The sequence below is a fragment of the Lineus longissimus genome, chromosome 18 (genome assembly GCF_910592395.1).
Source record: "Lineus longissimus chromosome 18, tnLinLong1.2, whole genome shotgun sequence".
Classification (NCBI taxonomy): domain Eukaryota; kingdom Metazoa; phylum Nemertea; class Pilidiophora; order Heteronemertea; family Lineidae; genus Lineus; species Lineus longissimus.
The window spans coordinates 3,020,247-3,092,335 of NC_088325.1; the positions used below are offsets into that span (position 1 = coordinate 3,020,247).

General features: G+C 43.6%; 2 protein-coding genes across 2 annotated transcripts; both read left to right on the forward strand.

Moving 5' to 3' along the window:
- Window positions 1-10,348: 10,348 nt before the first annotated feature.
- Window positions 10,349-17,562, forward strand: LOC135502617 (uncharacterized). Its single transcript, XM_064795567.1, has 3 exons — window positions 10,349-10,379; window positions 11,587-15,693; window positions 16,931-17,562. The coding sequence occupies exons 1-3, from the start codon at window positions 10,349-10,351 to the stop codon at window positions 17,560-17,562; spliced, it is 4,770 nt and encodes a 1,589-aa protein (XP_064651637.1).
- Window positions 17,563-27,881: 10,319 nt separating this feature from the next.
- Window positions 27,882-28,826, forward strand: LOC135502618 (uncharacterized protein K02A2.6-like). The gene has a single exon (XM_064795568.1). The coding sequence runs from the start codon at window positions 27,882-27,884 to the stop codon at window positions 28,824-28,826; it is 945 nt and encodes a 314-aa protein (XP_064651638.1).
- The last annotated feature ends 43,263 nt before the right edge of the window (window positions 28,827-72,089 follow it).

Here is a 72,089-nt window from a genome sequence, read left to right on the forward strand (position 1 = left end):
TGGCATATCTTGAGCAAATGTCAATTAGACCCTGTAACCCTGGGGCACTTAACGCCATTAGATTAACATCATCCGCATATGCGAAGTTATTAAATAAATACTGGGATACACGCAATCCAAGGCCAGAGTTGGAGAGTTCATTAAGTAAGTCATCTGTGAACATTATAAAAAGGAGAGGTGACAGTATACTACCCTGTCGTATGCCTCGGGTTACTCTAAACTTAACACTGTGTTGACCGTTCCACACAACCAGTGCCCTCAGGCGGGAATACCACTCATACAAAATGAGCCAGTGATTAAGAGGGATACGGGGTAATAACTTGTACATGAGACCATCATGCCATATCCTGTCAAAGCATTTTTCTGCATCCAAGCTACAGGCATAAACAGGGCTTGAATTGGAATTGAAATAAGCTACAGTATCATGTAAGAATGCACATGCCTGATCAGTGCCAAGGCCAGGCCTGAACCCAAATTGAGTTTCACTACAGTTATCACAGTCAGGTTTGATGAGACATTCCAGCAGTTTAGAATAGCAAGTGCTCACAGTTATAGGACGGTAATTACCCGGTATATTAGGGTCCAAAGTAGGCTTCTTTAACACTGGTACAATAGATCCAGTTAGCATGTCAACACCAACAACATGCCAACTAAGCATCACAGTAATAATCTGGCCAAGAACGCTACAGAGCACTGGTGAGAGTCCATAATGCAGGTGTTCTGAGCTGATTAAATCAACACCAGCTGCTTTACCCTTTTTCAGAGACAAAATAGCTGCTTCTACTTGATATTTAGATATTTCACATTCAAAATAGTCATTGCAGTGCGAACGAAATTCATTTCTGATAAAGTTACTGATCTCAGTTTGTTCCTCATCCAAATCTAAAATATCAGTCATTATATCACTGTAATGAGCACCAAAATCGTTGGCAGTGAGAGTGGATGAGCAGTTTTTAGCATTAGTTTGCTTAAGAGTGTTCCAGAACCTTCCACTATCTCCGGAGCGGAAAAGCCCGTTCAGTGTCCGAATGGTCTTATTACACACTTTATGGACGGCTACTCTAGACGCTTTGCGGAATTGTTTCTTAGCATGTTTCCAGCATTCAAACACGACGCCTTCTCTAGGCCTATCGTTCATCACCCACAACCTCCACCAGAATGACTTGATATCGCGGAGATAGCTCAGGTCCGCAGACCAATGAGCCTTAGGACGAAATGCGCTAGTCGCACAGCATTTTGACTCTCGAGCTGCGGTGTGAATGCTATCATTGAGGTCAGCAAACATGCTATCAACGTATTGTTGCGCCGTCTTTCTGTCCAGATGACTAGGAGCGCATATATTAACACATTTTAGCTTGTCCTCAAGAATTGATCGATATTTGTGACGATTGGACGGCATCTTCCAGTTACAGCGGCCCATTTGGCCACGTTGCTTACTGCTTTCAGTCGTTCCAGAATCATCAACGTGGACGTTAAAGGAGTACCGCAAGGGGAGGTGATCACTCACATTCCCATCTTCCAGCGGCACGATCACGCAATCACAGCTATCATATCTAGGCGTCAACACATGATCAATCCAGGTGTATACCCCACGTTTAATACAAGAATACGTGTACTTTACTGTCTGCGGCGTTCCTATGTCAGCTGCTGTAAGGTCATTCGAGGTGATGAAGTCATACAGTAGCTTTGACTGCTTGGAGAAGCCTTTGGTTCTGTACCAGTGACGCGAAAGGGTGTCGCCATGAGGCAACTGTGCATTAAAGTCACCACATATTCGAATAGGAGAAATAGGGCCAAACTTATCCAGACACGACTGCAGCCCGTCTAAACACTCAATAAAGGGGGCTAGGCTAGCTCCAGGTCCCTCAAAATATGGCATATAGGTGTTCACAATAGTTTGCCGTATGCCAGCACGGTTACTCAATGACACAGCAATAATTCTATCATTATCAACAGCAATATCTTGCCAGGAGAGACCTGGGAGTTTCTTGCATATCACAGCTACCCCACCATATGGACGGCCAGAATGATGCTGCACCACATCCGTCATGCTTGATTTCGCAAACACCACAAAGGACGAAGGGTCAAAGAGTGGGTCCACCGTAGCAAGGGCGTCAGGAATCGAAGACAGTTCACTGGGCGTTAGCCATTAACATTGAGGCGGTGTAGTTCCCGTTGTTTGCCTTCTCACTTCACACCATGTCAGTAAGTTTTATAATTGCAGGAGGGCGTGCGAAAAGGAAAATGGCCAAACTGACGTCATCACCCCGGTTATTCAGATCTCAAAACAGACGGGCAAGTCCAATTCTGAGGAGAGCTGCTGATGCCAGATTTTATATGCACCCAGCGAATATTTTTCCAGAAAGCAGCAGAAAATCTCTATAAATGTCAAGAAAGCACCTGACCACGAACGATTAATGACTTCCTTCGGATCTCCGAACATTAACCAAGAGATTGATCTCTGACACATATCACTTGATTCAGTAAGGTTGATTTAGGCAAAAAGCAAGCTCGCATTCAAAGATCGATAAAGACCACTTTGTTTACATTTGATATGGGCGAAACCACGGTCATTTGAAAAACTCTAAATAAGCAAATAGGCTAAATAAGTAATGAATGCATTCCAAATCTTCCCTAATCCGAATGCAAGCATTTAAATTACGAGATACAATGGTTTCTTGCAGGACGAGACGATTTTATGAGGCTTCATAGAACATTTTCCATTGGGTGTATATAAATAATGACCTGATCGACTGTATGTGACTGTCTTTGACTCTGCAGACAACTAGGCTAGACCTAAAGAATAATCTAGTCCAGGTAACCTCGATCCTATCCGCCGCAAAGCAGATGGTCGAGGAAGCTTCGTTGGTTTACCCGAGGTGAACCATGCATTTTCAGTGCATACAGTGGATGCTCTGTCATACAGAGCGCTCAGGTATTGCAGAATATTCACTTGGATCGAGGTTACCCGTCCTACAGTAAAACACGTGGCCGGACACTGGAATCCTACGCCCCCCACATTGAGTTCAAGACGAGTTCATTACAGTCAAGTACTCGTCTCTGTAATGAGTGAATGGAGGAGATGGGTTAAAGAGTCTAAGAATAATCTAGAACAGAAGAAAACTGAAATCCCTTATTTTGTGCGTTTTGCTAACCAACTGGCGTAAACCGCCTAGCGTATTTTATTGTCTCCTTGCTCTGTCCTTTACCCATATCTTTAATAGTCCGTACGGGCGATAATAGAACGCTATTAGGTAGCAGTACTATTCTGCGTTCTTTTCGATATTTTCTTTGTTTCCGCGCTGTCCCAATATGCCAATTTCTGACCGAAACAATGGTCACCTTATTAATCTTTCTTACAGTTTTCAAAGGAGCCAGAGGAGAGCATATGTCTCTGATAAATATTACACTGGAAAGTAAGTTTTTGTTTTTATATGAAAATAAAAGCGTTGATGCCTTTCGATTGTTCGAAAAGTGGAAAATATATATATACGGGACCGAGAATACTTCCAACCGCATTCTAGGTTTAGGAAAGATACGATATAGTGCAGAGAATCCTTTCTTTATCCTTTTATAGAATAAGATATGACCTTGTCGACTTACGAAATAATGTCCTTGGGCACTGCGTTCTAATCTCTGCCAAATATTCAGTTCAAAAAGCGCATTCTGCCCACGTATCCAAGTTATATTAAACATAGAGAGAAAAGGACGACGATAGCTTCCTATGACAGCGCCAGCTGTTACAAAGATGTTTTTCAAGACAATCGGCCCGCCAATAATACAATGTTTAGTTGAACATGGGTGATGACGAGGTAGGATTATTGTGTCAAAATGACGAGTTGATATCTCAAACAACTTAAGTACAACCGGTTTGTATCCACTTTCCCGGCGCACGTAGTAGAGCAGCAATAATTTTCCGTTGTGAATATTTCCAAACATCACACTAAAACGAGAGGAAACAGACGCATTATGAACGAGTGCGTAAACATTCCTTTGTTCAGGTTGGTAGACAAGTATATTTCTTAAGGTATGAACATGTCCTATATCATGTCGATGTACAAATAGTATCGAATTAGAATTGGCGTCAAACATAAACAGCCTGGCTTCATATTTACTCAAAATGACTGATACGCGGGGGGGTTTGAAAACGACTGGTTCAGAAACTCTGTACGTTTGGGTTCTTTTTTCCTGAAAGAGCAGTTGTTAAAGTGTAAGTAGATGAGAGCTGCACTGCTTTTCATTCCTGTTACCACAGTACAGTGAGACTTTAACCAGGGACCCAGATTTTTCAGTACGGAATGCCATATGGTATGTTTACTGCCACAATTAGTATCATATTTGACTTTGAGACAGATTTTAGCTTAACCACGATCGAGTTTTGGCATGTGATAAAACCTTACCTCTTGTTGATACATAAGCCATCCTGTAGTAATCGCTACATCCTCCCTCTCCAAACATGTTGCCTTCTCACTGTGCAGTCGACAAACATGGCCGCCATTATGCCCTCGGGTATTAATAGTTTTGCAACTTAGCACCAAAATGCAAACAAATGCGCAATGACACCTCGACCGCATGTTTTTATCAGCAAAACTTGGCTGAATTATTTCTCGATCATGTGTAACCTTCTTGTAAAACCTGCTTTGGGTTGGGACCATTGTCAGTTATTGCCGAAAATATACGAGACCACTATATCAAACACAAGGCATGATCATGACCACTGGGCAGTATTAATAAACGTTGCATTAATTCATCCAACATCTTGACCTAATTCAATCAAAGATCTGATTGGCTTTTTTAAATAACAACATTTCAACATGAGAAAGCATCAGAACTATTTCTGTGAAGCCGAAATAGTGCCGATATTTTACAAATACATGTAATTCAATTTAACAAGCATTATTGCCGGCTATTACTGTAGAAGAATTATAATAAAACACACCGTGGCAACACCTTGGATACTTTTATTGAAGCAACATATCGGCACTGATCGTTCGGCCGGACAATTGATCTGGGTATTTCCGAGTATGATTAGGACAAGCGAACATTGCCGAAAGGAAGGGGACTAAACTGAATGGGAGACTGCCGTACCAACGCACAAACTGAATCCAAACATGCTCGCTGCAGTGACGGAAACACTCCACAAGTTGAACCTCTGCCCGAGATGCCACTTCAAAGTTTATATTTCATTCCTTTATACTTCATTTGTGCCATCTATAGTCGATCCTTTTATCACTTGAATTACCCTGAAACAGCGTAGTAATTCAAATTAGTATACCGGCTACTGGCCGCCGGATATTGACAATAGACCCGACGAAAATCTTTGTTGGTTGGTGAAATTAAGGGGCGAATGGTTTGAAAGCCGTTGCTGCACAGTTGTTTTTGATAATATTGCTAACGAATCTTAAAATTTCCTGCGTCATTATATCATGTGAAGAACGAAATCAATAGGCAGAGGTTTAAAGTTTTTCTGACAATTTTTTCCCATTTTTGGCCCACCCGGTATCATAAGGAACATGTTGTAGTTTCTTCTCAAAACTCGTGAGTGCCAGGAAGGCAGTGGGAATCAAATTCTCCATTCAAAAGTCAGTAAGAAATAGCATTCGCATGGTATTGGGAGCCTACATGCCGTCGACGTAACCGCTCACATACCGATCCCGATGGCCCAGTGGCTCAGGCGTCCGCCTCAGAAATGGAAGGTCGAGCAGTCGTGAGAGTCGAAGGTACATCGTGCTTTATAAAGTTTGGCACTGTATACTATGTACTTCCGGTAATCACCTAAATCAGTTTTGTCAGTTTTTCTGACAATTTTTTATCCATTCTTGGCCCACCCAGTATCATAACGAGCATGTTGTAGTTTTTCTCCAAACTCATGAGTGCCAGGAAGGCAGTAGGAATCAAATTCTCAATTCAAATGTCGGTAAGAAACGGCATTCGCATGATATTTGGCACATCAAACTTATGTTACAGTTAGTACCGGTGTGGTACACAGATAAGTCACAAATGGACATCACAAAATTCAACACACTCTTGAACTAAGGCGACAAACTTTCGCCCGAAATTGCAGTGCAGTGTAGTGCATGCATGACAGACGGGCAACACCCATTCTGGCCTGAGTTGCTGATGCCCGATTTTAAATGCACCCAGCGAAGATTTTTCAACAAAGCACCAAAAAATCTCTATAAATGTCAAGAAAGCACCTGACCACGAACGATTAATGACTTCCTTCGGATCTCCGAACATTAACCAAGAGATTGACATCTGACACATATAATTTGATTCAGTAAGGTAGATTTAGGGAAAAAGCAAGCTCGCATTCAAAGATCGATTAAGCCGACTTTGTTTACATTTGATTCGGGCGAAACCATGGTCATTTTAATAACTCTAAATAAGCAAATAGGCTGAATAAGTAATGAATGCATTCCAAATCTTCCCTAAATCCTAATGCAAGCGTTTAAATTACGAGATACAATGGTTTCATGCAGTCCAAGACGATTTCATGAGACTTCATAGAACATTTTTCATTGGGTGTATATAAATAATGACCCGATCGACTGTATGTGACTGTATGTGACTCTACAACTAGGCTAGACCTAAAGAATAATCTAGTCCAGGTAACCTCGACCCTATCCGCGGAGGTTCGAGGTAGCCTCGTTGATTTACCAGAGGCGAACCATACATGTTCAGTGCATACAGTGGATGCACTGTCATACCGAGCGCTATGGTATTGCACATTTTTCACTTGGATCGAGGTTACCCATCCTACAGAAAAAAACATTACCGGACCCCGGAATCTTACGCCCCCAAATAGAGTTCATGACGAGTTCATTGCCGTCAAGTACTCGTCTCTGTAATAAGTGAATGGAGGGGATGGGTGAAAGTCTAAGAATAATCTAGAACAGAAGAAAACTGAAATCACAAAGTTTGATGAATATTCATAGACTTTCCATTATGACCAACAGCCCAAATTCCTCAATCTATCATGTGCCACCTCCAGTTCCCCGTGGCGCAGTTGGCATCTTTAGATTTCAGTTGCCACTATCAAGACCAACTCATTCCAGTTCGCCCAGACCAGTCTCCCTGGAGTCATGAATTAACAGCTTGTAAATTCTCAGTTCTAGTTTATGTTGTTGTTTGCCCACGCAATTGATATAACCTATAGGTCTTCGATGATTTTGTGTGATCTGCTAACTCGGAAATCCAACTCGAATGGTTTTACTAATTTCTGTGATGGCCAAAGCTATCGAAGCGTTTTGTTAACCAACTGGCGTAAACCGCCCAGCGTATCTTATTGTTTCCCATCTTTAATAGTTCGTACGGGTGATAATAGAACGCTATTAGGTAGCATTACCAGTGTGCGTTCTGTTCGATATTTACTTTGTTTTGTCGGTATCCCAATATGCCAATTACTGACCGAAACAAAGGTCACCGTATTGATCTTTGTGACAGTTTTCAAAGGAGCCAGAGGAGGTGTCTCTGATAAATGTTACACTGGAAAGTAAGTTTTTGTTTTTATGTAAAAGTAAATACGTTGATGCCTTTCGATATTTCGAAATGTGAAAAAAAGGCGAGATCGAAAACACTTCCAACCGCGTTCTAGGGTTAGGAAAGACACGATATAGTGCAAGGAATCCATTCTTTATCCTTTTATAGAATAAGATATGACCTTGTCAACTGACGCAATAATGTCCTTGGGCAATTAGTTCAAATGTTTGCCAACTTTTCAGTTGAAAATGTGCCTCCTGCCCGCGTATCCAAGTTATATCAGATACGGCGAGAGTCTGATTACGATGACGCAAGTTCTTTTTGAGAATACACCATATTATAACGGCTTTTTTCAAGAATTGCGGCTGGGTAAACCTGGATCACAAAGTAGAGCATGGGTGCTGACGAGGTAGGATCATTGTGTCAAAATGACGAGTTAATATCTCAAGCAACTTAAAGTCAACCGGTTTATAACCTTTTCTCCGGCGCACGTGGTGGAGCAGCCATAATTTCCCGTTGTGAATATCACTGAATATTTTACTAAAACGAGAGAAAACAGACACATTATGAACGAGTGCGTAAACATTCCTTTGTTCAGGTTGGTGGACAAGTATATTACTGAAGGCATGAACATGTCCTCTATCATCTCGATGAACAAATCGTATCGAATTAGAATTGTCGTCAAACATAAACAGCCTGGCTTCATATTTACTCAAAATGACTGATACGTCGGGTTTGAAAACGACTGGTTCAGAAATTCGGTACGTTGTAGTTTCAAAGATTTTGGTATTTCTTCTCTCTTGTAATGAGGGAAACAAGAAATACATACATGTAGTCCAAGTGTAATGTTGACATTGCGACGAGTTGTAAATTCTTATACATTTACCAACTTTAAAAAATTGACTTAAAAAAAGCTTAATAGACATTTTAAAATTATAACTTGCCATATGATACAAAACCTTCATAAATCGTCAGAAAGGTTTTTAAGACAAGAAATATGATAAACCTTCATAAGATAAACCTTCATAAGTCGTCAGAAAGGTTTTAAAAACAAGAAATATGAGTCCTCAAATGAACAACGTTTCCAGGGAAACCGATCGGCTCCACCTGTTCGACCAATTATCAAATGCATGGCCGTACCTATTTCATGTCAACAAATTTACTCAAAACGTTGTAAAATGATGACTTGATCCAATGGCCTCTTTCGGTAAAGGAACTCGTAACTATATTAGAACCTCTCGGTAATATCCATGGAAATTAGCTGAGTTAATCGACTTTGCCGTGCACATCAATTGCGCCAGCTGAATCATATAAATATATACTATTAACATTGTGGCGGTGTGGTTCCCATTGTGTGCCCTCCCACTTCATACCATGTCAGTAAGTTTTATAAGTGCGGGAGGGCGTGGGGTGAGGAAAATAACCAAACTGACGTCATCGCCCCGGTTATTCAGACCTCAAAACAGACGGGCAGCTCAAATTCTGACATGAGTTGCTGATGCCAGGTTTTATATGCACCCAGCAAAATTTTTTCAATAAAGCAACAGAAAATATCTTTCAATGTCAAGAAAGCACCTGGCCACGAACGATTAATGACTTCTTTCGGATCTCCGAACATTAACCAAGAGATTGACATCTGACACACATCATTTGATTCAGTAAGGTAGATTCAGGCAAAAAGCAAGCTCGCATTCAAAGATCGATAGAGACCACTTTGTTTACATTTGATTCGGGCGAAACCATGGTCATTTGAATGACTCTAAATAAGCAAATAGGCTGAATAAGTAATGAATGCATTCCAAATCTTCCCTACATCCGAAAGCAAGCACTTAAATTACGAGATACAATGGTTTCCTGCAGTACAAGGCGATTTCATGAGACTTCATAGAAAATGTTCCATTAGGTGTGTAAAAATAATGACACGATGTGCTTTATGTGACTGTCTGTGACTCTGAAGACAACTAGGCTAGACCTAAAGAATAATCTAGTCCAGGTAACCACGACCCTATCCGCCGCAGAGCGGAGGGTAGAGGAAGCCTCGTTGGTTTACCCGAGGTGAACAATGCATTTTCAGTGCATACAGTGGATGCACTGTTATACCAAGCGCTCTGGTATTGCAGATTATTCACTTGGATCGAGTTTATCCATCCTACAGAAAAACACATGACCGGACCTCGGAATCTCACGCCCCCAAATAGAGTTCATGACGAGTTCATTGCCGTCAAGTACTCGTCTCTGTGATGAGTGAAAGGAGGAGACTGGTGAAAGAGTCTAAGAATAATGTAGAACGGAAGAAAACTGAAATCACAAAGTTTGATGAATATTTATAGACTTTCCATTATGACTAACAGCCCCTATTCCACAATCTATCATGTGCCACCTCCAATTCCCCGTGGCGCAATTGGCATCTTTAGACTTCCGTTGCCACTATCAAGACAATCAGTTACTATACCGGCTACTGGCCGTCGGATATTGACAATAGACCCGACGAAAATCTTTGTTGGTTGGTGAAATTAAGGGGCGAATGGTTTGAAAGGCGCTGCTTCACAGTTTTTTTTGAAAATATTGCTAACGAATCTCAAAATTTCCTGCGTCATTATATAATGTGAAGAACGAAATCAATATGCAGAGGTTTAGAGTTTTTCTGACAATTTTTTTCCATTTTTGGCCCACCCGGTATCATAACGAACATGTTGTAGTTTTTTTTCTAAACTCGTGAGTGCCAGGAAGGCAGTGGGAATCAAATTCTCCATTCAAAGGTCGGTAAGAAACGGCATTCGCATGGTATTGGGTGCCTACATACCGTCGACGTAACCGTTCACATACCGATCCCGATGGCCCAGTGGCTCAGGCATCCGCCTCAGAAATGGAAGGTCGAGCAGTCGTGGAAGTCGAAGGTACAAAGTGCTTTATGAAATTTGGCACTGTACATATGTACTTCCTGTAATCACCTATATGCCGTCGACGAAACCGCAATTGTTCACCTACCGATCCCGATGGTTCTGTGGCCAAAGCGACCGCCTCATAAATGGAAGGTCGGGCAGTCGTGGAAGTCCATGGTACACCGTGCTTTATGAAATGAGGCACTCTACTATTAAAACAATCGCCCTGGTTCAGGCAATGAGGCTACGCATCGCTTTATTGATCAACAGAAACATAATGTGTTTTTCAGGATGTTGTGTCCGATATCTCACATGAATCAATCAAGTGTGGATTGAAACTAAAAGCTGTATTGTTGGGAGACAATGCCTACTAGAAAATTCTTCTTTTACTCTCTTGTAGTGAGGGAAACAAGAAATACATACGTGTAGTCCAAGTTTAATGTTATCATTGCGACGAGTTGTAAATGCTTATACATTTACAAACTTTCAAAAAAATGACTTCTTAAAAAAGCTTACGCATTTTAAAAGAATAATTTGCCATATGATATAAAACCTTCATAAATCGTCAGAAAGGTTTTATAGACAAGAAATATGAGTACTCAAATGAGCAACGTTTCCATGGAAACTGTTGCGATCACCAACCATGCAGCTTGCCTTAGGCAGCTGACTCACCTTATTTGCATGACCTGTCACTCACAATGCCATTCAGGCCACTAACCAATCACCATCTACTTCTTTATATGTCTTAACCAATTATCTTGTTGTATGTACTTTATATATTACTATGTTGTTTTACAATAAATTAGAGTTAGTAAGAATATCAAGCCTTCTACATCTCTGTGTTTACAACGATACAATATCAAAGCCACGTGATAGAAGGCTCCGGACTCTCCTTTCCTGATTGCCCAATGTGGATAGAGTTACCCGTCTGACTTGAGCCCACATTGTTGGTGCCGTGACCAGGATCGAAATACTGGAAGTTGATTACGAATTACGATGGGTGACCGAACGCTGAAGAGAAGGGACAATCAGAAGTCACAAACTAATAAACTTTTCGCAAAGGCGGATACGATACTGACCGAAGAGGAAACTCCGGACATACGTCTGCTACAACAGACAATAAAGAACATTCGACAACGGATTAAAACTATTGAAACCTTGGATGAGGATCTAGCCAATGCAGCGGCAAACGATGATGACTTCGATTGACTTCTCACCGAAGCCGACGATTATCAAATCGAGGTAAGCGAGAAACTTGCCACCTACGAACATTTTATAGAACAGCAACCGAAAACCGAACCGCTCACAACAGGTGCCACAGCAGCACCTCCACCGAACTTTACCAGGAAGGTAAACCTACCGAAACTGTCTTTGGCACCGTTCACCGGTGATATCCTGAAGTGGCAGTCATTTAAGGACAGTTTCGACGCGGCAGTAGATCGAGACACTACTTTGGACAATGTTCAAAAGTTTCAATATCTTAAAGCGCATTTGAAAGATGAAGCCGCACGTGTAGTGGAGGGTCTACCCCTCACCAATGACAACTACGCTCACGCCGTAGAACTCCTGTCGAAACGCTATGGACAAAAACAAAAGGTGTGTGCCGCCTACATGAAGGCCCTTTGGAAACTAGATTGTCCATCGGGCACCCTTTCTAGTTTGACTCAGTTCTATGATTCCATCGAATCATACACACGTGGATTAAACGCACTTGGAAAGAAAGAAGACTCCTATGGTGATCTTCTTGTACCCATCATCCAGGAAAAGCTTCCCGCAACCATGAGAAGACAACTCGCACGAGATGATGACACTGAGGGTGAGTTGACACTTGATAAATTACGGAAAGCTATCCGCCACGAAATCGACTCCATTCAGGCTGCAGACGCAATTGATTCCCTCGTTCTTGACGACAACCCGCCGGCAACTGCAGCATTCTTTACTACAACCAAGAAAACGATGCCATACTTTCACCGCCCGTATCCCTGCGTGTTCTGTAAGCAACAGGGCCACAGATCTGGACATTGCACTACTGTCACTTCGAAAAAGGAACGGAATGCAATCGTAAAACGGGACAAACTTTGTACAAACTGTTTTTCTAAACGCCATACAAACTACGACTGCCAGTCAGTCTTTCGCTGCCGAGATTGTAGCGGAAAACACCACACTTCCCTCTGTCTGAGCCAGACCCAAAAGGATAAGTCTAATCGCCACAAGGATAACAACAAGCGCCATGATGAGCAACCACGAACCAGCAACCCAGAAGACAAGCGAGGGAAACAACAGCAGGAAACACACCAGCTCTTCACTTCAAACGGAGACGGCCGCCACCCTGTTTTACTAAAAACTGCGGTGACACAACTCTACGCTGGAAATTCTTCACTACGTGGAACAGTACTATTCGACGAAGGATCGCAGCGTACTTTCATAACGGAGAGTATCGCACGGAAGCTCGACTTAAATCCGATTGGAAACGAAAATATGTGTGTCAGTACCTTCGGCGCGAGTTCACCGGCAGGGGTAAAGTCGCTTCCGATCGTTAATGTTGTCCTCCACGACCGGGAAAATTCTGGGGAAATCACTGTACGCGCTCTTGTTGTGCCGCAAATCACTACGCCCATGCAGAATCTAGTAAATCCGGATGTTGCTAACTTGCCACATCTACGTAACCTAGCGCTTGCACACCCGCCAACTTACATGGATACATTCGAAATTGCCCTCCTAATTGGAGCCGATCACTATTGGAATATTGTGGGAAATCACATTGTTCGGGGCAAAGGCCCTATTGCTGTGTCATCCAAGCTTGGATATTTGCTATCAGGTCCAAACCCCACAGTTACCGCTTCAGTGTTTTCCACGAATGTCATGAACGTATCAGTCGCCACCCAACTCGAAAAATTCTGGGACATTGAAAGCATTGGAATAACGGACAAAACTACGACAAAGGACATTACGTATGAAGATTACACCGAAACCCATTTACGCAAGGAAGACAACCGATATATTGCCAAACTACCATGGAGAGAGGACCATCCGCCACTCCCAACAAACTACAACGTTTGCCGAGCCCGGACCCGAAACATGGTTCGCTGCTTAACACCTGACCTGAGGAAAGTATATCATCGCATCATCCATGATCAAGTTAACAGAGGTTTTGTTGATATTGTAGAAGAGGACGATTCCCACCAAGGACATTATCTTCCACACCACCCCGTCAAAAAGGACTCAGAAACAACACCAATAAGGGTGGTATATGATTGCTCGTGCAAAACAGCGAACGGAAACAGTCTCAACGATTGTTTGGACGCCGGGCCCCCTCTACTCAATGACTTAGCCGCCATTCTTCTGCGTTTTAGGACTCAGAAATTTGGATTATCAGCAGATCTGGAGAAGGCCTTTCTACACATCGGATTGGACGAAAGTGACCAACAGTGGACCAAATTCCTATGGCTAAGCGATCCCGATGACCCCGAATCTCCCTTCACCGTTTTCCAATTCAAAGCCGTACTGTTTGGAGCAGTCTGCTCACCGTTCATACTGAATGCAACTGTGAAGCACCATCTAGAGATGAACGCGAGCCCCGTATCACAGGACATTAGCAAGAATACATACGTCGACAACATCATCAGCGGGGCAGAAACAGAAGAGGATTTAGTAAATTACTATCACGAGGCAAACATGCTCTCAAAAGACGCCGGATTCAACTTACGAGAATGGGCTACCAACTCAGTGGAACTACGTAACATTGCACAAAACGAAAACCGCGCTAACCCCGATCCGGAAACCAATGTATTGGGGATAACTTGGAATACCAATACAGACGAATTAGCATATCCAGGTAAACGCGCACGCTCCACGGACAATGATAAAACATTGACAAAACGCGAGTGTTCAAAGATTACTGCCGGGATTTACGACCCCCTAGGATTCTTGGCTCCAACGCACATTCGTGCCAAAATGTTCATCCAAAAACTCTGGCGCGAAAATCTTCAGTGGGATGAACCCATGTCTGAAGAGCTACATAATGAATGGATTAATCTTAATCAGGATCTGTTGGCCGCAACTGCCATTACTGTACCAAGACCATACTTCAGCTCCATGCAAACTGACGCACCATACCAACTGCACGTGTTTTGTGATGCCAGTGCCGGAGCTTACGGATGTGTTGTTTACCTACGTCAAGTCAACACAAACACTGTGTCCATTGTTATGTCAAAGGCCAGGGTGACTCCTGTAAAAACACTAACAATTCCACGCGCAGAACTCATGGCAGCCTTACTAGGCGCACGACTGCTCAACTTCGTCACTGACAGTTTGAAAGAACAACTGGCTATAACAGGGTCAATGTTATGGTCAGACAGCCAGATTGTGTTACATTGGCTCAGCAGTGACAGAAAACTGCCGTGTTTTGTACAAAATCGAATCACGGAAATCAAAGCTTGTGACGTCATCACCGAATTCCGGTACTGCCCCACCGATGCAAACCCCGCAGACCTGGTCTCACGTGGAGTATCTGCTGAAAACCTCTCTGAAAACAATCTGTGGTGGACCGGACCGGATTGGCTGAAAACCGGAGATTGGCCAACGCGCGAAATAGGTCAACCTGATGTGCAAACAGTACTTGCTGCCATCGCTAACGAGGAAGCAATTAACACTGTAAATGTCAACAATGTCTCGTGCCAGCCCGCTGTGCCTTGCGGGATAATGAACATTCTTGACTCCGAGCGATATAGTTCTTTGCGGCGGCTCTTACGCCTCAGCGCTCTCGTGCTGCGATTCATCAACAACCTCAAAAGTAAGAAGGAAAATCGGCTGCACGCGGAGTTAAATGCTAGTGAAATAAATGAGGCGGAACAAAGATGGATCAAAGACACTCAAGCGTTTTACTACAGAGAGGAAATGAAGAACCTCAAAATGAAAGCAGAGACTCTGGGAACTCTTGCGCGTCAATTACGGCTCTTCATTGACAATGATGGCATTTTGCGAGTAGGAGGCCGACTCCATATGAAACCCATGCGATACAGCATGAAGTTTCCCATCTTGATTCCACCGAAAAGCCGACTTGCAGCTCTTATCGTTCTTGACTGCCACGCCAAAACAAGCCATTCAGGACTACAATCCACAATCACTTATATTCGATACAGATATTGGATCACACAGATCCGCGTCACTGTGCAAACTCTTCTACGAACATGCGTCATATGTAAGGTCATAAATGGCAAACCATACAGGAAACCGATTCCTGCTCCACTACAATCGTTCCGTTTACTGGAAGCCCATCCATTTACGGTTACAGGCGTGGATTTCACTGGAGCCCTGTTCGTCAAAGATGGTACAAGGTAGACGAAGGCATACATTTGCCTGTTCACGTGTGCAGTCACGCGCGCAATTCATCTAGAATTAGTGCTGGACATGTCATCTGGGGTAGTTGTAAAACAAGAAACACAGAAACGAAACAGAAACACAGAAACACAGAAACGAAACGCAGAAACCAGTCTTGTGGCGAATTCTGGTCTGCAGACTCCATCTTGTTGCCATGGTTGTGGCCGCGAACGCGGGTGTAACTAAAACTGGTATTCAGTCGGAATGGAAGGAGGAATGCTCATTTCCCAATACCCCTTTTAGCCTCATCAACGTGTGCGCAGATTGGCAGCATCCGGCCTTGATCGTGCCAATACACTACATGTATGTACTACACGGCGTAAATAGAAAATAGTCCTTCGAATAGCGAGTCCTGTTCTTTTGTACATTCCATGGCCTGTGCACGACACTAGGCTGAACTTCCCTACTGCAACCTCATTTACATAAACAGATATTTAAAGGGACTATTTAAAGGCAGCAGCTGGGCAGGCAAGATTGAGTTACTCCAAGTCCAAGTCTAGTGCCCGCCCCCCCCCCCCCCCCACTTTACTCTATTCTAGTCGCCAAAATTGGTCTCTCACGTCTCACATAACGTCGAAATGATTCACCCATGTATTGGTACCGTACCTTGCATTTAGTGCTGCATCAGACGGGATTTGTAGGATGATCCTGGTACTTCATGTAAATTGAACACTACAAGGCAAGATGTTGCACTGCACCTTCATTTAAAATAACATGCTGTAGGAATCGAATCGAACCTACCAAAGTACTACACCACCACCTCAAAAGACTTCACCCATATCGTGCCGCCCCCTCCCCCCCCCCCCCCAAGTTGCTCCATGTATCCCCTCAACAACTCTATTGCATTCCGGCTGGCCGCAACCCACCAACCTCAGATTTTACTTTTAAACGACAATAACAACGGATTTCCGGAGATTCGTTGCCAGACGTTCGCTCCCAAGCAAAATGGTATCGGATAATGGCTCTACTTATTTGGCAGCAGCAAACGAACTAACAGAACTGTTTAAATCCCGTTCAGTCAAAAGGTACTTGGCAGACCGTAGAGTACAATGGATTAACATTCCCAAACGTGCTCCCTGGTGGGGTGGGTTTTGGGAGAGACTCATCGGACTAACAAAAACGTCACTCAAAAAAGTGCTTGGTCGGGCCTTTGTGTCCGTTGATGAACTCAATACGCTGTTAATCAGGCCTGAACGACCGCCCGCTGACATATATTTCTGAGGATGTTGATGTGTCCCCACTGTCACCATCCCACTTTCTGATGGGACATTCTATAACGGCACTGCCGTACGACGTGGATACAGATGAACTTGACGATCCAACATTTGGCCAACCACAGGATCTAAGAAACCGTAACATTCGTCTTGGAAAGTTACAAGCTGATTTCTGGAAAAGATGGACTTCAGAATATCTTTCCTCTCTGCGCGAAAATGACCGTATCAGTGGCAAAGGTATAACACATAATATCGTATCAGTTGGCGACGTTGTTCAGATTGAGAACTCTTCTGTCCCACGCACTAGATGGAATCTTGGGGTGATTACAAAGGTTTACCCCGGTCGCGACGGACTAATTAGATCTGTTGATTTGAAAACAAAATCTGGTCAACTGAACCGCCCGATCGCGAAACTGTACCCCCTGGAGGTGAACTCAACCATGTTTAATGCGCCTGATGACAACGAAACACCGACTAAACCCCCTGCCGGTCCAATTGCGCAAGACGCTAACAATGATGCCCGCGATAATGCGAGGCCAAAGCGTAAATCTGCTCTCAAGGCTCAGAACAAAATCAAAGACTGGGCAAAGGACTTACTTAACTAAGAGACTGCACACTTACTGTTGAGGAACTGACACTCTACTTATATATTATGCGCTTCTTTTCGGAGAATTCTTGCAACTGTATGCATAATCATGAATCGTCATTCTTATAGACAATTGAATATATGTTAGTCATTGGATTAATCGTTCATATATATTGCTTCGTTAAAGATTTCACATTAATGCATACTTTGAATTTGAATATACATTTTGTGTCATTCAAACTTACCTATGGAACACTTTTGCATGTTACTCCATTTGGGCTCAAACACAAGAGTATCCCTTTAATTTTCTAAAGGGAGAACTGAGTTAACAGCTCGGCCGCCAGGCGGCACCCTGACCGATCCCGCGAGATCGCGCCGATCTCATGCCGCCATATTCAGTCTTTACTCTTGTGCTTCTACGAAGCACATCGTTTTTTCAAAGCTGCCGTGAATTCGATTTAAAACCAAATTCAACCAGCCAAGTCTAGACGATTTTTGGGTTCATTCACCTACGGAGTAGACCGCCAAACTAATCTTGGCATTAGTATTGTCCAGTCTATTTAATTATAGACATTTTCTTAGCTAGCTTAGTCGACCCGGCTCCATTATTTTGATCTTGGTAAGGTAGAGTTAAGTAGGCTATTCTCCGCTCTATTGTAATGAACAAGACTCAGATCCATTGCAATAGTGTTTAATTCAAGTAGGCATGTTTTCCTTTCCATTAATTATTGCGTCCTTTCTGGCCTACTTGGGGTTCCCAGTGTTTTTATTGTCATTGGTACCATTTTTTATATGGCGTACCCCTCCGACGGCATCCTTTGTCTCACCACAAAGGAATGCGTCTGGTGGCGGGAAACGGGCCGCGAAGACGCCTAAACCCTCTTCCGGTTCCGTTTCCGGGCATATAACCCGGAGGTCTAGCAAACCTCCCGCCACCACCCCTTCCGTCAGCCGAGTTCCGGTTCTGGTCGCGGCTGCGAAGGATGCGGGATCTGACATTATTAATGTCTGTGGTCCCAAGGGAGACTTACATCCAATAAGTCTCCAAGGGTTTAATATACCCCGGACCTCAGGGAACCTTCCGGTTCCCCTGTCGTCCGCTCCCCCGAGTACAAGCCCTTTGTACCCGCGGGAGCACCCTGCTTCCGGTCCGCCGATTGCAGTTCCGGTTACTGACGCGGGTTCCCGTTTTTCAGTAACCGAAGTCTCTACTGGGGGTTTTTCTCAGTCTTTACTGCGAAATAACCCCAGTCCTCACGGACACAGTAGAGTAGGGCCGGACCTTATAACGCCACCTCCGAAACGCCATGCGTCTTCGGTAACAGCGTTTCCGCCCTCCGTACCTCCTTCTAAAAGGGCTTCCGGTAGCTCCATACCGGCGAAGGAGTTACGGGCATTTCCGGTTTCGGACTTCGTCCTACAGGAAATGCAGGCACCTTCCTACGTTGGCCAACCTCTTGGGTGGAACCAACCGGAAGTGCCACCCCCTCCTCGTAGCAGAGGCGTCGTTCCCATGGAACGAGCTACGCAGAGAGGACATCTGAACTCTGGTTCAGAATATGGGCATCTTCCGCTTCCGGAAGACCCATTCGCCCGCACATACGGCTTCCAGGGTTCGCTTATGCGCTCACCCTCGCCTCAACCGCCAGTCGTTGAGAGAAGCCGCACGTCGGGTCCGGAACCCGAGTCGGGACAGCAACTGTCCCAGCTCATCCAGATGGTAGCAGGTCTTTCTGATAGACTCAGCCATCTGGAGCAGGGTTCCGGTTCCTCTGGTGCGCCTGGTCCCATCGGATACCCACCATCCGACTCCTCTATTTTAGAGGAATTTTCTGAGAACGAGAGTTCTCAGCCAGGCTACCGCTCCCCCAATCAGGAGGAGCTGTCACCAGAGGAGGCCAGTATCCTGTCGGATATGAGGACACTCAGATCCTTGATCAGAGCGTACCTCCCGCAGGATCTGTGCCCTACCCCGCCGGAACTGCCAGCCTTGTCAACACCGACCTTTTCACTCTGGGGACAGGAAGTGGATCCCAATCCACAGGTTTCTCAAGGCTCCACTCGGGCACTTGAATTCCTTCCTCCCTCCCCGTCGGTGGTAGCAGTCTCTGAACTCTCGGAGCGTTCAATCAGAGACTCACAAGGCGCCCACCAACGTACTTCCATCCCTGTCCTTCCGGCAGTCGGACCGGAAGCTTGGTGTAAACCGGGGAAGTTGTTCACGGCACAACTTCCTCCTGTTAGGCAGTACCGCGCTGACTATTATCGAGTCAGCTCGGCCGGCTGTCCAGCTGCAGCATCGACTTCCATATTAAAGGACGATGTACAGCTGGGCCAACTCGTGCCTAGGGTGACCTCCTCCTCGGCTTACCGAGACCTTAGAGCACAAGAGGGTCTGGCCAAAAACACGTTAGCGGTGCTCTCCTACGCAGAGCACACTAACCTGGCCCTAGCCAGATCCCTAAAAGATAATGAGTCACTATCTGATGACACAAAATCGCTTGTGACATCCTTGTCACATTCGATTAGGCACGCTATTGCGCTGTCCGCCAAGACCGCAGCAAATAGCGTCCTACTCCGTAGAGACGCCGCACTGGGCTCTCTCAATGTCATCAGATCCCTCCAGCTGGAAGGGGCCTTAAGAACCGCTCCTATGGACGGTTCTTTCCTGTTCGCAGATTCTGTACAAGAGGCGGCTCAAGCACAGAAAGATTGGGACAAATTATATGCCCCCACTGCGACACAGAGGGCCAAGACCTCTCTACCTAACGCTAGAAAGATCGAGAGGCCCCAGCAGGCATCGGGTTCAATCCCGTACGCCAGGCAGGTCCTGCCTAGGCCTACCCCGCCTAGTCAGCCTGCTCCTGCTGGATCCTTCCGACGGGAAGCGGAGGGTCGCCGGACTGGAAAGAGGAAAAATACTTCCTCTAACCAGGGTGGATCCGGTCCGACTAAGCACTCCTTTCGCCCAAGGGGTGCTGGCCGGAAGAGGTGACTCCCCCCTCCTTTCTCCTCCCGGACGCAAAAAGGAGCCGACTCCGGTAGTCGGGGGCCGTCTGCAAAAATTTGCAGACATTTAGGACGATTGGTGCCCAAAGGGGTCCCCAGTCCCAAACATATTGAGGTACGGAGTGAAACTAGATTTCAACCGTACCCCCCCGACTACCGTATATCCAACCCCAGTTCAGCCACCGAAGGACCCAGTCAAGGCCTCTGCCCTCCAAGCAGAGGTCGCGACATTACTGGAGAAGCAAGCTATCCAGGTCCTTCAAGATCCATGCTCCCCCGGCTTTTACAGCCACGTTTTCTTGGTTCCCAAGAAAGCAGGGACATGGAGGCTGATCATAGACCTTTCCAGGTTAAACACCTTCTTGAATGTTCCTCATTTCAAGATGGAAACCACCAGGTCTATAGCAACGGCGATACAGCCCAACGATTGGGCGGTATCGATGGATTTAATGGATGCGTACTTACATGTACCGATCCATCCAGACTATCAACACTTCCTCCGATTCCATTACGAAGGAAAGACGTATCAATTCAGGGCCCTGCCGTTCGGTCTGGCATCGGCACCCCTAATTTTTACGATGATAGTCACAGCCTTCGTCGCTCCCTTTCACGTGATGGGGTTCAAGCTCCATCACTACCTAGACGATTGGCTACTCCGTTGCAAATCGCGGGAACTACTACTGCAACAACGTCAGGTTCTAAAGCAAAAAGTAGTTTCCGCAGGTTGGATTATCAACGAAACAAAGTCAGAATTCATACCATCCCAAGACTTCGTTTACGTTGGAGTTCGGTTCCTTACGGCCATAGGGAAAATGCTGCCCCCCCTAGACAGGATAAAGAAAATTCTTCATCTCGTCGCAGAATTCAGAGGAAGGACTCAAGCTCCCGCAAGGCGATGCTTGAGCCTTTTGGGACTTCTGAATTCGGCAGCAGACCAAATCCCCCTTGGCCGTCTATATATGCGTCCCATCCAGATGTTTCTAATGTCTCTATGGAAACCCCACAGGGACCCATTAGACAAGTTGGTATTGATACCTCAATACCTACTCAAGAACGTCTGGAACTTCTGGGAGTCGGAGACTCGTCTCCAAAGCGGTGTAGATCTTGCTCCACCGCCCCCAGAAGTGTCCCTGTTCACAGATGCTTCCCTACTAGGGTGGGGAGCACATCTGAACAACGGGGACATGTCCATAAGAGGTCTATGGACAAGGGAGGAGACCATTCTTCCAATAAATATATTGGAAATGAAGGCTGTCCTTCTTGCCGTGAGGGCTCTTTCCCTTCGCCTGAAGAATCGGAGAGTAACCCTGTTCTCCGACAATTCTACAGTAGTAGCATATGTCAGGAGACAGGGAGGCACAAAGTCCGGCATTCTTTGCCAGCTAACTTGGGAGCTTTACCATCTTTGTGCCGACCTTGGAGTATCGATATGTGCCAGGCACATACCGGGCAATCGCAACATCCTTGCCGACGCCCTGTCCCGTCAGAACAAGCTAGTTCAGACAGAGTGGACACTCCATCAGGAGATTGTAGACGACCTTTGTCGCCTTTGGCAATCTCCGAAGGTAGATCTGTTCGCCACCAGGCTGAACAATCGCCTTCCCATCTATTACTCTCCACTTCCGGACGAAGAGGCCCTGGAAGTCGACAGCCTTACAGCCTCTTGGGTCGGGCTGAACGCATATGCGTTTCCACCCCTCCCTCTCATCCAACCAGTCCTGAACAAGATCTTGACCAGCCATCCGGTGAGAATAACTCTCATCGCACCTTGCTGGCCAAATCAGGCCTGGTTCCCAGCCTTGCTGGAGCTCCTGATAGATCACCCCAGGAGTCTTCCTACTTGGAAGCACCTCCTGTGGCACCCCCTGGGGAGATGCTACCACCAGAACCCTGGATTTTTCAAGTTTCACGCCTGGAACTTATCCAGTTGCATCTCCACCAGAGAGGCTTTTCGGACATCGCTGTCAAGCGCATGTCCGCACCTCAAAGGGGGTCTACCCTTGATGTGTATCAAGGAAAGTGGTCTACCTTCACTTCCTGGTGCAGGGAGAACGGAGTTAATCCGATCTCTCCCTCTATATACAGATTAGTTGATTTCCTTATTGAATTATTCACGGAAAGACAACTATCTGTCACGGCTATAAAAGGGTACAAGTCCGCCATCGCTTCTACCCTCCGTGTTTTAAGCACCTGGGATCTTCGTTGGGAGGACCAAATAACCCCTCTTTTCAGAGGAATGTTATTAGAGCGTCCTAGACCGGTTCACAACACCCCTAAATGGGACCTTTCTGTTGTCCTTAAGGTGCTCATGAGGCATCCTTTTGAACCCATGTCTATTTCATCCATGAAATATCTGACACTCAAAACGGTCTTTCTAGTAGCCTTGGCTACCGCCCAACGGAGATCAGAGCTCCATGCACTTTCTTTTAAGAAGCTGGCTTTTAGAGAGGGAGGGGAGGTTATCCTGGCTTTTATACCAGGATTTCTGGCGAAGAACCAGGGACCGGCCGCCTCTCGGCCCCCGGTTACTATTCCCTCTCTGTCAGGAACGATCTCTTATGATCTTCCTGACAGAACTTTATGTCCCGTCAGGGCCCTAAAGTTCTACATAAATAGGACAAAACCTCCCGGTATCCGCCAGGGGAGAGAGCGTTTGTTTTTGTCCTATAAGGAGGGAAATAAACGAGAGATAGCGGCCGCCACTATTTCAAGGTGGATTGTGGAGACTATTCGTCTTTCCTACAACACCTTGAAGACTTCCTCTGATCTTCGTGCGCTAGCTAACATCTCAGCGCACGAAGTTAGAGCACTAGCCACCTCCTGGGCTAACTACCGAGGAGTTGCTCTTCAAGAAGTCGTTTCCGCTGCATGTTGGAGTAATCACTCCACATTCTCTCGTTTCTACCTACGAGACGTTTCTTCCCTCGTAGATGGCATGCACACAATCGGCCCGATTGTGTCTGCGGGGCATGTTGTTTGATCCTGGCTAGATCAAAAAAGGGGGGGGAAGCCCGATTGAAGAGTCAAACGCGCATCTTGCGCCATTTTTGATATGCCCTATCTTCAACATCCAGGCAACCCCTAGTAGACTAGAAAGGACGCAATTTCTTATTGTTGTTTAGCAATAACTCATTTTACACCCTTCAACATGCCTTACTTGCTCTAAGCTCTGTTGCCGGAAAGAAGATGGTTTTATTACGCAATTCTAGCGCTTTCCGGAGAATGGGTCTATTACTCTCTATAATATGATTGTAATACCGATATCAAAATACCGGTCCTCCGGTTCTCCCCATTTCTTTCCCCTGGCGGTCCTCCTTAGCTAATATGCCGGTGGTGCCTCCTGGATGGAACAACAGCTCAGCCTCAGGTAAGTCCTCGTTTCCCACCTCCAATAGGTTGCTGGGATTCGATGCAAAAGTGTTCCATAGGTAAGTTTGAATGACACAAAATGCCCATTTCCTTACAAGAAATGGCCATTTTGTTAGTTCATACTTACCTATGGAACACGGCCCTCCCGCCGTCCCCACAAACGGGACATACTCTTTATTAACGCTCAAGAGTAAAGACTAAATATGGCGGCATGAGATCGGCGCGATCTCGCGGGATCGGTCAGGGCGCCGCCTGGCGGCCGAGCTGTTAACTCAGTTCTCCCTTTAGAAAATTAAAGGGATACTCTTGTGTTTGAGCCCAAATGGAGTAACATGCAAAAGTGTTCCATAGGTAAGTATGAACAAACAAAATGGCCATTTCTTGTAAGGAAATGGGCATTTTGAACTGAATAATTGGCAAAGTTTAGAAATCAATGACCAAGAAGTGCATTTCGTAAATCGACAAGGTCATATCTTATTCTATAAAAGGATAAAGAAAGGATTCCTTGCACTATATCGTGTCTTTCCTAAACCGAGAATGCGGTTGGAAGTGTTGTCAGTCCCGTATATATATTTTTTCCACTCTTCGAACTATCGAAAGGAATCAACGTTTTTATTTCTATATAAAAACAAAAACTTATTTTCCCGTGTAACATTTATCAGAGACATATGCTCTCCTCTTGCTCCTTTGAAAACTGTAACAAAGATTAATAAGGTGACCATTGTTAAGGTCAGAAATTGGCATATTGGGATACCGCGGAAATATCGACCAGAACACAGAATAGTAATGCTACCTAATAGCGTTCTATTATCACCAGTACGGACATTTAAACATATGGGTAAAGGACAGAGTAAGGAGACAATAAGATGCGCTAGGCGGTTTACGCCAGTTGGTTAGCAGAACGCTTCGAGAGGTTTGGCCATCACAGAATTTAGTAAAACCATTCGAGTTGGATTTCCGAGGAAGCAGATGTTACAATATGCGTTATATTGTCTTTTGAATGTTCGCGCGCCTATGGTCACATGACCTCCCAAGATTCTTTGTGTAACTAAGATGGCTCCTGAATACAGATTGTTCTCGCAACGCCCGTCTTTATTGTCTTTGTAAAACATAAGAAACACCACTTGAAACGTGGTGACAGCTAGATAAACGGAAAGAGTAAATATTATAGACTGTTCAGAAGAACTTAGTTAGTACACCCGCTTTTCGAGAGCGTTATAATCGAACTTTCTAGACATTCGTTTTCGAGTGACGTGCTAACCAGTCCGTGTCGTTTACGTTAATTAGTCTAGATGGCGCTACCTGACGATCCACCTGCAGGAGGTGCTGCTCCAGCTCCGGTTGCTGCACCTGTGAATTTGCCCCTGACAGGCATTTCCCCACCGTCTGCTCTTGATGTTGAAGACGGTGATGTCATTGGTAATTGGAAACTCTGGAAGCAAATGTGGTCCAACTACGTCGTTGTTGCAAAGCTTGAAGGACAACCAGAACAATTCCGAATCGCGCTGTTTCTACACTCGATCGGTGCAAAAGCCCTGAAAATTTATATTGCCATGCAATTTGGTGTGGGTGAGGACAAGAACATTCTAGCTCACATTGTCAAGAAGTTTGACGATCATTTTATTGGAGAAACCAACGAAACCTACGAACGTTACAACTTTAATAGTCGAAGTCAAGGTCCGTCTGAAATGATTGAGAGTTATGTCACAGCTCTCAGGACACTAGCTCAAACTTGCAATTTCTGTGACTGTCTTAAAGACACTCTGTTACGAGATAGAATTGTGCTTGGGGTGAATGACAATCGTACCCGCAAACGACTGTTGCAAGAACGTGCTCTTACGCTTAAGAAGTGCATAGACATTTGCAGGAGCATAGAAACTTCAGCTTCTCAGTTGAAAAGCCTTAGTGGTGACAAAGATAAAGCTGACATAAATCGCGTTTATAGTAAACCAAAAGGTCAAAAGTCTGCGAGTAGTCGAAACAAGTCTAGTTTCAGTTCATCTAAGCCTAACTTCTCTCGTGGAAAACGTGACATTGACTGTAAGTTCTGTGGTTACCATCATGTCAAGGATCGTGAGAAGTGTCCAGCATGGAAGAAAGAGTGTAATCTTTGTCATGGTCCTGATCATTTCTCAAAATGTTGTACGAATACAGACAAGTCAAACTCTCATCGAACCTCTAGGTGTAGCAAGCCTAAACTTAACTTTGTTCAAGACGATTCCCAGTCTGATACAGACTCCGAGATCATTGGTAGTATAAGTTCTGTAGACAATACCAAGTCGTGTGACAAGCAAATTTTTGCCAAATTTCTTGTCGACGATCAGCCCGTGAAATTTCAGATCGATTGTGGAGCGTCCGTGAATGTACTTCCGAGAAGGTACATTGCAGCCAGAGGTGTAGCGAACTGCTCAGTAAAAACTCTCAGAATGTAGAACAATTCTGAAATCAAGACAATCGGAAAGTGTCGTGTTACTATCCGTAATCCTAAGACTAGGAAAAAGTACTCTGTTGAATTCGTCATTGTGAATGAACCGTTTGTGCCATTACTTGGAGCTCAGGCTATACAACAAATGAAGTTGATCACCGTCAATACTGATAACTTTACTGTTGCTGCTGTGTCTGAGTCCGATCACCTCAAGGATCCGTTGTTGCTAAAGTATAAGCAAGTGTTTTGTGGTGATGTTGGCACTCTGCCAGGTAAAGTCCACCTGGAGACTGATGGTTCAACTAGTCCGAAGATATTGCCGCCGCGCAAGGTACCAGTCGCCATTAGGGACAAGTTTAATGTAAAACTCGATCATTTATGTGATGTGAAAGTGTTGGTCCCAGTAGATGAGCCTACTGACTGGGTTAGCCAATTTGTCGTTGCGACTAAGAAAAATGGCGATCTGAGAATCTGTACAGACCCTGGTCCGCTAAACCAGGCATTGAAAAGGGAACACTATCAAATTCCTGTCATTGATGATGTACTCCCTGAACTTGCCAAAGCCCGAGTGTTCTCAAAGTTTGATCTTAAAAATGGCTATTGGCACTGTGAACTTGACTCTGAAAGCAGCCTGTTAACTACTTTTCAGACCCCCGGAGGCCTTTACCGTTGGCTTCGTTTACCGTTTGGACTCAGTTGCTCGTCTGAAATTTTCAGAAGCGTTTGTCGCAAGCCCTAGCTGGGCTACCCGGTGTCTACTGTATACATGATGACATTTTCGTCTGTGGGTTTGGTGAAACCGACGAAATAGCGTACGCCGATCATGAGGTTACTTTGGAGAAGTTTCTCCAGCGCTGTGTTGAGAACAGAATTTTGCTGAATTTGCCTAAGACTGAACTTAGGAAATCTGAGATCATCTTTATGGGACATCGTGTCACTAAGGATGGACTCATGATGGACCCCAACAAGGTCAAAGCTGTTCTGGAGTTAGACAAGCCGGATGGAGTTGAGTCGATGCGCCGCTTTCTTGGATTCGTCAATTATCTTGCGAAATTTCTGCCAATGTTGTCCGATGTTCTAGAACCTCTTAGAAAGTTGACTCTTAAGGAAAACAGTGGTCTTGGACCGATGTCCATGACAAAGCTTTGGCTGAAGTGAAGCGTCTTGTTACGATAGACCCTGTCCTAGTGTATTACAATCCTAAACTGCCTCTTGTGATTCAAGGAGACGCGAGTGAGAAAGGTTTAGGATGTGTTCTTCTCCAAGAAGGCCGTCCGTTAGCATATGCAAGCCGTGCACTAACGTTAACAGAGACTAGGTATGCTCAGATTGAGAAAGAGATGCTTGCGGTTGTGTTTGCCCTGGAAAAATTCAACCAGTACACGTTTGGCCAATTTACAACCGTACTTAGTGACCACAAACCTTTAGAAAGCATCCTAAAGAAGCCCCTAGTGAGAGCCCCGCGAAGGCTCCAAGGCATGATTTTGCGAGCGCAAAAGTATGATTTTGAAATTCAATATCTAAGAGGAAAAGAGATGTATATCGCTGACATGTTGTCGCGCTCCTACCGCCCCTGTGAGGACAGCACTCAGGTCGAATTTGAACAAATAAACATGGTGAAGTTTCTTCCCATCAGGTCTGAGAGGCTTGAAGAGCTTCGAGTTGAAACGGCAAATGACAGTGTTTTACAACGTTTAAACCGAGTTGTGCTTAAGGGGTGGCCGGAGCGCAAGGAAAACTTGCCGCATGCTGTTGTGCCTTACTTTCATCTTCGAGATGAAATATCTTCGCAGAATGGACTTCTGTTCCGGGGTGAGCGTGTTATTGTGCCCACCAAACTCCGCAGCATGATGACAAAACTAGTTCACACGTCTCACCTTGGAGTTGAATTATGTTTGCGTCGTGCCAGAGAAGCACTGTACTGGCCAAGGATGTCCAGTGAACTGAAAGAATACATTCAGTCTTGTGAGATATGTCGTGAATTTGAGAGCTGTCAGCAAAAAGAGACACTTCAGAGTCACGAGTTGCCATCACGACCTTGGGAAAGGGTTGGATGTGATTTGTTCGAATGGGACAACAAAGACTATCCAATAACTGTAGACTATTTTAGCAATTTCTGGGAAATTTATAGACTTCGTTCTACTTCTAGTGCAGCAGTTATCCGAAAGCTCAAAGCGCATTTCGCACGCTATGGTTGTCCGGAAGAAGTTGTGAGTGACAACGGTGGACAATTTGTCTCTGCAGAATTTGCTAGTTTTGCTCTAAAATGGGATTTTGATCATGTCAAGATTAGCCCGCGTCACAGTCAGTCCAATGGTAAGGTGGAATCCGCTGTAAAAGCCGCCAAGAGGACATTGTGCAAGGCTAAAAAGTCTGGCACTGACCAGTATCTCGCTGTGTTGGAGACGCGTAACACTCCTACACAAGGTTTAGATTGCAGTCCCGCTCAGAGAATGTTCAATCGTAGAACACGTACATAGTTGCCCATGACGTCAACAATGTTGCAATGTAAACCAGTGGACACCGATATTCGTTTGAAAATGGCCGAAGGACAAGCCCGTCAGGCCAAGTATTACAACCGCGCAGCTAAAGATCTGACAAGGCTACAGGATGGAGACGTTGTTCGGATGAAACCGTACAAAAAGGGAGACAAGAGTTGGAAAAAGGGTGTCGTACAGTCAGGAGATGGAAATCGTTCTTACAAGGTCGAAACTGATACGGGAGTTTTCTGTAGAAATCGAGTAGATCTGCGTAAAACGTCCGAAGCGCCGCTTAGTTTGTCACAACAGTTCGAAGAGATTCAGGATGATGTTATTCTGACACCGGAAATCGATGTGTCTCAGTCTAGTTCTGATAATTCCGAAAGTGTTGTGCCTGACCCTGTTGTAGAGCCTCGCCGCTCCACAAGAGTGAGGCAAAGACCCGCTAAGTTCCATGATTACATGATGTGAGAAAATGAAGTGAAGTGCTAGTAACCTCTCCTTCATAAGAATGGTTTATGCTCTGAATACGAGAGTGTTAAAAGTGAAAGGTCCAAAGCATGAGACAATTTCGATGGTTTTCTGTTATAGACAATAGACAGAAACATTTATGCGCATTATTAACCAGTATTCATTATTCATATGTACCGTACAGTTAGCACAATCATTGCTCATTTTTTTGTCCATGTGTATTTCCAAGTGTCATTCTGTTTGATATTTGTCACAGCCACAGTATTTGTTTTGACAAGTTTAGTCAAGTTTTTTTCTGTTTCTTATTTGAGGTAGTAATCCAAGTTTAGATTATTATTAGTCTGCACAATAGGACTCTTGGACTGTTTAGTTTTGTATGTGCAGTTTTATGTGTTTGATTTGATTTGGATGGGATCATTCAAGGGAAAGGATGTTACAATATGCGTTATATTGTCTTTTGAATGTTCGCGCGCCTATGGTCACATGACCTCCCAAGATTCTTTGTGTAACTAAGATGGCTCCTGAATACAGATTGTTCTCGCAACGCCCGTCTTTATTGTCTTTGTAAAACATAAGAAACACCACTTGAAACAGCAGATCACACAAAATCATCGAAGACCTCTAGGCTATATCAATTGCGTGGGCAAACAACAACATAAACTAGAACTGAGAATTCACAAGCTGTGAATTCATGGCTCCAGGGAAACTGGTGTGGGCGAACTGGTCTGAGTTGGTCTTGATAGTGGCAACTGAAATCTAAAGATGCCAACTGCGCCACGGGGAATTGGAGGTGGCACATGATAGATTGAGGAATTGGGGCTGTTTGTCATAATGGAAAGTCTAGTCTATAAATATTCATCAAACTTTGTGATTTCAGTTTTCTTCTGTTCTAGATTATTCTTCGACTCTTTCACCAGTCTCCTCCATTCACTCATTACAGAGTCGAGTATTTGACGGCAATGAACTCGTCATGAACTCGATTTGGGGGCGTAAGATTACGGTGTCCGGCCACGTGTTTTTCTATAGGATGGGTAACCTCGATCCAAGTGAATAATCTACAATACCAGAGCGCTTGATATAACAGTGCATCCACTGTATGCACTGAAAATGTATGGTTCACCTCGGGTAAATCAACGAGGCTTCCTCGACCATCTGCTTTGCGTGGATAGGGTCGAGGTTACCTGGACTAGATTATTCTTTTGGTCTAGCCTAGTTGTCTGCAGTAGTAACAGGCAGTCTCATACAGTCAATCGGTCATTATTTATATAAACCCAATGGAAAAGGTGGCCATTGGATGAAGTCATCATTTTACAACGTTTAGAGTGAATGTGTTGACATAAAATTGGTACGGCCAAATGCATTTTGCGAATCATAATTGGTCGAAAATGTGGAGCCGATCGGTTTCTGTGGGCTCAAGTCAGACGGGTAACTCTATCCACATTGGGCAATCAGGAAAGGAGAGTCCGGGGCCTTCTAGCACGTGGCTTTGATATTGTATCGTTGTAAACACAGAGATGTAGAAGGCTTGATATTCTTACTAACTCTGATTTATTGTAAAACAACATAGTAATATATAAAGTACATACAACAAGATAATTGGTTAAGACATATAAAGAAGTAGATGGTGATTGGTTAGTGGCCTGAATGGCATTGTGAGTGACAGGTTTAGTGACAGGTTATTTGCATGACAGGTCATGCAAATAAGGTGAGTCAGCTGCCTAAGGCAAGCTGCATGGTTGGTGATCGCAACATTCTCCCAAGGGAAAGAATAAAATCGAAGGATTTAACTTGACAAAGAGATAATCAATCAAAGGAAAAATGTTAAGTGGCGTAAGTTATTCTCAGAACAGTAGCATATAAACCGGATGAAGACAATTCAAGACAAAGATAAAAAGGCACTAATAAGTTGAACCCAGCAGGTTACGTGGGAGTGAATAAACGGATCCAATTACTAAGTTTACAACTTCTAAAGATTCATTCAACAAGTTAATTAACTCAAGCATGCATTGTAAACAAGTTCCATATGTAGCAAACAAAGTATTCACCATCCTAAGTCCTAGTACAAACAAGGTTGCGTTGCACTTTAAAGATCAAAGGGGAAACAGCGTTTCCTATGTATCAAGAAATTCTAAAGATATCCGGTCAGTTGTCCGTGAAATAATTGAAAGATTGCGTTGTGTTATTTTATACCGTAATCCAAAGTACCAGTTTGAAGAAAGTAACCAGATTAAGTTCCTAGTCTAAAAATCAAACAAGTAAAATACATGGCTGAAGCAAGATTAACTGTGAGCAGGAAGTGCAATTATCTGCAAGTCTGTTCACAAGATTAGACAAGTAAATGAACATGTGAAAGCATCTAATATTGAATGCGTGAATATTTGAGTCAAAGTTAAATTCGATTGAAAATGGTAACTAAACTACCGAAGTAAGATTATACTGAAGTATGGTCATGATTACTTGACCTTAGTCAAAGTTGTACAAATTGTCTCACTCGATAAACCAACAATATGGTGAACGAATGAAATTCAAGGCAAGTTAAATGCCCATTTCCTTACAAGAAATGGCCATTTTGTTAGTTCATACTTACCTATGGAACACTTTTGCATGTTACTCCATTTGGGCTCAAACACAAGAGTATCCCTTTAATTTTCTAAAGGGAGAACTGAGTTAACAGCTCGGCCGCCAGGCGGCGCCCTGACCGATCCCGCGAGATCGCGCCGATCTCATGCCGCCATATTTAGTCTTTACTCTTGAGCGTTAATAAAGAGTATGTCCCGTTTGTGGGGACGGCGGGAGGGCCGTGTTCCATAGGTAAGTATGAACTAACAAAATGGCCATTTCTTGTAAGGAAATGGGCATTTTGTGTCATTCAAACTTACCTATGGAACACTTTTGCATCGAATCCCAGCAACCTATTGGAGGTGGGAAACGAGGACTTACCTAAGGCTGAGCTGTTGTTCCATCCAGGAGGCACCACCGGCATATTAGCTAAGGAGGACCGCCAGATCTGAGAATCTGTACAGACCCTGGTCCGCTAAACCAGGCATTGAAAAGGGAACACTATCAAATTCCTGTCATTGATGATGTACTCCCTGAACTTGCCAAAGCCCGAGTGTTCTCAAAGTTTGATCTTAAAAATGGCTATTGGCACTGTGAACTTGACTCTGAAAGCAGCCTGTTAACTACTTTTCAGACCCCCGGAGGCCTTTAACGTTGGCTTCGTTTACCGTTTGGACTCAGTTGCTCGTCTGAAATTTTCAGAAGCGTTTGTCGCAAGCCCTAGCTGGGCTACCCGGTGTCTACTGTATACATGATGACATTTTCGTCTGTGGGTTTGGTGAAACCGACGAAATAGCGTACGCCGATCATGAGGTTACTTTGGAGAAGTTTCTCCAGCGCTGTGTTGAGAACAGAATTTTGCTGAATTTGCCTAAGACTGAACTTAGGAAATCTGAGATCATCTTTATGGGACATCGTGTCACTAAGGATGGACTCATGATGGACCCCAACAAGGTCAAAGCTGTTCTGGAGTTAGACAAGCCGGATGGAGTTGAGTCGATGCGCCGCTTTCTTGGATTCGTCAATTATCTTGCGAAATTTCTGCCAATGTTGTCCGATGTTCTAGAACCTCTTAGAAAGTTGACTCTTAAGGAAAACAGTGGTCTTGGACCGATGTCCATGACAAAGCTTTGGCTGAAGTGAAGCGTCTTGTTACGATAGACCCTGTCCTAGTGTATTACAATCCTAAACTGCCTCTTGTGATTCAAGGAGACGCGAGTGAGAAAGGTTTAGGATGTGTTCTTCTCCAAGAAGGCCGTCCGTTAGCATATGCAAGCCGTGCACTAACGTTAACAGAGACTAGGTATGCTCAGATTGAGAAAGAGATGCTTGCGGTTGTGTTTGCCCTGGAAAAATTCAACCAGTACACGTTTGGCCAATTTACAACCGTACTTAGTGACCACAAACCTTTAGAAAGCATCCTAAAGAAGCCCCTAGTGAGAGCCCCGCGAAGGCTCCAAGGCATGATTTTGCGAGCGCAAAAGTATGATTTTGAAATTCAATATCTAAGAGGAAAAGAGATGTATATCGCTGACATGTTGTCGCGCTCCTACCGCCCCTGTGAGGACAGCACTCAGGTCGAATTTGAACAAATAAACATGGTGAAGTTTCTTCCCATCAGGTCTGAGAGGCTTGAAGAGCTTCGAGTTGAAACGGCAAATGACAGTGTTTTACAACGTTTAAACCGAGTTGTGCTTAAGGGGTGGCCGGAGCGCAAGGAAAACTTGCCGCATGCTGTTGTGCCTTACTTTCATCTTCGAGATGAAATATCTTCGCAGAATGGACTTCTGTTCCGGGGTGAGCGTGTTATTGTGCCCACCAAACTCCGCAGCATGATGACAAAACTAGTTCACACGTCTCACCTTGGAGTTAAATCATGTTTGCGTCGTGCCAGAGAAGCACTGTACTGGCCAAGGATGTCCAGTGAACTGAAAGAATACATTCAGTCTTGTGAGATATGTCGTGAATTTGAGAGCTGTCAGCAAAAAGAGACACTTCAGAGTCACGAGTTGCCATCACGACCTTGGGAAAGGGTTTGATGTGATTTGTTCGAATGGGACAACAAAGACTATCTAATAACTGTAGACTATTTTAGCAATTTCTGGGAAATTTATAGACTTCGTTCTACTTCTAGTGCAGCAGTTATCCGAAAGCTCAAAGCGCATTTCGCACGCTATGGTTGTCCGGAAGAAGTTGTGAGTGACAACGGTGGACAATTTGTCTCTGCAGAATTTGCTAGTTTTGCTCTAAAATGGGATTTCGATCATGTCAAGATTAGCCCGCGTCACAGTCAGTCCAATGGTAAGGTGGAATTCGCTGTAAAAGCCGCCAAGAGGACATTGTGCAAGGCTAAAAAGTCTGGCACTGACCAGTATCTCGCTGTGTTGGAGACGCGTAACACTCCTACACAAGGTTTAGATTGCAGTCCCGCTCAGAGAATGTTCAATCGTAGAACACGTACATAGTTGCCCATGACGTCAACAATGTTGCAATGTAAACCAGTGGACACCGATATTCGTGAGAAAATGGCCGAAGGACAAGCCCGTCAGGCCAAGTATTACAACCGCGCAGCTAAAGATCTGACAAGGCTACAGGATGGAGACGTTGTTCGGATGAAACCGTACAAAAAGGGAGACAAGAGTTGGAAAAAGGGTGTCGTACAGTCAGGAGATGGAAATCGTTCTTACAAGGTCGAAACTGATACGAGAGTTTTCTGTAGAAATCGAGTAGATCTGCGTAAAACGTCCGAAGCGCCGCTTAGTTTGTCACAACAGTTCGAAGAGATTCAGGATGATGTTATTCTGACACCGGAAATCGATGTGTCTCAGTCTAGTTCTGATAATTCCGAAAGTGTTGTGCCTGACCCTGTTGTAGAGCCTCGCCGCTCCACAAGAGTGAGGCAAAGACCCGCTAAGTTCCATGATTACATGATGTGAGAAAATGAAGTGAAGTGCTAGTAACCTCTCCTTCATAAGAATGGTTTATGCTCTGAATACGAGAGTGTTAAAAGTGAAAGGTCCAAAGCATGAGACAATTTCGATGGTTTTCTGTTATAGACAATAGACAGAAACATTTATGCGCATTATTAACCAGTATTCATTATTCATATGTACCGTACAGTTAGCACAATCATTGCTCATTTTTTTGTCCATGTGTATTTCCAAGTGTCATTCTGTTTGATATTTGTCACAGCCACAGTATTTGTTTTGACAAGTTTAGTCAAGTTTTTTTCTGTTTCTTATTTGAGGTAGTAATCCAAGTTTAGATTATTATTAGTCTGCACAATAGGACTCTTGGACTGTTTAGTTTTGTATGTGCAGTTTTATGTGTTTGATTTGATTTGGATGGGATCATTCAAGGGAAAGGATGTTACAATATGCGTTATATTGTCTTTTGAATGTTCGCGCGCCTATGGTCACATGACCTCCCAAGATTCTTTGTGTAACTAAGATGGCTCCTGAATACAGATTGTTCTCGCAACGCCCGTCTTTTTTGTCTTTGTAAAACATAAGAAACACCACTTGAAACAGCAGATCACACAAAATCATCGAAGACCTCTAGGCTATATCAATTGCGTGGGCAAACAACAACATAAACTAGAACTGAGAATTCACAAGCTGTGAATTCATGGCTCCAGGGAAACTGGTGTGGGCGAACTGGTCTGAGTTGGTCTTGATAGTGGCAACTGAAATCTAAAGATGCCAACTGCGCCACGGGGAATTGGAGGTGGCACATGATAGATTGAGGAATTGGGGCTGTTTGTCATAATGGAAAGTCTAGTCTATAAATATTCATCAAACTTTGTGATTTCAGTTTTCTTCTGTTCTAGATTATTCTTCGACTCTTTCACCAGTCTCCTCCATTCACTCATTACAGAGTCGAGTATTTGACGGCAATGAACTCGTCATGAACTCGATTTGGGGGCGTAAGATTACGGTGTCCGGCCACGTGTTTTTCTATAGGATGGGTAACCTCGATCCAAGTGAATAATCTACAATACCAGAGCGCTTGATATAACAGTGCATCCACTGTATGCACTGAAAATGTATGGTTCACCTCGGGTAAATCAACGAGGCTTCCTCGACCATCTGCTTTGCGTGGATAGGGTCGAGGTTACCTGGACTAGATTATTCTTTTGGTCTAGACTAGTTGTCTGCAGTAGTAACAGGCAGTCTCATACAGTCAATCGGTCATTATTTATATAAACCCAATGGAAAAGGTGGCCATTGGATGAAGTCATCATTTTACAACGTTTAGAGTGAATGTGTTGACATAAAATTGGTACGGCCAAATGCATTTTGCGAATCATAATTGGTCGAAAATGTGGAGCCGATCGGTTTCTGTGGGCTCAAGTCAGACGGGTAACTCTATCCACATTGGGCAATCAGGAAAGGAGAGTCCGGGGCCTTCTAGCACGTGGCTTTGATATTGTATCGTTGTAAACACAGAGATGTCGAAGGCTTGATATTCTTACTAACTCTGATTTATTGTAAAACAACATAGTAATATATAAAGTACATACAACAAGATAATTGGTTAAGACATATAAAGAAGTAGATGGTGATTGGTTAGTGGCCTGAATGGCATTGTGAGTGACAGGTTTAGTGACAGGTTATTTGCATGACAGGTCATGCAAATAAGGTGAGTCAGCTGCCTAAGGCAAGCTGCATGGTTGGTGATCGCAACATTCTCCCAAGGGAAAGAATAAAATCGAAGGATTTAACTTGACAAAGAGATAATCAATCAAAGGAAAAATGTTAAGTGGCGTAAGTTATTCTCAGAACAGTAGCATATAAACCGGATGAAGACAATTCAAGACAAAGATAAAAAGGCACTAATAAGTTGAACCCAGCAGGTTACGTGGGAGTGAATAAACGGATCCAATTACTAAGTTTACAACTTCTAAAGATTCATTCAACAAGTTAATTAACTCAAGCATGCATTGTAAACAAGTTCCATATGTAGCAAACAAAGTATTCACCATCCTAAGTCCTAGTACAAACAAGGTTGCGTTGCACTTTAAAGATCAAAGGGGAAACAGCGTTTCCTATGTATCAAGAAATTCTAAAGATATCCGGTCAGTTGTCCGTGAAATAATTGAAAGATTGCGTTGTGTTATTTTATACCGTAATCCAAAGTACCAGTTTGAAGAAAGTAACCAGATTAAGTTCCTAGTCTAAAAATCAAACAAGTAAAATACATGGCTGAAGCAAGATTAACTGTGAGCAGGAAGTGCAATTATCTGCAAGTCTGTTCACAAGATTAGACAAGTAAATGAACATGTGAAAGCATCTAATATTGAATGCGTGAATATTTGAGTCAAAGTTAAATTCGATTGAAAATGGTAACTAAACTACCGAAGTAAGATTATACTGAAGTATGGTCATGATTACTTGACCTTAGTCAAAGTTGTACAAATTGTCTCACTCGATAAACCAACAATATGGTGAACGAATGAAATTCAAGGCAAGTTAAATGCCCATTTCCTTACAAGAAATGGCCATTTTGTTAGTTCATACTTACCTATGGAACACTTTTGCATGTTACTCCATTTGGGCTCAAACACAAGAGTATCCCTTTAATTTTCTAAAGGGAGAACTGAGTTAACAGCTCGGCCGCCAGGCGGCGCCCTGACCGATCCCGCGAGATCGCGCCGATCTCATGCCGCCATATTTAGTCTTTACTCTTGAGCGTTAATAAAGAGTATGTCCCGTTTGTGGGGACGGCGGGAGGGCCGTGTTCCATAGGTAAGTATGAACTAACAAAATGGCCATTTCTTGTAAGGAAATGGGCATTTTGTGTCATTCAAACTTACCTATGGAACACTTTTGCATCGAATCCCAGCAACCTATTGGAGGTGGGAAACGAGGACTTACCTAAGGCTGAGCTGTTGTTCCATCCAGGAGGCACCACCGGCATATTAGCTAAGGAGGACCGCCAGGGGAAAGAAATGGGGAGAACCGGAGGACCGGTATTTTGATCTCGGTATTACAATCATATTATAGAGAGTAATAGACCCATTCTCCGGAAAGCGCTAGAATTGCGTAATAAAACCATCTTCTTTCCGGCAACAGAGCTTAGAGCAAGTAAGGCATGTTGAAGGGTGTAGAAGGAGTTATTGCTAAACAACAATAAGAAATTGCGTCCTTTCTAGTTTACTAGGGGTTGCCTGGATGTTGAAGATAGGGCATATCAAAAATGGCGCAAGATGCGCGTTTGACTCTTCAATCGGGCTTCCCCCCTTTTTTGATCTAGCCAGGATCAAACAACATGCCCCGCAGACACAATCGGGCCGATTGTGTGCATGCCATCTACGAGGGAAGAAACGTCTCGTAGGTAGAAACGAGAGAATGTGGAGTGATTACTCCAACATGCAGCGGAAACGACTTCTTGAAGAGCAACTCCTCGGTAGTTAGCCCAGGAGGTGGCTAGTGCTCTAACTTCGTGCGCTGAGATGTTAGCTGGCGCACGAAGATCAGAGGAAGTCTTCAAGGTGTTGTAGGAAAGACGAATAGTCTCCACAATCCACCTTGAAATAGTGGCGGCCGCTATCTCTCGTTTATTTCCCTCCTTATAGGACAAAAACAAACGCTCTCTCCCCTGGCGGATACCGGGAGGTTTTGTCCTATTTATGTAGAACTTTAGGGCCCTAACGGGACATAAAGTTCTGTCAGGAAGATCATAAGAGATCGTTCCTGACAGAGAGGGAATAGTAACCGGGGGCCGAGAGGCGGCCGGTCCCTGGTTCTTCGCCAGAAATCCTGGTATAAAAGCCAGGATAACCTCCCCTCCCTCTCTAAAAGCCAGCTTCTTAAAAGAAAGTGCATGGAGCTCTGATCTCCGTTGGGCGGTAGCCAAGGCTACTAGAAAGACCGTTTTGAGTGTCAGATATTTCATGGATGAAATAGACATGGGTTCAAAAGGATGCCTCATGAGCACCTTAAGGACAACAGAAAGGTCCCATTTAGGGGTGTTGTGAACCGGTCTAGGACGCTCTAATAACATTCCTCTGAAAAGAGGGGTTATTTGGTCCTCCCAACGAAGATCCCAGGTGCTTAAAACACGGAGGGTAGAAGCGATGGCGGACTTGTACCCTTTTATAGCCGTGACAGATAGTTGTCTTTCCGTGAATAATTCAATAAGGAAATCAACTAATCTGTATATAGAGGGAGAGATCGGATTAACTCCGTTCTCCCTGCACCAGGAAGTGAAGGTAGACCACTTTCCTTGATACACATCAAGGGTAGACCCCCTTTGAGGTGCGGACATGCGCTTGACAGCGATGTCCGAAAAGCCTCTCTGGTGGAGATGCAACTGGATAAGTTCCAGGCGTGAAACTTGAAAAATCCAGGGTTCTGGTGGTAGCATCTCCCCAGGGGGTGCCACAGGAGGTGCTTCCAAGTAGGAAGACTCCTGGGGTGATCTATCAGGAGCTCCAGCAAGGCTGGGAACCAGGCCTGATTTGGCCAGCAAGGTGCGATGAGAGTTATTCTCACCGGATGGCTGGTCAAGATCTTGTTCAGGACTGGTTGGATGAGAGGGAGGGGTGGAAACGCATATGCGTTCAGCCCGACCCAAGAGGCTGTAAGGCTGTCGACTTCCAGGGCCTCTTCGTCCGGAAGTGGAGAGTAATAGATGGAAAGGCGATTGTTCCGCCTGGTGGCGAACAGATCTACCTTCGGAGATTGCCAAAGGCGACAAAGGTCGTCTACAATCTCCTGATGGAGTGTCCACTCTGTCTGAACTAGCTTGTTCTGACGGGACAGGGCGTCGGCAAGGATGTTGCGATTGCCCGGTATGTGTCTGGCACATATCGATACTCCAAGGTCGGCACAAAGATGGTAAAGCTCCCAAGTTAGCTGGCAAAGAATGCCGGACTTTGTGCCTCCCTGTGTCCTGACATATGCTACTACTGTAGAATTGTCGGAGAACAGGGTTACTCTCCGATTCTTCAGGCGAAGGGAAAGAGCCCTCACGGCAAGAAGGACAGCCTTCATTTCCAATATATTTATTGGAAGAATGGTCTCCTCCCTTGTCCATAGACCTCTTATGGACATGTCCCCGTTGTTCAGATGTGCTCCCCACCCTAGTAGGGAAGCATCTGTGAACAGGGACACTTCTGGGGGCGGTGGAGCAAGATCTACACCGCTTTGGAGACGAGTCTCCGACTCCCAGAAGTTCCAGACGTTCTTGAGTAGGTATTGAGGTATCAATACCAACTTGTCTAATGGGTCCCTGTGGGGTTTCCATAGAGACATTAGAAACATCTGGATGGGACGCATATATAGACGGCCAAGGGGGATTTGGTCTGCTGCCGAATTCAGAAGTCCCAAAAGGCTCAAGCATCGCCTTGCGGGAGCTTGAGTCCTTCCTCTGAATTCTGCGACGAGATGAAGAATTTTCTTTATCCTGTCTAGGGGGGGGCAGCATTTTCCCTATGGCCGTAAGGAACCGAACTCCAACGTAAACGAAGTCTTGGGATGGTATGAATTCTGACTTTGTTTCGTTGATAATCCAACCTGCGGAAACTACTTTTTGCTTTAGAACCTGACGTTGTTGCAGTAGTAGTTCCCGCGATTTGCAACGGAGTAGCCAATCGTCTAGGTAGTGATGGAGCTTGAACCCCATCACGTGAAAGGGAGCGACGAAGGCTGTGACTATCATCGTAAAAATTAGGGGTGCCGATGCCAGACCGAACGGCAGGGCCCTGAATTGATACGTCTTTCCTTCGTAATGGAATCGAAGGAAGTGTTGATAGTCTGGATGGATCGGTACATGTAAGTACGCATCCATTAAATCCATCGATACCGCCCAATCGTTGGGCTGTATCGCCGTTGCTATAGACCTGGTGGTTTCCATCTTGAAATGAGGAACATTCAAGAAGGTGTTTAACCTGGAAAGGTCTATGATCAGCCTCCATGTCCCTGCTTTCTTGGGAACCAAGAAAACGTGGCTGTAGAAGCCGGGGAGCATGGATCTTGAAGGACCTGGATAGCTTGCTTCTCCAGTAATGTCGCGACCTCTGCTTGGAGGGCAGAGGCCTTGACTGGGTCCTTCGGTGGCTGAACTGGGGTTGGATATATGGTAGTCGGGGGGGTACGGTTGAAATCTAGTTTCACTCCGTACCTCAACATGTTTGGGACTGGGGACCCCTTTGGGCACCAATCGTCCCAAATGTCTGCAAATTTTTGCAGACGGCCCCCGACTACCGGAGTCGGCTCCTTTTTGCGTCCGGGAGGAGAAAGGAGGGGGGAGTCACCTCTTCCGGCCAGCACCCCTTGGGCGAAAGGAGTGCTTAGTCGGACCGGATCCACCCTGGTTAGAGGAAGTATTTTTCCTCTTTCCAGTCCGGCGACCCTCCGCTTCCCGTCGGAAGGATCCAGCAGGAGCAGGCTGACTAGGCGGGGTAGGCCTAGGCAGGACCTGCCTGGCGTACGGGATTGAACCCGATGCCTGCTGGGGCCTCTCTATCTTTCTAGCGTTAGGTAGAGAGGTCTTGGCCCTCTGTGTCGCAGTGGGGGCATATAATTTGTCCCAATCTTTCTGTGCTTGAGCCGCCTCTTGTACAGAATCTGCGAACAGGAAAGAACCGTCCATAGGAGCGGTTCTTAAGGCCCCTTCCAGCTGGAGGGATCTGATGACATTGAGAGAGCCCAGTGCGGCGTCTCTCCGGAGTAGGACGCTATTTGCTGCGGTCTTGGCGGACAGCGCAATAGCGTGCCTAATCGAATGTGACAAGGATGTCACAAGCGATTTTGTGTCATCAGATAGTGACTCATTATCTTTTAGGGATCTGGCTAGGGCCAGGTTAGTGTGCTCTGCGTAGGAGAGCACCGCTAACGTGTTTTTGGCCAGACCCTCTTGTGCTCTAAGGTCTCGGTAAGCCGAGGAGGAGGTCACCCTAGGCACGAGTTGGTCCAGCTGTACATCGTCCTTTAATATGGAAGTCGATGCTGCAGCTGGACAGCCGGCCGAGCTGACTCGATAATAGTCAGCGCGGTACTGCCTAACGGGAGGAAGTTGTGCCGTGAACAACTTCCCCGGTTTACACCAAGCTTCCGGTCCGACTGCCGGAAGGACAGGGATGGAAGTACGTTGGTGGGCGCCTTGTGAGTCTCTGATTGTACGCTCCAAAAGTTCAGAGACTGCTAACAACGACGGGGAGGGAGGAAGGAATTCAAGTGCCCGAGTGGAGCCTTGAGAAACCTGTGGATTGGGATCCACTTCCTGTCCCCAGAGTGAAAAGGTCGGTGTTGACAAGGCTGGCAGTTCCGGCGGGGTAGGGCACAGATCCTGCGGGAGGTACGCTCTGATCAAGGATCTGAGTGTCCTCATATCCGACAGGATACTGGCCTCCTCTGGTGACAGCTCCTCCTGATTGGGGGAGCGGTAGCCTGGCTGAGAACTCTCGTTCTCAGAAAATTCCTCTAAAATAGAGGAGTCGGATGGTGGGTATCCGATGGGACCAGGCGCACCAGAGGAACCGGAACCCTGCTCCAGATGGCTGAGTCTATCAGAAAGACCTGCTACCATCTGGATGAGCTGGGACAGTTGCTGTCCCGACTCGGGTTTCGGACCCGACGTGCGGCTTCTCTCAACGACGGGCGGTTGAGGCGAGGGTGAGCGCATAAGCGAACCCTGGAAGCCGTATGTGCGGGCGAATGGGTCTTCCGGAAGCGGAAGTTGCCCATATTCTGAACCAGAGTTCAGATGTCCTCTCTGCGTAGCTCGTTCCATGGGAACGACGCCTCTGCTACGAGGAGGGGGTGGCACTTCCGGTTGGTTCCACCCAAGAGGTTGGCCAACGTAGGAAGGTGCCTGCATTTCCGGTAGGACGAAGTCCGAAACCGGAAATGCCCGTAACTCCTTTGCCAGTATGGAGCTACCGGAAGCCCTTCTAGAAGGAGGTACGGAGGGCGGAAACGCTGTTACCGAAGACGCATGGCGTTTCGGAGGTGGCGTTATAAGGTCCGGCCCTACTCTACTGTGTCCGTGAGGACTGGGGTTATTTCGCAGTAAAGACTGAGAAAAACCCCCAGTAGAGTCTTCGGTTACTGAAAAACGGGAACCCGCGTCAGTAACCGGAACTGCAATCGGCGGACCGGAAGCAGGGTGCTCCCGCGGGTACAAAGGGCTTGTACTCGGGGGAGCGGACGACAGGGGAACCGGAAGGTTCCCTGAGGTCCGGGGTATATTAAACCCTTGGAGACTTATTGGATGTAAGTCTCCCTTGGGACCACAGACATTAATAATGTCAGATCCCGCATCCTTCGCAGCCGCGGCCGGAACCGGAACTCGGCTGACGGAAGGGGTGGTGGCGGGAGGTTTGCTAGACCTCCGGGTTATATGCCCGGAAACGGAACCGGAAGAGGGTTTAAGCGTCTTCGCGGCCCGTTTCCCGCCACCAGACGCATTCCTTTTGTGGTGAGACAAAGGATGCCGTCGGAGGGGTGCGCCATATAAAAAATGGTACCAATGACAATAAAAACACTGGGAACCCCAAGTAGGCCAGAAAGGACGCAATAATTAATGGAAAGCAAAACATGCCTACTTGAATTAAACACTATTGCAATGGATCTGAGTCTTGTTTATTACAATAGAGCGGAGAATAGCCTACTTAACTCTACCCTACCAAGATCAAAATAATGGAGCCGGGTCGACTAAGCTAGCTAAGAAAATGTCTATAATTAAATAGACTGGACAATACTAATGCCAAGATTAGTTTGGCGGTCTACTCCGTAGGTGAATGAACCCAAAAATCGTCTAGACTTGGCTGGTTGAATTTGGTTTTAAATCGAATTCACGGCAGCTTTGAAAAAACGATGTGCTTCGTAGAAGCACAAGAGTAAAGACTGAATATGGCGGCATGAGATCGGCGCGATCTCGCGGGATCGGTCAGGGCGCCGCCTGGCGGCCGAGCTGTTAACTCAGTTCTCCCTTTAGAAAATTAAAGGGATACTCTTGTGTTTGAGCCCAAATGGAGTAACATGCAAAAGTGTTCCATAGGTAAGTTTGAATGACACAAAATGCGCATTCTGCCCGCGTATCCAAGTTATATTAAAAATGGAGAGAAAAGGACGACGATAGCTTCCTATGACAGTGCCAGCTATTGCAAAGATGTTTTTTAAGACAATTGGCATGCCAATTGTACAATGTTTAGTTGAGCATTGGTGATGACGAGGTAGGATTATTGTGTGAAAATGACGAGTTGATATCTCAAACAACTTCAGTACAACCGGTTGGTTTCCACTTTCCTCGCTGGCGCACGTAGTAGAGCAGCAATAATTTCCCGTTGAGAATATCACTGAACATTTTACTAAAACGAGAGGAATCAGACGCATTTTGAACGAGTGCGTAAACATTCCTTTGTTTAGGTTGGTAGACAAGTATATTTCTTAAGGCATGAACATGTCCTCTATCATGTCGATGAACAAATAGTATCGAATTAGAATTGTCGTCAAACATAAACAGCCTGGCTTCATATTTACTCAAAATGACTGATACGGGGGGTTTGAAAACGACTGGTTCAGAAACTCTGTACGTTTGGGTTCTTTTTTCCTGAAAGAGCAGTTGTTAAAGTGTAAGTAGATGAGAGCTGCACTGCTTTTCATTCCTGTTACCACAGTACAGTGAGACTTTAACCAGGGACCCAGATTTTTCAGTACGGAATGGTATATGGTATGATTACTGCCACAATTAGTATCATATTTGACTTTGAGACAGATTTTAGCTTAACCACGATCGAGTTTTGGCATGTGATAAAACCTTACATCTAGTTGATACATAAGTCATCCTGTAGTAATCGCTACATCCTCCCTCTCGAAACATGATGCTTTCTCACTATGCAGTCGGCAAACATGGCCGCCAGTATGCTCTCGAGTATTGATAGTTTTGCAACTTAGCACCAAAAAGCAAACAAATGCGCAATGACACCTCGACCGCATGTTTTTATCAGCAAAACTTGGCTGAATTATTTCTCGATCATGTGTAACCTTCTTGTAAAACCTGCTTTGGGTTGGGACCATTGTCAGTTATTACCGAAAATATACGAAACCACTGTATCAAACACAAGGCATGATCATGACCACTGGGCAGTATTAATAAACGTTGCATTAATTCATCCAACATCTTGACCTATTCAATCAATGATCTGATTGGATTTTTCAAACAACAACATTTCAACATGAGAGAGCATCAGAACTATTTCTGTGAAGCCGAAATAGTGCCGATATTTTACAAATACATGTAATTCAATTTTATAACAAGTATTATTGCCGGCTATTACTGTAGAAGAATTATAATAAAACACACCGTGGCAACACCTTGGATACTTTCATTAGAATTTGTTAATTCGGGTTTTCCGTGAAGCAGGAAACCGCTTTACAACAAGTGGTCTATTTCAGCCAATCGACTGCACGGAGTCGAAGGTACACCCTGCTTTATGAAATTTGGTATTATATACTATATGTACTTCCTGTAATCACCTATGTGCCGTCTACGTAACCGCAATAGCTCACCCACCAATCCCAATGGCCCAGTCGACCAGGCGACCGCCTCATAAATTAAAGGTCGAGAAGTCACCGGTGACTATAGTTCACCGTGCTTTATGAATTGTGTTACTCTACTGCCTGAGGTGTCACCTTCTTGAGGGGCGAATGTGTTGAAAGGCACTGCTGCTCCAAGGCGTTGCTGCAAGTGCTCAAATACCGAAGGTCGCGCAGTCGCTTGAGTCGAAGGTACACCGTGCTTTATGGAATGCGGCACTCTACTATCAAAACACTATCCCTGGTTCAGGCAATGAGAATACGAATCGCTTTATTGATCAACAGAAACATAATGTTTTTTTCACGATGTTGTATCCGATATCTCACTTGCATCGATCGAGTGCGAATTAAAACTAAATGCTGTATTTTCGGAAGAAAATGCCCTCTAGAAAATTATTTTTTTGGAAGATATCGGGTGTCTCCCCCCCCGCTCCAAAAAAACGTACGGAGCGTAAACCCGAAATGTATTGAAAGATGGAATTCTTTAAATTTTGCATCCAAATATTATCGATTGGTGCTTGTAGTTTCAAAGATTTTGGTATTTCTTCTCTCTTGTAATGAGGGATACAAAAAATACATACATGTAGTCCAAGTGTAATGTTGACATTGCGACGAGTTGTAAATTCTTATACATTTACAAACTTTAAAAAAATGACTTAAAAAAAGCTTAATAGACATTTTAAAATTATAGCTTGCCATATAATACGAAACCTTCATAAATCGTCAGAAAGGTTTTAAAAACAAGAAATATGAGTCCTCAAATGAACAACGTTTCCAGGGAAACCGATCGGCTCCACCTGTTCGACCAATTATCAAATGCATGGCCGAATCAATTTCATGTCAACAAATTTACTCAAAACGTTGTAAAATGATGACTTGATCCAATGGCCTCTTTCGGTAAAAAAAACTCCTAATTTTATTACAACCTCTCGGTAATATCCATGGAAATTAGCTGAGTTAATAGACTTTTGCCGTGCACATCAGTCTTGCCGGCTGAATCATATAAATAGATACTATTAACATTGTGGCGGTGTGGTTCCCATTGTGTGCCCTCTCACTTCACACCATGTCAGTAAGTTTTATAAGTGCGGGAGGGCGTGCGGTAAGGAAAATGGCCAAACTGACATCATCATCCCGGTTATTCAGATCATAAAACAGACGGGCAGCTCCCATTCTGACCAGAGTTGCTGATGCCAGATTTTAAATGCACCCAGCGAAGATTTTTCAACAAAGCACCACAAAATCTCTATAAATGTCAAGAAAGCACCTGACCACGAACGATTAATGACTTCTTTCGGATCTCCGAACATTAACCAAGAGATGACATCTGACACATCATTTCATTCAGTAAGGTAGATTTAAGTAAAAAGCAGGCTCGCATTCAAAGTTCGATAAAGACCACTTTGTTCACATTTGATTCGGGCGAAGCCACGGTCATTTGAATAACTCTAAATAAGCAAATAGGCTGAATAAGTAATGAATGCATTCCAAATCTTCCCTAAATCCTAATGCAAGCATTTAAATTACGAGATACAATGGTTTCCTGCAGTACAAGACGATTTCATGATACTTCATAGAATATTTTCCATTGGGTGTATATAAATAATGACCCGATCGACTGTATGTGACTGTATGTGACTATGCAGACAACCAGGCTAGACCTAAAGAATAATCTAGTCCAGGTAACCTAGACCCTATCCGCCGCAAAGCAGAGGGTCGAGGAAGCTTCGTTGGTTTACCCGAGGCGAACCTTACATTTTCAGTGCATACAGTGGATGCACTGTCATTCCGAGCGCTCTAGTATTGCAGATTTTTCACTAGGATCGAGGTTACCCATCCGATAGAAAAACACATGACCGGACACCTGAATCTTACGCCCCCAATTCGAGTTCATGACGAGTTCATTGCCGTCAAGTACTCGTCTCTGTAATGAGTGTATGGAGGAGACTGGTGAAAGAGTCTAAGAATAATCTAGAACGGAAGAAAACTGAAATCACAATGTTTTATGAATATTTATAGACTTTCCATTATGACCAACAGCCCCAATACCTCAATCTATCATGTGTCACCTTCAATTCCCCATGGCGCAGTTGCCATCTTTTGATTTCAGTTGCCACTATCAAGACCAACTCATACCAGTTAGCCCACACCAGTCTCCCTGGAAGAAACCTCTCGAAGTGTTTTGCTAACCAACTGGCGTAAACCGCCTAGAGTATTTTATTGTCTCCTTGCTCTGTCCTTTACCCATATCTTTAATAGTTCGTACGGGTGATAATAGAACGCTATTAGGTAGCATTACTAGTCTGCGTTCTTTTCGATATTTACTTTGTTTCCATGGTAACCCAATATGCCAATTCCTGACCGAAACAAAGGTCACCGTATTGATCTTTGTGACAGTTTTTAAAGGAGCCAGAGGAGAGCATATGTCTCTGATAAATGTTACACTGGAGAAGAAGTTTTTGTTTCCGTGTAAAAATAAAGTCGTTGATGCCTTTCGATAGTTCGAAAGGTATAAACAACGCGGGATCGAAAACACTTCCAATTGCGTTCTAGGCTTAGGGAAGGCACGATATAATGCAATAAATCCTTTATCTTGCCTTTTATAGAGTAAGATGTGACCTTGTCGGCTGACGCCATAATATCCCTGGTCAGGCTGTCTTACTGTTTGCCAACTATTCAGTTTATAAGGCGCCTCCAGCCCGCCTATCCACGTCATATTAGATACGGTGAGAGTCTGACGACGCCAGGTCCGTTTGAGAAGACAAACGATTACAATGTTTTTTTTCAAGAGAAGCGGCTGGGATAACACAGATCCCAAAGTTGAGCATGGGTGATGACGAGGTAGGATTATTGTATCGTAACAACCAGATAATATCTCAAGCAATTTAAGGACAACCGGTTTATATCCTCTTCTGCGGGGAACGTAGTGGAACAGCCATAATTTCCCGTTGTGAATATCACTGAACATTTCAGTAAAACTAGAGGAAACAGACACATTATGAACGAGTGCGTAAACATTCCTTTGTTCAGGTTGGTAGACAAGTATATTTCTGAAGACATGAACATGTCCTCTATCATCTCGATGAACAAATAGTATCGAATTAGGATTATCGTCAAACATAAACAGCCTGGCTTCATATTTATTCAAAATGACTGATACGGGGGGTTTGAAAACGACTGGTTCAGAAACTCTGTACGTTTGGGTGCTTTTTCCTGAAATAGCATTTGTTAAAGTGTAAGTAGATGAGAGCTGCACTGCTTTTCATTCTTGTTCCCACAGTACAGTGAGCCTTTAACCAGGGACCCAGAAACTTCTGGACGGAATGCCTGATGTTATGATTTACTGCCACAATTTGTATCATATTTGACTTTGAGACGGATTTTAGCTATACCACGATCGAGTTTTGGTATGTGATAAAACCTTACCTCCAGCTGATACATAAGCCATCCTGTAGTAATCGTTACATCCTCCCTCTCCAAGCATGTTGCCCAAGGAGGATACCGCGGTGACGTCATATCACGTGATCCCGACCCATATTAGTGATCGCTATGGCCAATCAGATTCAGTCTACTGACAGCACCAGCACTGAACACATCTCCACGTCTCACTGTCTGGTGTGCTCCTGTACACAAAAACACCAATAGACATGAAATATTGCAATACCTAGTATGGATTCTTCCTGTGTAGAATAAAATTTACAGAGCAGATTAACTTCCACGAATAAAAAAGACGTTTGGCGTGGCCAAAGTGCGGAAATAATGGGAAATAATGTCTCCGCTAAAATACACTACGAAATACACTAGGCAATGCACTACGCGATACACGGTAGAGATGCAGTTGAGTTTGTTATTGTTTTGACTTAGAAGCCCGCCCATATCATAATATATTCATGTATTCATGAAGTATGAACTCGTTTCTGTCCCATACAACTCTAAGAACAGTCAATTTCTCCTTAAATCATCACCGAAACCGCGATATCCGCAGGAAGATTTCGTTCTAGTGTCCGAAAATGCATGATCTTACAGGGGCGCTAACTCGACAAATAGAGGGGATCTATGGGGATCTATGCGAGTTTTAGGTATTACAGGTCTCGAACTTGTAAAATATGTAAACATGCCTCCAAATCCCATTATGATAATGAAGAGATTGCCCCATATCTGGGAGACTGTTTTGAAACCATCGCTAATTTTGGAAGATCGGTGCCGGCTATTTGGTTTAAAAAAACCTATTTTTCCCCATCAAAACAGCACTTTTCATTATTCAAATGATAGCTTATTGTCTGAAGATATATTTCATAGCAGAAAAGTACTAATAACTCTGATTTGATGCGAAAAATCTAACTTTTTTGATGACTTGATTTTCCCTTGGCCGTGGATCGAGTTTGTTTACAATATGCAGCGCCATCTTGGAAAAGCCGTGACGTCACCGCGGTATCCTCCTTGCATGTTGCCTTTTCACTGTGCAGTCGGCAAACATGGCCGCCAGTATGCCCTCGGGTATTAAAAGTTTTGCAACTTAGCACGAAAAAGCAAACAAATGCGCAATGACACCTCGACCGCATGTTTTTATCAGCAAAACTTGGCTGAATTATTTCTCGATCATGTGTAACCTTCTTGTAAATCCTGCTTTGGGTTGGCACCATTGTCAGTTATTGCAGAAAATGTACGAGACCACTATATCAAAGACAAGGTATGATCATGACCACTGGGCAGTACGTATTAATAAACGTTGCATTAATTCATCCAACATCTTGACCTAATTCAATCAAAGATCTGATTGGCTTTTTCAAACAACAACATTTCAACATGAGAGAGCATCAGAACTATTTCTACGAAGCCAAAATGGTGCCGATATTTTACAAAAACATGTAATTCAATTTGATAACAAGCTTTTTTGCCGGCTATTACTGTAGAAGAATTATAATAAAACACACCGTAGCAACACCTTGGATACTTTTATTGAATTTCCCATTTGCAAGCAACAAATTGGCGATGAATGTCCCGCCGGACAATTCAACTGGGTATTTCCGAGTATGATTAGGAGAAGCGAACATTATGGAAAGGAAGGGGACTTAACTGAATGGGAGACTGCCGTACGAACGCACATGCTGAATCCAAACATGCTCGCTGCAGTGACGGCAAACTCTCCACAAGTTGAACCTCTGCCCGAGATGCCACTTCAAAGTTTATATTTCAATCCTTTATACTTCATTTTTGCCATCTATAGTCGATCCTTTTATCACTTGAATTACCCTGAAACAGCGTGGTAATTCAAATTACTATACCGGCTACTGGCCGCCGGATATTGACAATAGACCCGACGAAAATCTTTGTTGGTTGGTGAAATTCAGGGGCGAATGGTTTGAAAGGCGCTGCTGCACAGTTGTTTTTGATAATATTGCTAACGATACTTAAAATTTCCTGCGTCATTATATCATGTGGATGAACGAAATCAATATGCATTTTTGGCCCACCCGGTATTATAACGAACATGTTGTAGTTTTTTCTCTAAACTCGTGAGTGCCAGGAAGGCAGTAGGAATCAAATTCTCCATTCAAAGGTCGATAAGAAACGGCACTCGCAAGGCATTGGGAGCCTACATGCCGTCGACGTAACCGCTCACATACCGATTCCGATGGCCCAGTGGCCGAGGCATCCGCCTCAGAAATTGAACCGTGGTTTATGAAATTTGCCACTGTATACATATGCACTTCCTGTAATCACCTATGCGCCGTCGAAGAAAACGGAAAAGCTCACCTACCGATCCCGATGGCCCAGAGGCCCAGGCGACCGCCTCATAAATGGAAGGTCGAGCAGTCATGGAAGTCGAAGATACACCGTGCTTTATGAAATGTGCATTCCACAATTAAAACACTCTCCCTGGTTCAGGAAACGAGACTACGCATCGCTTTATTGATCAACAGAAAGATAATGTGTTTTTCACGATGTTGTATCCGATATCTCACTTGCATCGATCGAGTGCGGATTGCGACTAAATGCTGTATTGTTGGTAGACAATGCCCTCTAGAAAATTCAATTTTTTTTCTCTTGTAGGGAGGGAAACAAGAAATACAGACGTGTAGTCCAAGTTCAAAATTAAAAAAATGACTTAAAAAAAGCTTAATACACATTTTAAAATAATAATTTGCCATAAGCTACAAAACCTTCATAAATCGTCAGAAAGGTTTTTAAGACAAGAAATATGAGGTCTCAAATGAACAACGTTTCCAGGAAAACCGATCGGCTCCACCTGTTCGACCAATTATGATTTGCAAAATGCATGTCCGTACCAATTTCATGTGAGCAAGTTCACTCGAAACGTTGTAAAATGATGACTTAATCCAATGGCCTTGTACGAATGGCGGGCGGCGGGCGTATATACAGTGACTACTTAGTTAACTGGTGCTTGGTCTAAAATTTTCTAAGTCACTAATAGAGGCCCAGAATGGGATATTGTCGATTTACGACCATGTAGGGCCTATACTAATCACATTTCAATGAAGAAAATGACAGAATTTTGATTACATGTTCATTTCTTGATCTGGTCTTCTGTGGCCAATTTTATCAATCAATGGTTGGTATGAAAGGCAATTGCAGTTGTGTAATTTCCTAGGCCCTTTACCCTAACAATCATATTGGTCATTCCTGTAGAAAGTTCAAATCATGAGGAACACAACGTTGTTGTTACTGCTGATGCTTTCGCTCTTTGTCATGTGTCAGTCAATGATGGATGCTGGCAATGATGACGATGATGATGATGATGATGCCGATCAGCAGAATGGTGCTGCAGCAGTTGGTCTCCCTCGACGATGTAAAAGTTACACTGTTGAAGCCAGGCTGCGACATGCCTTGGATTGCCAAACAGCAATTGAACATGGCCGCATTCTAAATGTCAATGAGTATGCTAGGCGCTATCGACTATCCCCAACAACGCTCAGGAGATGGATACAGAACATCGATGAAATGACGGATCAAGTGGAGGAAAATGCAGAACGCCGGCGAGTCAGAACCGACCATGATGGTTGTTGGCCGGAAGTTGAGAATATCGTGCACCAGCATTTTCAAGAACGGAGGAATATTGCCCTGCCCGTTTCTCGGTCGGACATTGTTAATGATGCAACGATTGAATTTCAGAACTGGTGGGGCCAACTCCCACACAATGAACTTGAGGACATTGCAGCACGTCGCCCCGAAAGGTCCCAGTTTTCTGCATCAGTGGGTTGGGTTACAAATTTTATGAAACGGAAAAAGATTGTTTTCCGCCGTAAAACGAAAGATTCCACCACTGTACCGGCTGATGCACCACAGAGAGTGAGAGAATTTCAGACTGGCGTTAGGCAAACTGTAGCTGACAACCATGTCCACACGCTCTTGAACTTTAACGAAACGTTTGCTCAGTTGGACTTCCCTCCGATGTATACAGCTGAGACCAGAGGTACAGTAGATGTAAATGTGAAAACATCGCGAGGAAATGCCAAACTCGGGTGCACCGTTGGATTGACAGTTGGCTCCAACGGAGAAAAACCGCCTGCTCATGTTGTTTTCACGCAGCCGGGCTTCGTGCGTCAGATTAGAGATTTGAACAACATTCCAGATAACGTACGGGTCACATCCTCGAGGTCTGGTTGGGAGAATGGAGAGACACTGCAACATTGGTTGGACAATGTTCTTTTCCCTTACATTGGCGATTTTGACTTTAATGACATCCTTCTGCTTTTGGACAGATTCCGACCGCATCAAGCAGAGGATTTCTGTTACCCAATGGTTGAAGCAGGCATACTGTTAGACAATATTCCTGCTAGGTGTACATCGCTGGCTCAGCCGTTAGATCTCACTATTATGAGGGGATTTAAAGCTATAATGCGAAAGTATTGGAAGTTATGGAAATGTGATGCAACTGAGGCTGACGGAAATTGCCGCAAAATTACATTACAGGATGTACTCGGCATTATAAGTAGAGCATGGAATGATGTAGCTCCTGAGTCTGCGGCTAAGTCATTTCAAGTGGCTGGCTTAACACCTCAACCAGATGGTCATTATCGTGATGATGTTGCAGATGATTTGTTGCTTGGTGAAAACGAATTGTCAGACTCCGATAATGATGATGATAACTTAAATTTTGACGACAACTTGGAATTGTAAAACAGTTGTAGTGCAAAGTAGTGAATAAGTAAATGTTGTTAATGGCATCGGTTATGTAAGTGTTAGTTACTTTACCCCCCAAGTTAAACTTTTGGGCAAAAATCTCACATCCCCTCCCTGATTCAAATGTCACTTTTTTTAGGGTTTACCCTGTAAAAAGCTTGTAACGACATTCATTTTCCATGAAAAGCACTGGCCAGTGATCGTAGTATTGGATAGACTTTCTGCATGTCGGATTTCAAGCTATTAAAACTTTCTGAGTACTTGATGAAAGTGATCATAGTCAATAGGTATCAATGCCGACATGTGCAGTAGGCTCAAGTTGTCATTATTAGCCCATTCATGCTTCTCAAAAGGAATGTAGGCCCTGCACAACCCATCTGGGCCTAAAATGCATATTATAATGACCTATTATGGACTTAGAAAATTTTAGACCAGCACCAGTTAACTAAGTACTCACTGTATATATGTTTATTTTTCGTACTAGGTACAATCAGAAGTGCATGGTGTTGAAATATATACAGTGCTGTAACAAGTTTGACAAAATATCGATACAAAATGAGGACATATAATTTAGTTGTACATGAGGCACTCCAGCGGTAGAATCCCATCAACCGAGGAAGTCACCTAAGATGTACATAAATAGTCTAATATCTCATTGATCTCCTCGGTTGCTAAGAATCCATCACCCGAGTCCCTCATGTGAAGCAACTCTTGAATCTGAGTACACAGAAATGACGATGGGATTTTCCATGACTTTGTAAGACACCCTCTCCTTATCAGATCCATTCTTGGTACACGGTGCCTTGCACTAATTACAGTCAAGGACTTGCCAACAGACGATGTGCTGCCCGCCAGTACCATCTGTGTGCACATGTTGAGGAGTGAATTTGAAGACTGAGTAGAATTAGATATAAAGTTAATGAGGCGCTTTTCAAGGGTTATCATGATGTCATAATCATCAATGATAGCGGGAATAAGGTTATTGTGGGTTATGGGTGAAATACCGAGAACCCTACGCACACACTTCCTCCACGCAGTGTAAACACGCTGTATTTGGGGGTGAGCCAAATCCAGCACAGGGCTGCCGTAGAGGGACATACAGAAACTCTTGAATAGACCATATCTCACCACTGCAGAGGCATATTGAAACTGCGCTAGTAATAGATTTGTACGCTTGTACATATCCGATATTGTTGTTTCGATTCTCTCTCCCTCCATATTTGGCCCTATAGGAATTCCGAGATGTATATCATGTAAACTAGGGATCATGTCGATACCATTAAACCGGACCACAATGCCTTCAGTATTCCTTAAGCCAAACACCAGCAGTTTAGATTTTCCAGCATTGAACTTGATCTTGTACTCTTTAGAATAGTCATCACACAGTTTAAGCATTTGTCGCAGAGCCCAGAGCGACGGGGCAAGAATGATGACGTCATCGGCATACGCAAAAGCTCCAGCAAAAATATGGCTTACATAGCACCCTACTTTTGAAGTCTTCAGCTTATCTAGTAGTTCCCCAATGTATAAATTGAAAAGGATCGGAGATAACACGCCTCCCTGTTTAACTCCATTAGAAACAGAAAATGAGGGGGAGGTATAATCATCCCACCTTATATTCACTCTTTGAATGGTATACAAATTCGCTAGAAAGCGTGAAATAAGGGGGCACAACCCCTTGCGTTGCAATATCCTGAATAACTTGATAAAGTTGATACAATCGAATGCCTTGGATGCGTCCAGCATTACAGAATACACTGGGGTATCATTATTGATGTAATATCTTATCACCTCTTCCGTAACAAAACTACAAGAAACTGTAGAAAGACCCTTTTTGAATCCAAACTGACTGTCACTTGAAGTCAGAATATCACTATATCTATCAAGAATGATATAATCAAGTACTTTACCAATAATACTACTGAGGGCAATACCCCGGTAATCATCAGACTGATTTAGCGATTTCCTTACATTTTTAGGGATCGGGATAACGGTAGACATAGAAAAGTCGCTGGGGCAAGACCCATGGTATACCATGGAGGTCAGTAAGAACGACATATGAACGTGCAGCATACGAGTGGCGTTAATGTAGTGATCAGATGAAACATTCCTAATGCTATCACTCTTTCCCTTGTTTAAGCGCCTGATACCGGCCAAAATGTCGTGAACATCGAAATGGTGAGGTTTCACACATTCACCTCTGCCACATCTACGGTAGATATCCTTTCTTATATCACCTTGCAACACTGCAAGGTCTTCATCACGATATGACACAGAGTTATAGAGGGTACGGAATTTCTCAACAAACAGCTCCCCGATCTCAGCTTTACCTGATCTACCGTCCATAGTCATTGATACCGGCCTAGCTTTTCCCCGCACTCGCTTAACCTCACTCCAGAAATCATTCGTCTTGTTCCTAAGAGCATTAGCGAGCTTATCTGCTGACACCCGTTCCCTGTCCTTCTTTACATAATTCACCGCAAGATGGTATTCAGCACGTGTGCGTCGCCTTATCTCTGCAATAACACCCATTCTCGGTCGACCGTTATCCTTCCAGATTTTGTGCCATAATAGTGCCCTTTCCTTGGGTGCACGAACCTGGTCATTCCAGCCCGCTATCCCATCAGGTTTGTTAACCTGATTTGGTCTACACTTTGGGATGCTATCCTCACTTGCCAGTAAACAGGCATTGACAATGTCATTGTGATACCTTTCAATTTCATTACCATGCAGTGGGCATGTGAAGTGGCGACATAATAAGGCATCGGTTGGAATTTGAATATTACCAAGGCGCAAATCTAACTCATTTTTGTAACGGTCCAAGTTCTCAGGAGTTGCCTTTTCCCAACATGGTTTACCGTGCGTGATATGCATCGCCCTGTCAATTTTCTGAACAGGCACTTCCATTGTAATGTGGAGGCTGGAATGATCAGATACATTTGTCCCACTGTGTACCACATGATAGCTTTTTATTAAATCAAACATATTGTGAGAAACTAAGAAGTGGTCTAACTTCGACCTTACACCAGAGATTTTACTCTCAAAGGTGAAATCTACCTCAGCCTTTATGTGGTTTATACCGCACCGCAAGGTTTCCTCAGTCATGAACCGTTGCAGTGCTACAGTGTGACCAGACCGTGGCCTATCAAAATCTGTATTCCAGCCCCCACCAATGGATAAGTAATTGGCATCAGTACTATCGCACAGCCTGGAAATCTCTCTGAGCACCTCAACGTACTCCAAGACATTCTCTGGACAATCAGTAGGCATATATACGTTAACAAATAGAAAGCACATATTGTTCTCATTAAACCGTACTTGAATGGCACAAAGTCGACTTGACTTGCACTCAATTGGTGTAACTGACGCTGCAATGTTCGGGGACCAGAGAAACGCACACCCCCCATACGGCCGACCTTGTAGTAAAGTAGTTCCATCCATTGCGGAAGAACCATACACATTGGCATCATAACCAAGCTGACTGAGTTCGCGTTTTAATTGCGGGAGTTGATCCTGGTAGAGCCAGTGCTCTTGAATGTAAACAAAGTCAGAAATCTTAAGAATGTCACAGATATACTCTTTCCGGCCCGCGCCGAGACCGTTACAATTATAGGTTGCAACACTGAGAATAGTCATTGTTAACGCAAATAGTTCTGGGCGTACAGATAAGTTCATAAACTGGACTGAGGTTGTGGAACCTCCGCTTTGTTAGGGGGGATATATTTCCGAACGCGAACACCTTCAGGCCAGAGTTCGTTGTCAAATAAATCTTTGGAGTTGGAGACGGGAACAGTTAGTCGAAATGATTTGTAACTCGCATCTGGATGCGACACTTGCTGTAAGTTTCGGACACTGAAACCCCTGTCAGTAATGAAAGTTTTCAGGTCATTTGTTTGGGTATCTCCATCTACTCGGTGTATGAAAATGTCCCGACTTGGTTCAGGGGCACCTTTGAAGACAGTTCCATCACTAACCTTTGCTTTCCCTTGTACGATCCTCCTGCGCCGATTCTCCGTTTTTCTCTCCTTGCGTTGCTGATGTGAGGAGTATCTAAAGCTGTCATCGGATTGCCTACTACCATCACTCAGCTCACCTACCGATCCCGATGGCCCAGTGGACCAGGCGACCGCCTCATAAATTGAGGGTCGAGAAGTCACTGGTGACTATAGTTCACCGTGCTTTATGAATTGTGTTACTCTACTTCCTGAGGTGTCACCTTCTTGAGGGGCGAATGTGTTGAAAGGCACTGCTGCTCAAAGGCGTTGCTGCAAGTGCTCAAATACCGAAGGTCGAGCTGACGCTGGAGTCGAAGGTACATCGTGCTTTATGGAATGCGGCACTCTACTATCAAAACACTCTCCCTGGTTCAGGCAATGAGAATACGAATCGCTTTATTGATCAACAGAAACATAATGTTTTTTTCACGATGTTGTATCCGATATCTCACTTGCATCGATCGAGTGCGAATTAAAACTAAATGCTGCATTTTCGGGAGAAAATGCCCTCTAGAAAATTATTTTTTTGGAAGATATCGGGTGTCCCCCCCCCCGCTCCAAAAAACGTACGGAGCGTAAACCCGAAATGTCGTGAAAGATGGAATTCTTTAAATTTTGCATCCAAATATTATCGATTGGTGCTTGTAGTTTCAAAGATTTTGGTATTTCTTCTCTCTTGTAATGAGGGATACAAAAAATACATACATGTAGTCCAAGTGTAATGTTGACATTGCGACGAGTTGTTAATTCTTATACATTTACAAACTTTAAAAAAATGACTTAAAAAAAGCTTAATAGACATTTTAAAATTATAACTTGCCATTTAATACAAAACCTTCATAAATCGTCAGAAAGGTTTTAAAAACAAGAAATATGAGTCCTCAAATGAACAACGTTTCCAGGGAAACCGATCGGCTCCACCTGTTCGACCAATTATCAAATGCATGGCCGAATCAATTTCATGTCAACAAATTTACTCAAAACGTTGTAAAATGATGACTTGATCCAATGGCCTCTTTCGGTAAAAAAACTCCTAATTATATTACAACCTCTCGGTAATATCCATGGAAATTAGCTGAGTTAATAGACTTTTGCCGTGCACATCAGTCTTGCCGGCTGAATCATATAAATAGATACTATTAACATTGTGGCGGTGTGGTTCCCATTGTGTGCCCTCTCACTTCACACCATGTCAGTAAGTTTTATAAGTGCGGGAGGGCGTGCGGTAAGGAAAATGGCCAAACTGACATCATCATCCCGGTTATTCAGATCATAAAACAGACGGGCAGCTCCCATTCTGACCAGAGTTGCTGATGCCAGATTTTAAATGCACCCAGCGAAGATTTTTCAACAAAGCACCACAAAATCTCTATAAATGACAAGAAAGCACCTGACCACGAACGATTAATGACTTCCTTCGTATCTCCTAGCATTAACCAAGAGATTGACATCTGACACATATCATTTGATTCAGTCAGGTAGATTTAGGCAAAAAGCAAGCTCGCATTCAAAGATCGATAAATACCACTTTGTTTACATTTGATTCGGGCGAAACCACGGTCATTTGAATAATTACTCTAAATAAGCAAATAGGCTGAATAAGTAATGAATGCATTCCAAATCTTCCCTAAATCCGAATGCAAGCATTTGAATTACGAGATATGACTTCATAGAACATTTTCCATTGGGTGTATATAAATAATGACCCGATCGACTGTACGTGACTGTATGTGACTCTGCAGACAACTTGGCCAGACCTAAAGAATAATCTAGTCCAAGAAACCTCGACCCTGTCCGCCGAAAAGCAGAGGGTCGAGGAAGCCTCATTGATTTACCCGAGACGAACCATACATTTTCAGTGCTTACAGTGGATGCACTGCCATACGAAACGCTCTGGTATTGCAGATTATTCACCTGGATCGAGGTTACCCATCCCAAAGAAAAACACGTGGCCGGACACCGGAATCTTACGCCCCCAAATCGAGTTCATGACGAGTTCATTGCCGTCAAGTACTCGTCTCTGTAATAAGTGAAAGGAGGAGACTGGTGAAAGAGTCTAAGAATAATCTAGAACAGAAGAAAACTGAAATCACAAAGTTTGATGAATATTTATAGACATTCCATTCCTCGTGGCGGGGTTGGCATCTTTAGATTTCCGTTGCGACTATCAAGACCAACTCATACCAGTTCGCCCACACCAGTCTCCCTGGAGTCATGAATTTACAGCTTGTGAATTTTCAGTTCTAGTTGATGTTGTTGTTTTCTCAAGCAATTGATATAGCCTATAGGTCTTCGATGATTCTGTGTGATCTGCTTCCTCGGAAATCCTACTCGAATGGTTTTATTAATTTCTGAGATGGCCAAACCTCTCGAAGCGTTTTGCTAACCCACTGCCGTAAACCGCCTAGCGTATTTTATTGTCTCCTTGCTCTGTCCTTTACCCACATCTTCAATTGTCCGTACGGGTGATAATAGAAAGCTATTAGGTAGCATTACTAGTCTGCGTTCTTTTCGATAGTTACGTTGTTTCCACGGTATCCCAATATGCCAATTACTGACCGAAACATTGGTCACCTTATTAATCTTTGTAACAATTTTCAAAGGAGCCAGAGGAGAGCATATGTCTCTGATAAATGTTACACTGGAAAGTAAGTTTTTGTTTCTATTTGAAAATAAAAGCGTTGATTCCTTTCGATAGTCCGAAAAGTGAAAAGTTTGTATATACGGGACCGACAACACTTCCAACCGCATTCTCGGTTGAGGAAAGACACGATATAGTGCAAGGAATCCTTTCTTTATCCTTTTATAGAATAAGATATGACCTTGTCGACATACGCAATAATGTCCTTTGGCAATGCATTCTAAACTTTGCCAATTATTCAGTTCAAAAATCGCATTCTGCCCGCGTATCCAAGTTATATTAAAAATGGAGAGAAAAGGACGACGATAGCTTCCTATGACAGTGCCAGCTATTACAAAGATGTTTTTCAAGACAATGGGCACGCCAATATTACAATGTTTAGTTGAACATGGGTGATGACGAGGTAGGCTTATTGTGTGAAAATGACGAGTTGATATCTCAAACAACTTAAGTACAACCGGTTTGTATCCACTTTTCCGCCGCACGTAGTAGCGCAGCCATAATTTCCCGTAGCGAATATCACTGAACATTTTACTAAAACGAGAGGAAACAGACGCATTATGAACGAGTGCGTAAACATTCCTTTGTTCAGGTCGGTAGACAAGTATATTTCTTAAGGCATGAACATGTCCTCTATCATGTCGATGAACAAATAGTATCGAATTAGAATTGTCGTCAAACATAAACAGCCTGGCTTCATATTTATTCAAAATGACTGATACGGGGGGTTTGAAAACGACTGGTTCAGAAACTCTGTACGTTTGGGTTCTTTTTTCCTGAAAGAGCAGTTATTAAAGTGTAAGTAGATGAGAGCTGCATTGCTTTCATTCTTGTTACCACAGTACAGTGAGCCTTTAACCAGGGACCCAGAAACTTCTGTATGGAATGCCTGATGGTATGATTTACTGCCACAATTTGTATCATATTTGACTTTGAGACAGATTTTTGCTATACCACGATCGAGTCTTGGCATGTGATAAAACCTTACCTCTAGTTGATACATAAGCCATCCTCTAGTAATCTTCACATCCTCCCTCTCCAAACATGTTGCCTTCTCACTATGCATTCGGCAAACATGGCCGTCATTATGCCCTGGGGTGTTAATAGTTTTGCAACTTAGCACCAAAAAGCAAACAAATGCGCAATGACACCTCGACCGCATCTTTTTGTCAGCAAAACTTGGCTGAATTATTTCTCGATCATGTGTAACCTTTTTGTAAAACCTGCTTTGGGTTGGGACCATTGTTAGTTATTACCGAAAATGTACGAGACCACTATATCAAAGACAAGGCATGATCATGACCACTAGGCAGTATTAATAAACGTTACATTAATTCATCCAACATCTTGACCTAATTCAATCAAAGATCTGATTGGCTTTTTTCAAACAACAACATTTCAACATGAGAGAGCATCAGAACTATTTCTGTGAAGCCGAAATAGTGCCGATATTTTACAAATACATGTAATTCAATTTTATAACAAACATTATTGCCGGCTGTTACTGTAGAAGAATTATAATAAAACACACCGTGGCAACACCTTGGATACTTTTATTGAATTTCCCATTTGCAAGCAACAAGTTGGCGATGATCGTTCTGCTGGACAATTGATCCGGGTATTTCCGAGTATGATTAGGACAAGCGAACATCGCCGAAAAGAAGAGGACTAAACTGAATAAGAGACTGTCGTACGAACGCACAAACTATATCCAAACATTCTCGCGCGCTGCAGTGACGGCAAACTCTCCACAAGTTGAACCTTTGCCCGAGATGCCACTTCAAAGATTATATTTCATTCCTTTATACTTCATTTTTGCAATTTATAGTCGATCCTTTTATCACTTGAATAACCCTGAAACAGCGTGGTATTCAAATTACTATACCGGCTACTGGTCGCTGGATATTGACAATAGACCCGACGAAAATCTTTGTTGGTTGGTGAAATTAAGGGGCGAATGGTTTGAAAGCCGCTGCCGTACAGTTTTTTTTGAAAATATTGCTAACAAATCTTAAAATTTCCTGCGTCATTATATCATGTGAAGAACGAAATCAATATGCAGAGGTTTAGAGTTTTTCTAACAATTTTTTCCCATTTTTGGCCCACCCGGTATCATAACGAACATGTTGTAGTTTCTTCTCAAAACTCGTGAGTGCCAGGAAGGCAGTGGGAATCAAATTCTCCATTCAAAAGTCAGTAAGAAATAGCATTCGCATGGTATTGGGAGCCTACTTGCCGTCGACGTAACCGTTCACATACCGATCCCGATGGCCCAGTGGCTCAGGCGTCCGCCTCAGAAATGGAAGGTCGAGCAGTCGTGAGAGTCGAAGGTACACCGTGCTTTATGAAATGAGGCACTTTACTATTAAAACAATCGCCCTGGTTCAGGCAATGAGGCTACGCATCGCTTTATTGATCAACAGAAACATAATGTGTTTTTCAGGATGTTTGTCCGATATCTCACATGAATCAATCGAGTGTGGATTGAAACTAAAAGCTGTATTGTTGGGAGACAATGCCTACTAGAAAATTCTTCTTTTACTCTCTTGTAGTGAGGGAAACAAGAAATACATACGTGTAGTCCAAGTTTAATGTTATCATTGCGACGAGTTGTAAATGCTTATACATTTACAAACTTTCAAAAAAATGACTTCTTAAAAAAAGCTTACGCATTTTAAAATAATAATTTGCCATATGATATAAAACCTTCATAAATCGTCAGAAAGGTTTTATAGACAAGAAATATGAGTACTCAAATGAGCAACGTTTCCATGGAAACCGATCGGCTCCACATTTTCGACCAATTATGATTCGTAAAATGCATATGGCCGTACCAATTTCATGTCAACACATTCACTCTAAAGGTTGTAAAATGATGACTTTATCCAATGGCCACTTTTTCCATTGGGTTTATATAAATAATGACCCGATTGACTGTATGAGACTGCCTGTTACTCTGCAGACAACTAGGCTGGACCAAAAGAATAATCTAGTCCAGGTAACCTCGACCCTATCCGCCGCAAAGCAGATGGTCGAGGAAGCCTCGTTGATTTACCCGAGGTGAACCATACATTTTCAGTGCATACAGTGGATGCACTGTTATATCAAGCGCTCTGGTATTGTAGATTATTCACTTGGATGGAGGTGACCCATCCTACAGAAAAACACGTGGCCGGTCACTGGAATCTTACGCCCGCAAATCGAGGTCATGACGAGTTCATTGCCGTCAAGTACTCGTCTCTGTAATGAGTGAATGGAGGAGACTGGTGAACGAGTCTAAGAATAATCTAGAACAGAAGAAAACTGAAATCACAAAGTTTGATGAATATTTATAGACTTTCCATTATGACCAACAGCCCCAATTCCTCAATCTATCATGTGCCACCTCCAATTCCCCGTGGCGCATTTGCCATCTTTAGATTTCAGTTGCCATTATCAAGACCAACTCATACCAGTTCGCTCACACCAGTCTCCCTGGAGTCATGCATTTACAGCTTGTGAATTCTCAGTTCTAGTTGATGTTGTTGTTTGCCCTCGCAATTGATATAGCCTATAGGTCTTCGATGATTTTGTGTGATCTGCTTCCTCGGAAATCCTACTCGAATGGTTTTATTAATTTCTGTGATGGCCAAACCTCTCGAAGCGTTTTGCTAACCAACTGGGGTAAACCGGCACGCAAATGATACAATGTTTAGTTGAACATAGGTGATGACGAGGTAGGATAATTGTGTGAAAATGACGAGTTGATATCTCAAACAACTTAAGTACAACCGGTTTGTATCCACTTTCCCGGCGCACGAAGTAGAGCAGCGATAATTTCCCGTTGACAACATGACTGAACATTTTACTAAAACGAGAGGAAACAGACACATTATGAACGAGTGCATAAACATTCCTTTGTTCAGGTTGGTAGACAAGTATATTTCTTAAGGCATGAACATGTCCTCTATCATCTCGATGAACAAATAGTATCGAATTAGAATTGTCGTCAAACATAAACAGCCTGGCTTCATATTTACTCAAAATGACTGATACGGGGGTTTGAAAACGACTGGTTCAGAAACTCTGTACGTTTTGGTTCTTTTTTCCTGAAAGAGCAGTTGTTAAAGTGTAAGTAGATGAGAGCTGCACTGCTTTTCATTCTTGTTACCACAGTACAGTGAGCCTTTAACCAGGGACTAAGAAACTTCTGGATGGAATGCCTTATGGTATGATTTACTGCAACAATTAGTATCATATTTGACTTTGAGACGGATTTTAGCTTTACCACGATCGAGTTTTGGCATGTGATAAAACCTTACCTCTAGTTGATACATAAGCCATCCTCTAGTAATCGTTACATCCTCCCTCTCCAAACATGTTGCCTTCTCACTGTGCAGTCGGCAAACATGGCCGCCAGTATGCTCTCGGGTATTAATAATTTTGCAACTTAGCACCAAAACGCAAACAAATGCGCAATGACACCTCGACCGCATGTTTTTATCAGGAAAACTTGGCTGAATTATTTCTCGATCATGTGTAACCTTTTGTAAAACCTGCTTTGGGTTGGGACCATTGTCAGTTATTGTGGAAAATGTACGATACCACTATATCAAAGTCAAGGCATGATCATGACCACTAGGCAGTATTAATAACAATGCCATACTCTATGGTCTACCAGATAAGACCCTGGCTCCTTTGCAACGTGTGTTAAATCCCGCTGCTAGGCTTGTTTGTCGCCGCAGGAAATTTGACAGCATCACCCCACTGCTCCGCGAGCTCCATTGGCTTCCTGTCAAGGCAAGAGTCGTTTACAAAATTCTGACTCTTGTACACAAGACAGTAGTGAGCAGTGGGGGTCCGATGTACCTGTCAGATTTGCTGGTGGCGACAAGCGGTTGTACGAGCTCCACCACGTTCAAGGCGCTTAAAATCAAAAGAAGTAAGTCCAGGTATGGTGACCGCAGCTTCTCATGCTGTGGCCCATACCTGTGGAACAAACTTCCTGTTTCCGTCAGGGCTCTACCAGAAACATCATTTAAGAGGCAACTCAAAACCACCTTGTTTGAGGACTATTTAGGGGGGGGGGGTGGCGCCTTGAGCGTGGTGGACCACGGAAAGGCGCCCAATATAAGTTTTTCAATTCATTCATTCAATTCATTCATAATCAACGTTGCGTTAATTCATCCAACATCTTGACCTAATTCAATCAAAGATCTGATTGGCTTATTCAAACAACAACATTTCAACATGAGAAAGCATCAGAACTATTTCTGTGCAGCCGAAATAGTGCCGATATTTTGCAAATACATGTAATTCAATTTGATAACAAGCATTTTTGCCGGCTATTACTGTAGAAGAATTATAATAAAACACACCGTGGCAACACCTCGGATACTTTTATTGAATTTGAATCTTACGCCCCCAAATCGAGTTTATAACGAGTTTATTGCCGTCAAGTACTCGTCTCTGTTTTGAGTGAATGGAGGAGACTGGTGAAAGAGTGTAAGAATAATCTAGAACAGAAGAAAACTGAAATCACAAAGTTTGATGAATATTTATAGACTTTCCATTGTGACTATAACCGAGCTCTGCTCTGTATCTTATTTAATAATAATCATTATAATTACAATGATAATGATAATAATAGGTCAAGTCCATTACTTCGTGTGCAAAATGACATTAGACGTATGTTGGACAATGGCAGTGTCGGGATTCTTGTCCTCTTAGATCTATCGGCGGCTTTCGACACGGTGGACCATGAGGTGCTACTAAAGAGAATGAGAGATGTTCTTGGGATCGACGAAAGTGCGCTCGCATGGTTCCGTTGATATCTAACTGGAAGAATCCAGTTTGTGAATGTTCAGGACAAACGGTCCATCCTCATTCCCTCAAATACGGTGTACCTCAAGGATCCGTGCTAGGTCTGTTGTTGTTCTTGATTTACATCGTACCACTGGGGCATCTTATAAATGCTCATGACATGGATCGGCATGGTTATGCTGATGATAACCAATTGTAAACCGCCATTCAGCTGTTTCGGAATGCAGCTGCTGTTCTGGACAAATGCGCAAAGCTTGAGGTATGTTTGCTAGCCATTCAGGATTGGTTAACCGCTAACTTCCTCAAGGGTAATCAATCGGAAACTGAGATTGCTCTGTTCGGAACACCACAGCGCCTTCGCGCCCTTGGACTCGAGTCTCTCTCCATAGCTGGGATCAATGTTCATGTTGCGGATGGTCCCGTTCGGAACCTCGGGGTCCTGTTTGACTCATCACTGTCGATGGCTTCCCATGTTAGAGCTGTTGTCAGTTCTGCCAACTACCACCTCAGAAATGTGGCACTTGCTCGCCACCTCCTCACAAATAAAGCAACCAGGACACTGACTCAGGCCATGGTGGTATCACGACTGGACTATTGCAATAGTCTCCTACTAGGGGTATCCGAGGAACTTGCCGACAAACTTCAAGTGGTCCAGAACAATGCAGCTCGTTTGATAACCCGTACATCACGTAGGAATCACATCAGCCCGGTTCTAGAAGATCTTCACTGGCTCCCCGTCCGTGCCCGTATCGAGTTCAAGGTGCTAACTCTAGTCTACAAGGCGGTAAATGGTATTGCCCCTGATTACCTGCAGGATCTTTTGCAGTTATACACCCCATCGAGGTCACTCCGATCATCTGACAAGAACCTCCTATCTGTGCCGCGTTCAAAGACTACATCATTTGGTAGGCGTGCCTTCAGTTTTCTGGCTCCCCAACTGTGGAACTCTCTAAGCTGTAATCTACGGGACACTCAGTCACTCCTTGCTTTTAGGAACACTTTAAAGACGGTCCAATTTCAGAAGTACTTTGCTCGCTAGGGGGCGCACTCGAACAGTTTAATTGCTGGATTTGAGCGCCTTACAAGTTTTTTATTGTATTGTAATGTATTGTAAGTCCAGTCAAGTCAAGTCAGGCGAATTCATCAACATGCCAAAAGTCCAAGTATAGCGTGGACATTCGTATATTCACAAGGCCATATAAGTATGTAGGAACATAGGCCTAACCATATGATATTGTGTCATTTGTTATTAGTAGGGATTGACCACATGTTGTGACCGTCGCTAGATGATTTAATATTGCCAACGTGTACTAAAAAGGGAGTTCCGGAATAGCTCTCTAAGTGGAAGGTACGGATGCCCGACTCGACACTGGATGGTCCAACTCATTATCAATCCAACTCAGTTCAGTGTGATCAATAAACTAGAGGCCATACACAACTCCTGCTGCATTGTTTGTTCGTCCCAGATTTTCCATCGGTCTGGGAAAGGACAAGAACTCATCTCAGTTTGAAGTCAGCCCACTTCAACATGACCAACCGCCCCAATTCCTCAATCTATCATGTGCCACCTCCAATTCCCCGTGGCGCAGTTGGCATCTTTAGATTTCAGTTGCCACTATAAAGACCAACTCATACCAGTTCGCCCACACCAGTCTCCCTGGAGTCATGAATTCACAGCTTGTGAATTCTCAGTTTTAGTTCATGTTGTTGTTTGCCCACGCAATTGATATAGCTTATAGGTCTTCGATGATTTTGTGTGATCTGCTGACTCGGAAATCCTACTCGAATGGTTTTATTAATTTCTTTGATGGCCAAACCTATCGAGGCATTTTGTTTAACCAACTGGCGTAAACTGCCTAGCGTATCTTATTGTCTCCTTGCTCTGTCCTTTACCCATATCTTTAATTGTCCGGACTGGTGATAATAGAACGCTATTAGGTAGCATTACTATTCTGTGTTCATTTCGATATCTACTTTGTTTCCGAGGTATCCAATCATGCCAATTTCTGACCGAAACAGTGGTCACCTTATTAATCTTCGTTACAGTTTTCAAAGGAGCCAGAGGGGAGCATATGTCTCTGATAAATGTCACACTGGAAAATAAGTTTTTGTTTTTATGTAAAAGTAAAAGCGTTGATGCCTTTCGATAGTTCGATATGTGTGAAATATATATATCCGGGACCGACAACACTTCCATCCACATTGTCGGTTTAGGAAAGACACGATAGAGTGCAAGGACTTCTTTCTTTATCCTTTTATAGAATAAGATATGACCTTGTCGATTTACGAAATAACGTCCTTGGGAATAGCGTTTTAAACTTTGCCAATTATTCAGTTCAAAAGGGGCCTTTTGCCCGCCTATCCAAGTTATATTAAATAATGAGAGAAAAAGACGATGATTTCCCTTGACAGCGCCAGATATTAAAATGATGTTTTTCAAGCTGAGCGGCGTGGCAAGACTACAATGATTTGTTGAGCATTGGTGATGACGTGGTAGGATTATTGTGTCAAAATGACGAGTTGATATCTCAAAACACGTTAAAGACAACCGGTGAGTGTCAATTTCCCCGCCGTAAGTGGTGGAGCAGCCATAATTTTCCGTTGCGAATATATCTGAACATTGTACTAAAATGACAGGAAACAGACACATTATGAACCAGTGCGTAAACATTCCTTTGTTCAGGTTGGTAGACAAGTATATTTCTTAAGGCATGAACATGTCCCATATCATGTCGATGAACAAATAGTATCGAATTAGAATTGTCGTCAAACATAAACAGCCTGGCTTCATATTTACTCAAAACGACTGATACGGGGGGTTTGAAAACGACTGGTTCAGAAACTCTGTACGTTTGGGTTCTTTTTTCCTGAAACAGCATTTGTTAGAGTGTAAGTAAATGGGAGCTGCACTGCTTTTCATTCTTGTTACCACTGCACAGTGACTCTTTAACCTGGGACTCAGAAATTTCTGGACGGAATGCCTAATGGTATGAATTACTACCACAATTTGTATCAGGTTTGACTTTGAGACGGATTATTGCTATACATGATCGAGTCTTTGCATGTGATAAAACCTTACCTCTAGTTGATACATAAGCCATCCTCTAGTAATCGTTACATCCTCCCTCTCCAAACATGTTGTCTTCTCACTGTGCAGTCGGCAAAGATGGCCGCCAGTATGCTCTCGAGTATTGATAGTTTTGCAACTTAGCATCAAAAAGCAAACAAATGCGCAATGACACCTCGACCGCATGTTGTTATCAACAAAACTCGGCTGAATTATTTCTCGATCATGTGTAACCTTCTTGTAAAACCTGCTCTGGGTTGGGACCATTGTCAGTTATTGCCGAAAATATACGAGACCACTATATCAAACACAAGGCATGATCATGACCACTGGGCAGTATTAATAAACGTTGCATTAATTCATCCAACATCTTGACCTAATTCAATCAAAGATCTGATTGGCTTTTTCAAACAACAACATTTCAACATGAGAGAACATCAGAACTATTTCTGTGAAGCCGAAATAGTGCGGATATTTTACAAATAATGCAATTTTATAACAAGCATTATTGCCGGCTATAAATGTACAAGAATTACAATAAAACACACCGTGGCAACACCTTGTATACTTTCATTAGAATTTGTTAATTCGGGTTTTCCCTCAAGCAGGAAACCGCTTGACAACAAGTGGTCTGTTTCAGCCAATCGACTGATCGGAGTCGAAAGTACAACCTGCTTTATGAAATTTGGTACTATATATTATATGTACTTCCTGTAATCATCTATGTGCCGTCGACGTAACCGCAATAGCTCACCTACCGATCCCGATGGCCCAGTGGACCAGGCGACCGCCTCATAAATTAAAGGTCGAGCAGTCACCGGTGACTATAGTTCACCGTGCTTTATGAATTGTGTTACTCTACTGCCTGAGGTGTCACCTTCTTGAGGGGCGAATGTGTTGAAAGGCACTGCTGCTCAAAGGCGTTGCCGCAAGTGCTCAAATATCGAAGGTCGAGCAGTCGCTGGAGTCGAAGGTACACCGTGCTTTATGGAATGCGGCACTCTACTCTCAAAACACTCTCCCTGGTTCAGGCAATGAGGCTACGAATCGCTTTATTGATCAACAGAAACGTAATGTTTTTTTCACGATGTTGTTTCCGATATCTCACTTGCATCGATCGAGTGCGGATTGAAACTAAATGCTGTATTTTGGGGAGAAAATGCCTTGTAGAAAATTATTTTTTTGGAAGATATCTGGTGACCCCCCCGCCCCCAAAAAACGTACGGAGCGTTACCCGAAATGTCATGAAAGATGGAATTCTTTAAATTATGCATCCAAATATTATCGATGGGTGCTTGCAGTTTCAAAGATTTCGGTATTTCTTCTCTCTTGTAATGAGGGATACAAGAAATACATACATGTAGTCCAAGTGTAATGTTGACATTGGGACGAGTTGTAAATTTTTATACATTAATTTTACAAACTTTAAAAAATGACTTAAAAAAAGCTTAATACACATTTCAAAATAATTATTTGCCATATGATACAAAACCTTCATAAATCGTCAGAAAGGTTTTTCAGACAAGAAATATGAATCATCAAACGAACAACGTTTCCAGGGAAACCGATCGGCTCCACCTCTTCGTCTAATCATCATTTGCAAAATGCATGTCCGTACCAAATTCATGTCCACAAATTCACTAAAAAAACGTTGTTGAATACATGTATAGACTTGATCCAATGGCCTCTTTCGGTAAAGAAACTCGTAATTATATTAGAACCTCTTGGTAATATCCATGGAAATTAGCTGAGTTAATAGACTTTTGCCGTGCACATCAATCTTGCCGGCTGAATCATATAAATAGAAACTACTAACATTGTGGCGGTGTGGTTCCCATTGTGTGACCTCCCACATAACACCATGTCAGTCAGTTTTATAAGTGCGGGAGGGCGTGCGGTGAGGAAAATGGCAAAACGAACGTCATCACCCCGGTTATTCAGATCTCAAACAGAGGGGCAACTCCCATTCTCACCAGAGTTGCTGATGCCAGATTTTATTTGCACCCAGCGAAAACTTTTCAATAAAGCACCAGAAAATCTCTTTCAATGTCAAGAAAGCACCTGACCACGAACGATTAATGACTATATTCGGATATCCGAACATTAACCAATAGATTGACATCTGACACACATCATTTGATTCAGTAAGGTAGATTTAGGCAAAAAGCAAGCTGGCATTCAAAGATCGATAAAGTCGACTTTGTTTACATTTGATTCGGGCGAAACCACGGTCATTTGAATAACTCTAAATAAGCAAATAGGCTGAATAAGTAATGAATGCATTCCAAATCTTCCCTAAATCTTCCCTAAGTATTTAAATTACGAGATACAATGGTTTCATGCAGTAGGCCATACAAAAGGATTTTATGAGACTTCATAGAATTTTTCCATTGGGTGTATATAAATAATGACCCAATCAACTGTATGTGACTGTCTGTGACTCTGCAGACAACTAGGCTGGACCTAAATAATAATCTAGTCCAGGTAACCTCGACTCTATCCGCCGCAAAAAAGAGGGTCGAGGAAGCCTCGTTGATTTACCGTAGGTAAACCATGCATTTTTAGTGCGCTGATATGATGGATGCACTGTCATACCGAGCGCTCTGGTATTGGAGATTATTCACTTGGATCGAGGTTACCCATCCTATAGAAAAACACGTGGCCGGACATCGGAATCTTACGCCGCCAAATCGAGTTGATGACGAGTTCATTACCGTCGAGTACTCGTCTCTGTAATGAGTGAATTAAGAAGACTGGTGAAAGAGTCTAAGAATGCTATAGAGCAAAAGTAAACAGAAATCACAAAGTTTGATGAATATTTATAGACTTTCCATTATGACCAACAGCCCCAATACCTCAATCTATCATGTGCCACCTTCAATTCCCCGTGGCGCAGTTGGCATCTTTAGCTTTCAGTTGCCACTATCAAGACCAACTCATACCAGTTCGCCCAAACCAGTCTCTCTGGAAGAAACATCTTGAAGTGTTTTGCTAACCAACTGGCGTAAACCGCCTAGCATATTTTATTGTCTCCTTCCT

Coding starts and splice junctions, on each gene's coding strand:
- LOC135502617 (XM_064795567.1), top strand. CDS start 10,349: ATGGAAGGTCGAGCAGTCGTGGAAGTCGAAG. Junction 10,380..11,586: donor AGCAGTCGTGGAAGTCGAAG/GTACAAAGTGCT, acceptor TTCTCACCGAAG/CCGACGATTATCAAATCGAG. Junction 15,694..16,930: donor AGCCCTGTTCGTCAAAGATG/GTACAAGGTAGA, acceptor GCTGTTAATCAG/GCCTGAACGACCGCCCGCTG.
- LOC135502618 (XM_064795568.1), top strand. CDS start 27,882: ATGTATATCGCTGACATGTTGTCGCGCTCCTACCGCCCCTGTGAGGAC.